We start from the raw sequence: 71,643 nt of genomic DNA on the forward strand, positions 1-71,643 counted from the left end.
ACGGATGCACTAGAGCTATAAATGTATGAAAGCTCAACAAAAGAAACTAAGTGGGTGTGCATTCAACTTGCTTGCTCACGAAGACCTAGGGCATTTGAGGAAGCCCATTGTTGAAATATACAAGCCAAGTTCTACAATGAGAAAATCCCACTAGTATATGAAAGTGATAAAACAAGAGACTCTCTCTCATAAAGATCATGGTGCTACTTTGAAGCACAAGTGTGGAAAAAGGATAGTAGCATTGTCCTTTTTTTCTTTCTTTTTTTCTTTTTTTGCGCTTTTTTTTGGGACAATGCTCTATGAATGATGATCATCACACTTCTATTTATTTACAACTCAATGATTACGACTCGATACTAGAACAAAGTATGACTCTATATGAATGCCTCCAGTGGTGTACCGGGATGGGCAATGAATCAAGAGTGAAATGTATGAAATAATATGCATGGTGGCTTTGCCACAAATACGATGTCAACTAAATGATCATGCAAGGCAATATGACAATGATGAAGCGTGTCATAATAAACGGAATGGTGGAAAGTTGCATGTCAATATATCTCAGAATGGCTATGGAAATGCCATAATAGGTAGGTATGGTGGCTGTTTTGAGGAAGATATAAGGAGGTTTATGTGTGATAGAGCGTATCGTATCACGGGGTTTGGATGCACCGACGAAGTTTGCACCAACTCTCAAGGTGAGAAAGGGCAATACACGGTATCGAAGAGGCTAGCAATGATGGAAGGGTGAGAGTGCGTATAATCCATGGACTCAACATTAGTCATAAAGAACTCACATACTTATTGCAAAAATCTACAAGTCATCAAAAACCAAGCACTACGCGCATGCTCATAGGGGGATGGATTGGTAGGAAAAGACCATCGCTCGTCCCCGACCGCCACTCATAAGGATGACAATCAAAGAACACCTCATGTTTCAAATTTGTTACACAACGGTTACCATACGTGCATGCTACGGGACTAGCAAACTTCAACAGAAGTATTTCTCAAATTCACAATTACTCAACTATCACAACTTTAATATCACTACCTCCATATCTCAAAACAATCATCAAGTATCAAACTTCTCTTAGTATTCAATGCACTTTATATGAAAGTTTTTATTATACTAATCTTGGATGCCTATCATATTAGGACTAATTTTATAGCCAAAGAAAATTACCATGCTGTTCTAAAGGACTCTCAAAATAATATAAGTAAAGCATGAGAGATCAATAATTTCTATAAAATAAAACCACCACCGTGCTCTAAAAGATATAAGTGAAGCACTAGAGCAAAATTATCTAGCTCAAAAGATATAAGTGAAGCACATAGAGTATTCTAATAAATTCTGAATCATGTGTGTCTCTCCGAAAAGGTGTGTACAGCAAGGATGATTGTGGTAAACTAAAAAGCAAAGACTCAAACCATACAAGACGCTCCAAGCAAAACACATATCATGTGGTGAATAAAAATATAGCATCAAGTAAAGTTACCGATGGACGAAGACGAAAGAGGGGATGCCTTCCGGGGCATCCCCAAGCTTAGGCTTTTGGTTGTGCTTGGATTTTACCTTGGGGTACCTTGGGAATCCCCAAGATTAGGCTCTTGCCACTCCTTGTTCCATAATCCATCAAATCTTTACCCAAAACTTGAAAACTTCACAACACAAAACTCAACAGAAAATCTCACGAGCTCCGTTAGCAAAAGAAAACAAACCACCACTTCAAGGTACTGTAATGAACTCATTCTTTATTTATATTGGTGTTAAACCTACTGTATTCCAACTTCTCTATGATTCATAACCTCCATTATTAGCCATAGATTCATCAAAATAAGCAAACAACACACGAAAAACAGAATCTGTCAAAAACAGAACAGTCTGTAGTAATCTGTATCTAACGCAAACTTCTGTAACTCGGAAAATTCTACCAAAATAGGAAGACATAAATAATTTGTTTATTGATCTACTGCAATTGGAATCAGTATTTTATCACGTTCTGGTGATTTTAAACAATTGTTCTCGTGAGCAGAAAGTTTCCGACTTCTTCAGCAAGATCAAATAACTATCATCCAAGAAGATCCTATAGGTTTTACTTGACACAAACACTAAATAAAACATAAACCCACATCTAACCATAGTCTAGATCAAATATTTATTGACAAACAGGAATAAAAAGCAAGGAACAAAAATAAAATTGGGTTGCCTCCCAACAAGCGCTATCGTTTAACGTCCCTAGCTAGGCATAAAAGCAAGGATAGATCTAGGTATTATCATCTTTGGTATGCAATCCATAAGTGGCTCTCATAATAGATTCATAAGGTAGTTTAATTTTATTTCTAGGAAAGTGTTCCATGCCTGTCCTTAACGGAAATTGGAATCTAATATTCCCTTCCTTCATGTCAATAATTGCACCAATAGTTCTAAGGAAAGGTCTACCAAGAATAATAGGACATGAAGGATTGCAATCTATATCAAGGACAATGAAATCTACGGCACATAATTCCTATTTGCAACAATAAGAACATCATTAATTCTTCCCATAGGTTTCTAAATGGTGGAATCCGCAAGATGCAAGTTTAAGGAACAATCATCAAATTCACGGAAACCTAACAAATCACACAAAGTTTTTGGAATCGTGGAAACACTAGCACCCAAATCACACAAAGCATAGCATTCATGATCTTTAATTTTAATTTTAGTAGTAGGTTCCCACTCATCATAAAGTTTTCTAGGGATAGGAACGTCTAATTCAAGCTTTTCTTCGTAAGATTGCATTAAAGCATCAACGATATGTTTGGTAAAAGCTTTATTTTGACTATAAGCATGAGGAGAATTTAGCACGGATTGCAACAAGGAAATACAATCTATCAAAGAGCAACTTTCATAATTAAATTCCTTGAAATCCAAAATAGTGGGTTCATTGCTATCTAAAGTTTTGACCTCTTCAATCCCACTTTTACCAAAAAAAATTATCAAGATCTAAAAACTCTGAATCATTGGGACGCCTTTTAACTAAAGTTGACTCATCTTCAGTCCCATCATTACCAAGATTCATATTGGAAAACAAAGATTTAATAGGAGACACATCAATAACTTTTAGATCTTCATCCCTATTATCATGAAAACTGGAAGAACACGCTTTTACAAAGCAATCTTTCTTAGCATGCATCCTAGCGGTTCTTTCTTTGCACTCATCAATGGAAATTCTCATGGCTTTGAGAGACTCATTGATATCATGCTTAGGTGGAATAGATCTAAGTTTCAAAGAATCAACGTCAAGAGAAATTCTATCCACGTTCCTAGCCAACTCATCAACCTTAAGCAATTTTTCTTCAAGCAAAGCATTGAAATTCTTTTGTGAATTCATAAACTCTTTAACACTAGTCTCAAAATCAGAGGGCAACTTATTAAGATTTCCATAAGAGTTGTTGTAGGAATTACCATAATTATTAGAGGAATTACTAGGGAATGGCCTAGGATTAAAGTTTCCTCTATACGCGTTGTTACCAAACTTGTTCCTACCAACAAAATTCACATCCATAGATTCATTATTATTCTCAATCAAAGTAGACAAAGGCATATCATTAGGATCAGAAGAAACACTCTTATTAGCAAACAATTTCATAAGTTCATCCATCTTTCCACTCAAAACATTAATTTCTTCAATCGCATGAACCTTTTTACTAGTAGATCTTTCGGTGTGCCATTGAGAATAATTAACCATAATATTATATAGGAGTTTAGTAGCTTCTCCAAAAGTGATTTCCATAAAAGTCCTCACACGTTGCTTGCCCTTGGCGCCACTTGAGTTGTTCTTGTTGAAGTTGGGCCTTGAGTTATTCTTACTCCAAAATTTCCTTGAAGCGAGAGCCATGTGCTCATGTTAAGCATATTTTGTATCTTCGGGGTTACTTTCCTCTTCATCCTCTTATTCCACACTAGCCTTGGCCTTCAAAGCAAGGTTGGGTTTCTTTACACGTTGAGAACGCAACACCGCATTGTCGGCGGTCTTGTCCAAGATTCTCATAGCAACAAACTCATCCCACACTTCACTTGAGGACAAGGTATGAAAGTCCGGCCTTTGACGGATGACGGATGACATCGCCTTGTGGTAGGGCATCATGGCCTTGAGAAACTTGCGCTTGATCCAATTGTCATCTGTATCCTTGCTCCCATGTTCTCGGAGTGAGACCGCGAGAGTGGTTAGTCTCCGGTAGAGCTCATGAGGTTCTTCATCTTCATTCATCGCAAAATCATCGGCTTCATCTTGCACCACTTCATAGTTGGAGTGTTGAATGCTTGCGCTTCCCTTGTAAATGGAAACAACATGTTGCCATGCTTCCTTGGCCACGGTGAAAGGTCGGAGATGCACAATATCTTTGGATGGAATTCCATCTTGGATGATGAAGAGAGCGGACTCGTTGAATTGATTATCCACGGCTTCTCTAGGTGTGAAGTTGCTTGGGTCATGCGGGTAGAAACCTTGCTCAATGATTCTCCAAATATTAGTATTAACATGATTTAAATGACGTTTAAAGCGATAGACCCAAGAGGCAAAATCCTCATTTTTCACAATCTTAGGAGGAGGACCAACATGATTCAAATGAGTGGAGGGAACCGGTCCTCCATAAGTAAGTGGAGGTTCAACATGGGCAAAGATGCCATTTCCACTCCTACCACTAGATAAGGGAACTTTGTCACTAGTAGCTCCCCCCTTGTCTGAGTTAGCATCAGTCACCTTGTTAGTGGGATTACCCACTTTCATTGGTGTGGTGGATAATTTAAGGCCTTCTAAAAACTTGTTGAACATGCCTTCAACCTCGGTCATCATGGAGGTTTTCAATGTGTCCAAAGCCGCATTGAACTCCGCACGAGAGACCGAGGTTCCCCCATCGGCCGTAGACGAGAACGGATTCACACCGGAGTGCTCCTCCCCACCGTCTACGGCATCAACCATACTCTTTGGACGACAAAGTCCTTAATAAAGAGACAAGGCTCTGATACCAATTGAAAGGATCGATATAGTTGACTAGAGGGGGTGAATAGGCAACTAACAATTTTAGCTTTTCTTTACCAAATTAAACTTTGCATCAAAGTAGGTTGTTATGCAACTAGCTGAGCAACCTATATGATGCAACAACAACAAGCACACAAGCAAGCAAGGGATACAACATAATGTAAGCTTGCACAAGTAAAGGTAAGAGATAACCAAGAATAGAGCCGGTGAAGACGAGGATGTATTACCGAAGTTCCTTCCCTTTGAGAGGAAGTACGTCTCCGTTGGAGCGGTGTGGAGGCACAATGCTCCCCAAGAAGCCACTAGGGCCACCGTATTCTCCTCACGCCCTCACACAATGCGAGATGCCGTGATTCCACTATCGGTGCCCTTGAAGGCAGCTACCGAACCTTTACAAACAAGGTTGGGGCTATCTCCACAACTTAATTGGAGGCTCCCAACGATACCACGAAGCTTAACCATAATGGATTGTAGCTTCGAGGACACCTCCTCCATCTAGGGTGTCAAACACCCAAGAGTAACAAGTTGATGGTGATGTAGAAGCCGGGGAACGCAAATCGGTTTGGTGGAAGAGTAGATCGGGGGAACCTCCTTCTATCCTCCAAGTATTGTGAAGTTTGGGTTGTTGAGGAGGGAGACCTCAAGCTTTTGGTGATTTGGGAATGGAGGAGCAAAGCTTGGGCAAAGGTTAGGGTTGGGAGGAAGAAGAAGGGGGGTATATATACCCCCACGGGATATTTTCCCGTTGAGCAGCCGCCGCCCGGGGAACCCGGACCAAAGGGGTCCGGGCACCCGGACAAAGACAGAGGAAAGTAGAGTAGCCCGGGCACCCGGGGGTCAAGGCCCCGGGTACCCGGAGTGACCAGGGAGTGCGCCAAGACAGGGACCGGGCACGCGGAGTAGCCAGAAGGAGGCGAAGGGAACGAGGGAGGGGCCGGGCACCCGAGGGTCCCAAACCCCGGGCACCCGTGATGTCTACTACGCAACCTTCTTCTTGTAGACGTTGTTAGGCCTCCAAGTGTAGAGGTTTGTAGGACAGCAGCAAATTTCCCTCAAGTGGATGACCTAAGGTTTATCAATCCGTGGGAGGCATAGGATGAAGATGGTCTCTCTCAAGCTACCCTTCAACCAAATAACAAAGAGTCTCTTGTGTCCCCAACACACCCAATACAATGGTAAATTGTGTAGGTGCACTAGTTCGGCGAAGAGATGGTGATACAAGTGCAATATGGATGGTGGATATAGGTTTTTGTAATCTGAAATTATAAAAACAGCAAGGTAACAAGCGATAAAAGTGAGCGAAAACGGTATTGCAATGCTAGGAAACAAGGCATCGGGTTCATACTTAGATACTCCAATGTCACCTCAAGTATCTGTGGGTATGATTATACGATATGCATCACACAATCTCAGATTCATCTATTCAACCAACACAAAGAACTTCAAAGAATGCCCCAAAGTTTCTACCGGAGATTCAAGATGAAAACATGTGCCAACCCCTATGCATAAGTTCACAAGGTCACTGAACCCGCAAGTTGATCACCAAAACATACATCAAGTAGATCACGTGAATATCCCATTATCACCACAGATAAGCACATGCAAGACATACATCAAGTGTTCTCAAATCCTTAAAGACTCAATTCGATAAGATAACTTCAAAGGGAAAACTCAATCCATTACAAGAGAGTAGAGGGGGAGAAACATCATAAGATCCAACTATAATAGCAAAGCTCACGATACATCAAGATCATGCCAAATCAAGAACATGAGAGAGAGAGAGAGATCAAACACATAGCTACTAGTACATACCCTCAGCCCCGAGGGTGAACTACCCCCTCCTCGTCATGGAGATCGCCGGGATGATGAAGATGGCCACTGGTGAGGGATCCCCCCTCCGGCAGGGTGCCGAAACAGGGTCCCGATTGGTTTTTGCTGGCTACAGAGGCTTGCGGCGGCGGAACTCCTGATTGAGGTTATTTTCTGGAGGTTTCTGTATTTATAGGAATTTTTGGCGTAGGTCTCACGTCAGGGGGTCTCCGAGTCGTCCACAAGATAGGGGCGCCCAGGGGGTAGGGCGCGCCCCCCACCCTCGTGGACGGATCGGGACTCTTCTGGCCCAACTATTTTACTCCAGGGGCTTCTTTTGGTCCATAAAAAAATTATCAAAAATTGGCACGTCAATTGGACTCTGTTTGGTATTCCTTTTCTGTAAAACTCAAAAACAAGGAAAAAGCAAAACTGGCACCGGGCTCTAGGTTAATAGGTTAGTCCCAAAAATCATATAAAATAGCATATAAATGCATATAAAACATCCTAGATGGATAATATAATAGCATGGAACAATCAAAAATTATAGATACGTTGGAAACGTATCAAGCATCCCCAAGCTTAATTCCTGCTCGTCCTCCAGTAGGTAAATGATAAAAACAGAATTTTTGATGTGGAATGCTACATAACATAATTATCAATGTAATTTTCATTATTGTGGCATGAATGTTCAGATTCGAAGATTCAAGACAAAAGTTTAATATTGACATAAAATAACAATACTTCAAGCATACTAACAAAGCAATTATGTCTTCTCAAAATAACATAGCCAAAGAAAGCTCGTCCCTACAAAATCATATAGTTTGGTCATGCTTCATTTTCGTCACACAAAATGCTCTCATCATGCACAACCCCGATGAGAAGCTAAGCAATTGTTTCATACTTTAGTATTCTCGAACTTTTTCAACTTTCACGCAATACATGAGCATGAGCCATGGACATAGCACTATGGGTGGAATAGAATATGATGATGGAGGTTGTGTGGAGAAGACAAAAAAGGAGAAAGTCTCACATCGGCACGGCAAATCAACGGGCTATGGAGATGCCCATCAATTGATGTCAATGCGAGGAGTAGGGATTGCCATGCAACGGATGCACTAGAGCTATAAATGTATGAAAGCTCAACAAAAGAAACTAAGTGGGTGTGCATCCAACTTGCTTGCTCACGAAGACCTAGGGCATTTGAGGAAGCCCATTGTTGGAATATACAAGCCAAGTTCTATAATGAAAAATTCCCACTAGTATATGAAAGTGACAAAATAAGAGACTCTCTATCATAAAGATCATGGTGCTACTTTGAAGCACAAGTGTGGAAAAAGGATAGTAGCATTTTCCCTTCTTTTATTATTTTTTATATTTTTTTGGGCCTCCCTTTTTTTATTTGGCCTTTATTTTTTTTATTTGGCCTTTCTTTCTTATTTGGCCTTTCTCTTTTTTTTCTCACACGAGACAATGCTCTAATAAGGATGATCATCACACTTCTATTTATTTACAACTCAAGGATTACAACTCGATACTAGAACAAAATATGACTATATGAGTGCCTCCGGCGGTGTACCAGGATGGGCAACGAATCAAGAGTGGCATGTATGAAAAATTATGCATGGTGGCTTTGCCACAAATACGATGTCAACTACATGATCATGCAAGGCAATATGACAATGATGAAGCATGTCATAATAAATGAAATGGTGGAAAGTTGCATGGAAATATATCTCGGAATGGCTATGGAAATGCCATAATAGGTAGGTATGGTGGCTGTTTTGAGGAAGATATAAGGAGGTTTATGTGTGATAGAGCGTATCATATCACGGGGTTTGGATGCACCGGCGAAGTTTGCACCAACTCTCAAGTTGAGAAAGGGCAATGCACGGTACCGAAGAGGCTAGCAATGATGGAAGGGTGGGAGTGTGTATAATCCATGGACTCAACATTAGTCATAAAGAACTCACATACTTATTGCAAAAATCTACAAGTCATAAAAAACCAAGCATTACGCTCATGCTCCTAGGGGGATAGATTGGTAGGAAAAGACCATCGCTCGTCCCCGACCGCCACTCATAAGGATGACAATCAAAGAACACCTCATGTTTCAAGTTTGTTACACAACGGTTACCATACGTGCATGCTATGGGACTTGCAAACCTTAACACAAGTATTAATCAATTTCACAATTACTCAACTAGCACAACTCTAATATCACCATCTTTATATCTCAAAACAATTATCAAGTATCAAACTTCTCATAGTATTCAATGCACTCTATATGAAAGTTTTTATTATACCCATCTTGGATGCCCATCATATTAGGACTAATTTTATAACCAAAGAAAATTACCATGCTGTTTAGGACTCTCAAAATAATATAAGTGAAGCATGAGAGTTCATCTATTTCTACAAAATAAAACCACCGTCGTGCTCTAAAAGATATAAGCGAAGCACTAGAGCAAATGACAAACTACTCTGAAAGATATAAGTGAAGATCAATGAGTAGCCGAATAATTATGCAACTATGTGAAGATTCTCTAATATTTAAGAATTTCAGATCTTGGTATTTCATTCAAACAGCAAGCAAAAAAAAAAAATGACGCTCCAAGCAAAACACATATCATGTGGTGGATAAAAATATAGCTCCAAGTAAAGTTACCGATGAACGAAGACGAAAGAGGGGATGCCATCCGGGGCATCCACAAGCTTAGGCTCTTGGTTGTGTTTGAATACTACCTTGGGGTGCCTTGGTCATCCCCAAGCTTAGGCTCTTGCCACTCCTTATTCCATAGTCCATCGAATCTTTACCCAAAACTTGAAAACTTCACAACACAAAACTCAACAGAAAACTCGTAAGCTCCGTTAGTATAAGAAAATAAATCACCACTTAGGTACTGTTGTGAACTCATTCTAAATTCATATTTGTGTAATATCTACTGTATTCCAACTTCTCTATGGTTCATACCCTCCGATACTACTCATAGATTCATCAAAATAAGCAAACAACACATAGAAAACAGAATCTATCAAAAACAGAATAGTCTGTAGTAATCTGTATCATTCGAATACTTCTGGGACTCCAAAAATTCTGAAATAAATTGGTGGACCCGAGGAATTTGTCTATTAATCATTTGAAATAAATAGGCTTCTTGGTAGGATCCTTTCGGAGGGTAGGGCTTGGGAGACGGCCGGCCTCATACGGTCGGACTTGGAACCCTTCTTTAGGTGGATACACAGGTGGGTAGGAGGCGAGGTGTAGATTGTACCTTAGGTAGGGTGGAGTGGGTGTGTTGTAACACCCTTGGCAGAGGGCTCTTGTACCCCTTTTCTCTCTCTTTAATGCAACATACGCATGCTATGCGTATTCGAGAAAAAAAGAATCAACCTAAAAGCACTCTCCAGTAAAAAACGGCAGCTAATCTCGTGAGCGCAAAGTTTCTGTTTTTTACAGCAAGATCGCATAGACTTCACCCAAGTCTTCCCAAAGGTTCTACTTGGCACAAAAACTAATTAAAACATAAAACCACATCTAAACAGAGGCTAGATGAATTATTTATTACTAAGCAGGAGCAAAAGCAAAGGACAAAAGTAAAATTGGGTTGCCTCCCAACAAGCGCTAACGTTTAACGCCCCTAGCTAGGCATGATGATTTCAATGATGCTCACATAAAAGATAAGAGTTGAAACATAAAGAGAGCATCATGAAGAATATGACTAGCACATTTAAGTCTAACCCACTTCCTATGATAGGGATTTTGTGAGCAAAAAACTTATGTGTGACGCCCGGGTAATTAAGCTACAGTAATCCCACGCTAATGGTGCCACGTTACCTCCGTTACTGTTGACAAATCTTGCGTTAGTTCAAAACGATTCGAAGTCAAATTTGAATTCGAGGCAAGCAACAAAAGTTTTCAAAATGTTAAACTAAAATGTTCAAAAGGTAGCAAATAAATCATGGGTAATATTGGTGGAGAAATCACACTTTATAAAGTAGCTAAATGCTCTAAAATAAATAAACTATGGCTTAGACTATTATTTTAATTCTTTTAAAATAGTAAATATGTTTTAACTAAAATTAATTAGGTACCAAACTTTTGGTGGCAGTAGTATATTTAGAAAGAACTAATTTAGATACTAATTATATAGTTTAAAAAATTAAGGTAAATTGGAAAATAGGATAAAGCAGAAAAGAATTAAATGGAAAACAGAAAACTAAAACAACAAGAAAAAGAGAAGGAAAAGTGCCCCTGGCCCAACTGGGCCAACCGGCCCAGCTGGCCACTTCCGCCGGCCCGGTCGAACCGGCCCAGCCAGCGCCTACAGCCCCCTGGGGCGACCGAACCCTAGCGATCTCCTCCTCACTTCCCCACGACTCCCCACTCTTCTCTCTACCTCCCCCAACTCCCTCTGGATCGAGGCAACGACCCCCCCCCCCCGACCCCATCGTCGATCCCGCCGCCCGTCGCCCCCGGACCGCCACCGCGTTCCCCCGTCCTCCTCTGGACGCCGCCGCGCCGTCGTCCCTCGCCCCCGACGCGCCACCTCGCCGCATTCGACCTCGCCTCCGCCCACGGCCACCGCACGACCCCACGGTCGATCTACTTCACCGGAGCCTCCCCACCGGTCTGCCTCCTCGCCGCATGTCGTCCCCGACGACCTCCTCGACCCCCGCTGCCCGAATCCCTACCGCCCCTGTGAGCTCCCCCTCTCCTCTCTCCCCTGTGTGCCCTGCCTCTCCCCCGCGCTCGGCTCCGCCGCCCGCCGCCGCCCGCGGACAGCCGCACCCGACCAACCCCGCGGTGCCCCGCCCGCGCGCGCTCGTCCTGTTGCAGCCCGCCGCTGCCTGTGCCCCGCCTCCGCCTCTGGCCCCGCGGGCCATCGCCGCACCGGCGGCCAACTCCGGAGCCCAGCCCGGGCTCTCTCCTTCCCGCTGCCGCCCTGTTCAGCCACCACATCCACCGCGGCACCCCCGCTCCGTCCGGCCACGCCGGTTTGCATCGCCGCGCCCAGCGCTCCTGGTTCTACACGGGCGCTGGCGCCCGTTGCCCGTTCGCCCACGCCCGCTATGGCCCCAAGGGCCTATGACAGCTGAGCCCCGCCCCCTAAACATTTTATATAAAAAAAAGAGAATAAATTAAATAATTAATAATTAAAATAATTAATTAATTAATTAATCCTATTTAATTAATCTAATTAACTAGTTAGTTTAATTAAATAGTAATTAGATTAGTTAAACCCTAATTAGACTAAACAGTTAATGACGAACGGGACCCACACGTCAGTTGACCAGTCAACTCCCCTGTTGACTGCTGACGTCAGCGTGCACTATTCTGGATAATGTTGGATTTAAATAAATAATTAAAATCAGAAAATGATTAAATCTTTAGAAAATCATATAAAATAATCCGTAACTCGGATGAAAATACTTTCTACATGGAAGTTGCTCAGAACGACGAGACGAATCCGGATACGCAGCCCGTTCGTTCACCACAGGTCCCTAGCATAGTGAACCTGCAACATTTCACCTCCGGTCCATCTGTCCGAAAACGCGAAACATCGGGAATACTTTCCCGGATGTTTCCCCCCTTCGCCGGTATCACCTAGTACCGCGTTTGGGCACACCTAGCCTCACGCTTTGTCATTTCATGCATCGTTATGCATCTGTTTGCATTGTATTCATTGTTTCTTCCCCCTCTTCTCTCCGGTAGACTACGAGACCGACACCGCTGCTGGTGCCCCCACCGACTACACTGTTGACGACCCCTCCTTCTTGCCAGAGCAATCAGGCAAGCCCCCCCTTGATCACCAGATATCGCCTATTCTTCTCTATACTGCTTGCATTAGAGTAGTGTAGCATGTTACTGCTTTCGGTTAATCCTATTCTAATGCATAGCCTGTCATTATTGCTAAAGTTGTTACCCTTACCTACTATCCTACTGCTTAGTATAGGATGCTAGTGTTCCATCAGTGGCCCTACACTCTTGTCCGTCTGCCATGCTATACTACTGGGCCGTGATCACTTCGGGAGGTGATCACGGGTATATACTTATATACTCTATACATGACACCTGTGGTGACTAAAGTCGGGTCGGCTCGTAGGAGTACCCGCGAGTGGATCTTTGTGGCGGAGCGACAGGGCAGGTTGAGACCACCTAGGCGAGAGGTGGGCCTGGCCCTGGACGGCGTCCGCGGTTACTTCAAAATAACACGCTTAACGAGTTCTTGGTATTTGATCTGAGTCTGGCCATTTGGTCTATACGCACTAACCAACTACGTGGGAAGTTATGGGCACTCGACGTCGTGGTATCAGTCGAAGCCTTCGTGACGTCAGCGACTGAGCGGCGCGCGCCGGATTGGACTGGAACGCCACTAGGCTAGGTTTGCTTCCGGCCGCGTACGCAACGTGCAGGTGTGCAATGGGCGATCGGCGATGGGCCCAGACCCCTGCGCGCATAGGATTTAGACCGGCGTGCTGACCTCTCTGTTGTGCCTAGGTGGGGCTGCAACGTGTTGATCTTCCGCGGCCGGGCATGACCCAGAAAAGTGTGTCCGGACAAATGGGATCGAGCGTGTTGGGTTATGTGGTGCACCCCTGCAGGGAAGTTTATCTATTTGAATAGCCGTGTCCCTCGGTAAAAGGACGACCCGGAGTTGTACCTTGACCTTATGACAACTAGAACCAGATACTTAATAAAATACACCCTTCCAAGTGCCAGATACAACCCGGTGATCGCTCTCTAACAGGGCGACGAGGAGGGGATCGCCGGGTAGGATTATGCTATGCGATGCTACTTGGAGGACTTCAATCTACTCTCTTCTACATGCTGCAAGATGGAGGCTACCAGAAGCGTAGTCTTCGACAGGACTAGCTATCCCCCCCTTATTCTGGCATTCTGCAGTTCAGTCCACCGATATGGCCCTCTACACATATAACCATGCATATGTAGTGTAGCTCCTTGCTTGCGAGTACTTTGGATGAGTACTCACGGTTGCTTTCTCCCACTTTTTCCCTCTTTCCTTTCTACCTGGTTGTCGCAACCAAATGCTGGAGCCCAGGAGCCAGACGCCACCGTCGACGACGACTCCTACTACACCGGAGGTGCCTACTACTACGTGCAGCCCGCTGACGACGACCAGGCGTAGTTAGGAGGATCCCAGGCAGGAGGCCCTACGCCTCTTTCGATCTGTATCCCAGTTTGTGCTAGCCTTCTTAAGGCAAACTTGTTTAACTTATGTCTATACTCAGATATTGTTGCTTCCGCTGACTCGTCTATGATCGAGCACTTGTATTCGAGCCCTCGAGGCCCCTGGCTTGTATTATGATGCTTGTATGACTTATTTATGTTTTAGAGTTGTGTTGTGATATCTTCCCGTGAGTCCCTGATCTTGATCGTTCATGTTTGCGTGCATGATTAGTGTACGGTCAAATCGGGGGTGTCACAAGTTGGTATCAGCGCCGACTGCCTGTAGGAATTCCCCTTTCCAACTCCTTGGCCAAAGTCGAGTCTAGTCATTGAAAAACTTTTACTAACATGGTTGTGTGGCTTACGGGCCCACGTCGCCATTGGGTGGTATTAGGATCTTTTACTCCTTGTCTATACTCTGGGACTCTGATCTCTCTTCTATTCGGGTTAAGTGAATTTTGCTAAATCTAACATTAGGATCTCGTTATCACTTTCACCCGGAGAGCCCCTTATTACTGATGATCATCTGCTGCACGTGAAGACCCTGAAGATACTCTCCGCTGATAATCCGAGAACTTGTGTTCATCGCTTTTGCAATTCCCTTTCATCGATAAACTCCTATGGATAACCACGTATACTCGCCATTCATACAATGTTTCCCAATTGATCTTGTTATTACAAGATACCCCGAAATTCTCTCTGTTGTTCCGAGAATCCTTTGAGCTTACTGCCTTGCCGTTCTTTGTCACCTGAATACCCCTACGGATAATTCTCGCACTTACCGAGTATCCGCTCATCCCCAGTTGATTCAAGTATTTCACAAAAGTGTTCAAAATACCATTCGATCTTCCGAAAATCCTCAGGAGCCTTTTTGCTCTTGAAATTCTTGCTTACTTGCATTATGATTAATCTTAAGTCTCACAATCTTATTGGCATCTCTTGTCATTATCCTTTTGAGTCCGTTGATTCAATTTGTTGCGAATGCTCGCAATCCTCAATCAGATCCTAGAATTCATCCTTCCGGCTTAGACGTCATTTGAAACGTGAGCTGGTTCTCGCCAATCAAATTGTCGTCGATTGTGCCCCTATGTCTATTGAACTTATCCATCCTTGATCAGAGCGTCTGTTTCTGATCCTTCGCTTTGTAAATCATAATTCCTTTGCAATTGAGCTCTAAGTTACTTAGTTGTTTCTATAATCCAAGGTCTTTGCATTGATTCTTCCTCGGGTTGTGTGCCGATACTCACATCAGATCCTTTATGGACCATCAGAACCTTGTTAGATTTTATCCGACAACGTCCTTCATATTCAATCACTTTGGAAGTTCTTTCCTTGATACATAATGCCTTTGGTAAATCCTATTCCTTGATTTGGCCAACCATGCTCTGCTTTTGAGCTGGTGATATTTACTATTGAAGCTTGTGGTATATGTTTCCATGATGCCCCGATGGGTTGAACCTATGCCTTCCATAATATGTGTGAACTCGAAAGTTTTCATGAGTCATACTCTTCTGGTATTTTGCCAGATAAAATTTTCAACACTACAACTTCATCAAACGTGAGAAGTGAATGAAAGGTTATGCATTGAAGAAGTGGGAGTCGACCTTGAACTTTGCGTTCATGCCCATGGACACGATGTAGCTCTTATCATTAAAGCTTCTCTTAAATTAATTATTCCCTTGGTATAAGTTCATCTTATATCTGGGATCTGGCCTTTTGCAATCGTGGTTCCGACCATGTTCTCCTTTAAATACCATTTCTCGTACAAGTTAAGCACTTGTCTTCTGCAGAGCAATACGCCAGTCCAACCTCTACTTTGGTTTGTCGTCGAGTATTACCCCCCTGGTATCTCGAGATTATCACGGAACTGCATAACTTCTTATGAGTTCTCCATCAAGTGCTACATTCTCATTGATTCCAATTTTTCACGGGCTTCGAGTTTTTAAACACTCAAAACCACCGATAACTGAATCGAGTCCGCACTGCGATTAAACAACTCTTAGTAATCTTCTTTACTTATGAGTTTGTACCCGATCACGTCATTCCTAGCCTGATTGGCTACGTCATTATCGTGCTGAATTTTAACTGTGCTACCTGGACCTTCCCAGCGCACAAATTTCGACAGTGAGCTAATCTTGCGTCGATCTTCCTCGTCGTATCACTTCTCCTTGAACATCAAACTTGATTTCTAGTTTGTGTCCTAACCGTGGTTCCAATAACCTTTCGCTTTCATCATTCCTTTGACTTGATGTCATCGTCGATCAATTACATCTTCTTGAAAACCTCTCGACAAATTTGTCGTGATCATTGTCAACAATTTGACTTCTTCCAAGTTGTGTGTTGAAATTCAGGATGAGAAATACCATCCTTTCCCCTCAATGAATTGTGTTATCATCGACAACATTCTTGCCTCCCCCCAACACAAACTTGTTCATATTTTGTGTTGTATCTTGATTTCCCTGCTATCCAACTTATGTTATGTTCTACCGTGGAGTATTACCATCTTTGATGTCAAGAATGTCGTAAGCATTACTCCACCTCTTAAGAATTCTTGGTACAGTGATACTTCTCATCATCACCATTCTTTCTTGGTCCCCGTGTTGTTTCTAAACGAAATACCGACAAATGGTCTGTGATGTGTAAATTCTAAACTTCTAGCAACCTATTGCTTTGAAGTTATTGGTCTATAGTTTCATTCTATGTCTATGGCTTAATGAATCATCATTCGAACATTGATCATGCTACCTAGCCCATATTTCGGGTGCACATTTCAACCAATGTTTAACTGTGTATGTTTTCCTCGAGCATACATCATTAAGTCATTCGATCTAGCTAATGTTATCTCCTTGTTCACATAGTTGTGGAAATCCATCTTTTGGAAATCTCAATGGATTGTCGCTGAGTCAATCAGTCACCTCCTCACCTCTCCTTGATTTAATGATGAACCCTTGTTCGGAACTCGCTTCCATAGTTCATCTCCCGAGAATCTTCGATGTCGTTTCGACAATTCGTGTTGCACCTTTCTTCTCAGGCATCCTGAGTCTGAGTTATCCTGACACCAATCAGATCTGAATCTCGGTCAGATATGATGGTTGGAACATATTTCCAAGAGTTATAACATTGGTCTATTTATGACCCGGTAAGGTGATGTCATGCCTAACACACCTGGCCGGAGGACCTATTGTCATAAGTTTTCCTTGTTAGCAAGGTTAGCTATTCTTCCATGAGGAAATTGTAAGACTTACTCTATAAGTTGTTCCTGATGGATCCTTTGTGTATCCATAGCCTGATCTTACCTAATGACCATGTCAATGCTATCTCGAAGCATGTCTGTGGTACTCCGATCTTCAATAAAAACATTTGAAGCATAATGCTAAATTTTCGTTATCAATTATTCAAACACCGTTGTTTGGGTAATGTCATGAACTTCCTCTTCCCTAACCTAAATGGTTCTCTTCTAACCATTGTCCTTGGGAAGGATATACCCCTGAAATATGTGTTTAAACACATTTTCCTTTCCATTGTTCTGTTTAATCTGATAATCATATTTTCCTTTCCATTGGTTGGTTTAACGTTTCTGGTGATCATTATGATCTAAGCAGTATTAATTCCCTGCTTGTGCAAACACCTCGGTGTACAACTCTGTCAGTAAGACCCTGTTACTATTGTTGGTGACATTCCGGTAACCACCGATGGACGAGAACTTTGCCTATTGGTCCGCCTCGTTTCAACGAGCAGGAAAATGGTTCTCTTCGTCCCTCGCCCTTGGTATCGACGATGTTGCTGACATATAACTGACAGGCTACCCTCTGACATGCCTTGCTATCATGATCGTGCAAGATGTCACCGCCCTTCCTACTTTAACCACATGGTGGGCCCATAACCCACAGTTCCACAGGATCAAAACCTGACTCTCCTGTACACCCCCTGTTCTTAAGGTTGTTCCTCGCGTGTGACCTCGTATATAATTCACGGACCACCGTCCTACTGATCTATACTGGCATCAGACATAATACTTATTCCGATTGCTTTGAACCCCTTTCACACTCTGTTTCAGGCATCGAACGATTGCCTGCCGCTTCAAACTTCTCATGACACCTTCTTGCCTTACTCTCGATATTTTCTAAAGGTTTTTAATTCGAGAGTTACTTCCCCCACCTTCCCCGATGTTATCAACAAGTTAGTCAACCTTGCAGAGGTTTGTTCTCCCAGCCCCTTTATTCTTTCGTAAGTACGATGGAGTTCCCAAAGAAAGGATGCCAACTTCATCATGAGAACTTGAAGCAGAGAAATGAAGACATCAAGGCTATGGATCGGCCTCTTCGAGAAAAGCAACCAAGACCGAGAACACTCACTAGAGATTCGTAACCAGAACCTTCTCCCTCTAGTCCGCCTCTTAAATCTCGGGACGAGATTTCTTGTAGTGGAGGAGAATTGTGATGCCCGGGTAATTAAGCTACAGTAATCCCACGCTAATGGTGCCACGTTACCTCCGTTACTGTTGACAAATCTCGTGTTAGTTCAAAACGATTCGAAGTCAATTTTGAATTCGAGGCAAGCAACAAAAGTTTTCAAAATGTTAAACTAAAATGTTCAAAAGGTAGCAAATAAATCATGGGTAATATTGGTGGAGAAATCACACTTTTATAAAGTAGCTAAATGCTCTAAAATAAATAAACTATGGCTTAGACTATTATTTTAATTCTTTTAAAATAGTAAATATGTTTTAGCTAAAATTAATTGGGTACCAAACTTTTGGTGGCAGTAGTATATTTAGAAAGAACTAATTTAGATACTAATTATATAGTTTACAAAATTAAGGTAAATTGGAAAATAGGATAAAGCAGAAAAGAATTAAATCGAAAACAGAAAACTAAAACAACAAGAAAAAGAGAAGGAAAAGTGCCCCTGGCCCAACTGGGCCAACCGGCCCAGCTGGCCACTTCCGCCGGCCCGGTCGAACCGGCCCAACCAGCGCCTACAGCCCCCTGGGGCGACCGAACCCTAGCGATCTCCTCCCCACTTCCCCCACGACTCCCCACTCTTCTATATGCCTCCCCCGACTCCCTCTGGATCGAGGCAACGACCCCCCGACCCCATCGTCGATCCCGTCGCCTGTCGCCCCCAGACCGCCACCGCGTTCCCCCATCCTCCTCTGGACGCCGCCGCGCAGTCGTCCATCGCCCCCGACGCGCCACCTCGCCGCATTCGACCTCGCCTCCGCCCACAGCCACCGCACGAACCCACGGTCGATCTACTTCACCGGAGCCTCCCCACCGGTCTGCCACCTCGCCGCATGTCGTCCCCGACGACCTCCTCGACCCCCGCTGCCCGAATCCCTACCGCCCCTGTGAGCTCCCCCTCTCCTCTCTCCCCTGTGCGCCCTGCCTCTCCCCCGCGCTCGGCTCCGCCGCCCGCCGGCGCCCGCGGACAGCCGCACCCGACCAACCCCGCGGTGTCCCGCCCGCGCGCGCTCGTCCTGTTGCAGCCCGCCATTGCCTGTGCCCCGCCTCCGCCTCTGGCCCCGCGGGCCATCGCCGCACCGGCGGCCAACTCCGGCGCCCACCCCTGGCTCTCTCCTTCCCGCTGCCGCCCTGTTCAGCCACCACATCTGCCGCGGCACCCCCGCTCCGTCCGGCCACGCCGGCTTGCATCGCCGCGCCCAGCGCTCCTGGTTCTACACGGGCGCTGGCGCCCGTTGCCCGTTCGCCCACGCCCGCTATGGCCCCAAGGGCCTATGACAGCTGGGCCCCGCCCCCTAAACGTTTTATATAAAAAAAGAGAATAAAATAATTAATTAATTAAGTTAATTAATCCTATTTAATTAATCTAATTAACTAGTTAGTTTAATTAAATAGTAATTAGATTAGTTAAACCCTAATTAGACTAAACAGTCAATGACGAACGGGACCCACACGTTAGTTGACCAGTCAACTCCCCTGTTGACTGCTGACGTCAGTGTGCACTATTCTGGATAATGTTGGATTTAAATAAATAATTAAAATCAGAAAATGATTAAATCTTTAGAAAATCATATAAAATAATCCGTAACTCGGATGAAAATACTTTAAACATGAAAGTTGCTCAGAACGACGAGACGAATCCGGATACGCAGCCCGTTCGTTCACCACACGTCCCTAGCATAGTGAACCTGCAACATTTCACCTCCGGTCCATCTGTCCGAAAACGCGAAACATCGGGAATACTTTCCCGGATGTTTCCCCACTTCGCCCGTATCACCTAGTACCGCGTTTGGGCACACCTAGCCTCACGCTTTGTCATGTCATGCATCGTTATGCCTCTGTTTGCATGTATTCATTGTTTCTCCCCCCTCTTCTCTCCGGTAGACTACGAGACCAACGCCGCTGCTGGTGCCCCGACCGACTATGCTGTTGACGACCCCTCCTTCTTGCCAGAGCAATCAGGCAAGCCCCCCCCTTGATCACCAGATATCGCCTATTCCTCTCTATACTGCTTGCATTAGAGTAGTGTAGCATGTTACTGCTTTCGGTTAATCCTATTCTGATGCATAGCCTGTCGTTGTTGCTACAGTTGTTACCCTTACCTGCTATCCTCCTGCTTAGTATAGGATGCTAGTGTTCCATCAGTGGCCCTACACTCTTGTCCGTCTGCCATGCTATACTACTGGGCCGTGATCACTTCGGGAGGTGATCACAGGTATATACTTATATACTCTATACATGACACCTGTGGTGACTAAAGTTGGGTCGGCTCGTAGGAGTACCCGCGGGTGGATCTTTGTGGCGGAGCGACAGGGCAGGTTGAGACCACCTAGGAGAGAGGTGGGCCTGGCCCTGGTCGGCGTCCGCGGATACTTAAAAATAACATGCTTAACGAGTTCTTGGTATTTGATCTGAGTTTGGCCATTTGGTCTATACGCACTAACCAACTACGTGGGAAAGTTATGGGCACTCGACGTCGTGGTATCAGCCGAAGCCTTCGTGACGTCGGCGACTGAGCGGCGCGCGCCGGATTGGAATGTAAGCCTGCTCTTGTATTAAGGGGGCTAGTTCTGCTTCCAGCCGCCCACGCAACGTGCAGGTGTGCAATGGGCGATGGGCCCAGACCCCTGCGCCATAGGATTTAGACCGACGTGCTGACCTCTCTGTTGTGCCTAGGTAGGGCTGCGACGTGTCGATCTTCCGACGCCGGGCATGACCCAGGAAAGTGTGTCCGGCCAAATGGGATCGAGCGTGTTGGGTTATGTGGAGCACCCCTGCAGGGAAGTTTATCTATTCGAATAGCCGTGTCCCTCGGTAAAAGGACGACCCGGAGTTGTACCTTGACCTTATGACAACTAGAACCGGATACTTAATAAAACACATCCTTCCAAGTGCCACATACAACCCGGTGATCGTTCTCTAACAGGGCGACGAGGAGAGGATCGCCGGGTAGGATTATGCTATGCGCTGATACTTGGTGAACTTACCATCTACTATCTTCTACATGCTGCAAGATGGAGGCTGCCAGAAGCATAGTCTTCAACAGGATTAGCTATCCCCCTCTTATTCTGGCATTCTGCAGTTCAGTCCACCGATATTGCCCCTTTACACAGATACCCATGCATAAGTAGTGTAGATCCTTGCTTGCGAGTACTTTGGATGAGTACTCACGGTTGCTTTTCTCCCTCTTTCCCCCTTTCCCTTCTACCTGGTTGTCGCAACCAGATGCTGGAGCCCAGGAGCCAGACGCCACCATCGACGATGACTCCTACTACCCTGGAGGTGCCTACTACTACGTGCAGGCCGCTGACGACGACCAGGAGTAGTTTAGGAGGATCCCAGGCAGGAGGCTTGCGCCTCTTTCGATCTGTATCCCAGTTTGTGCTAGCCTTCTTAAGGCAAACTTGTTTAACTTATGTCTATACTCAGATATTGTTGCTTCCGCTGACTCGTCTATGATCGAGCACTTGTATTCGAGCCCTCGAGGCCCCTGGCTTGTATTATGATGCTTGTATGACTTATTTTATTTTAGAGTTGTGTTGTGATATCTTCCCGTGAGTCCCTGATCTTGATCGTACACGTTTGCGTGTATGATTAGTGTACGATTGAATCGGGGGCGTCACATTGAACCCGCAAGTTGATCACCAAAACATACATCAAGTAGATCACGTGAATATCCCATTGTCACCACAGATAAGCACATGCAAGACATACATCAAGGGTTCTCAAATCCTTAAAGACTCAATCCGATAAGATAACTTCAAAGGGAAAACTCAATCCATTACAAGAGAGTAGAGGGTGAGAAGCATCATAAGATCCAACTATAATAGCAAAGCTCACGATACATCAAGATCGTGCCAAATCAAGAACACGAGAGAGAGAGAGAGAGAGAGAGATCAAACACATAGCTACTGGTACATACCCTCAGCCCCGAGGGTGAGCTACTCCCTCCTCGTCATGGAGATCGCCGGGATGATGAAGATGGCCACCGGTGAGGGATCCCCACTCCGGCAGGGTGCCGAAACAGGGTCCCGATTGGTTTTTGGTGGCTACAGAGGCTTGCGGCGGCGGAACTCCCGATCTAGGTTATTTTCCGGAAGTTTCTGTATTTATAGGAATTTTTGGCGTAGGTCTCACGTCAGGGGGTCTCCGAGTCGTCCACGGGATAGGGGGCGCGCCCCCCACCCTCGTGGACGGCCCGGGACTCTTTTGGCCCAACTCTTTTACTCCGGGGGCTTCTTTTGGTCCATAAAAGATCATCAAAAATTGGCACGTCAATTGGACTCCGTTTGGTATTCCTTTTCTGTAAAACTCAAAAACAAGGAAAAGGCAGAAACTGGCACTCGGCTCTAGGTTAATAGGTTAGTCCCAAAAATCATATAAAATAGCATATAAATGCATATAAAACATCCTAGATGGATAATATAATAGCATGGAACAATCAAAAATTATAGATACGTTGGAGACGTATCAACCCGCACCATGCAGGGGCGGAGAGGAGGCGGCGGGCAGGGGCCGGGCACTCGGGCGTCCCAAACCCCGGGCACCCGCACCGGTCAGAGACCGGGAGGAGGTGGCGGGCAAAGGGTCGGGCACCCGAGGGTTCCAAACCCCGGGCACCCGCACCGGTCAGAGACCGGGAGGAGGTGGTGGGCGAGAGGTCGGGCACCCGGGGCCCCAGACCCCGGGCACCCGCACCAGGGCGAGGTGGAGGCGGCGAAGGGCCCGGGCACCCGGGGAACTAGACCCCGGGCACCCGCACCGATCAAAGAGGATGAAGAGGTGGTGGAGACGAGAGGGAGGAGGCCTCGGCAAATGAAGAAACTCCCGATAAAGCCCGAAGCGGATAAAATAGAAGGAAGAGAGAAGTTTGAGTTCCCCAACTCCGATATCATAGCAACCCCTCTTGATAGTACGGATGTTCCTATGACTCAAAAAGAAACCAAAAAACTTCTCGAGCCGACAACGAACACCGTCTTTTCTCTCTTTGGTCTTGATAGGGTTACCGACGTCCGGCGACGCACAAGAGGCGATAATGTCCTGAAATAAACTTGACAACCGGCATTAGTCCTCGCGAATCATATTGTGATCAATCATCAAAATGTAATTGAGTGGCAGTTGCACTTTCCCAAACCCTCAGCCCCGAGGGTGGACTACTCCCTCCTCATCATTGTGGCCGCCGAGATGATGAAGATGGCCACCGGTGATGATTCCCCCCTCCGGCAGGGTGCCCGAACGTGGTCTAGATTGGTTTTTGGTGGCTATAGAGGCCTGCGGTGGCGGAACTTCTGATCTAGGGTAACTTCTGGGGTTTTGGTATATATAGGATTTTTCAGAGTTGGAATCACGCGAAGGTGGGCCTTGAGGTGAGCACAACCCACCGGGGCAAGCCAGGCCCACCAGGCTCGCCCTGGTGGGTTGTGCCCTCCTTGTGGCTCTTCTAACCCTCCCACGAAGCTTCGGGGGTCTCTTTTGTTCCAAAAAAATCATCAAAAAGTTCCAGCTCATTTGGAGAACTTTCATTTCTGCACAAAAAATAACACCACGGTAGTTCTGCTGAAAACTACGTCAGTCCGGGTTAGTTCCATGCAAATCGTACCAAAACCATATAAAATTGTTTTAAACATGGCATGAATACTTCACAAATTATAGATACGTTGGAGACGTATCAGTCTCGCATCAAATAAGATCCAGATATAATGTTCATGCTCAATGCTGGCACCAAATAACAATTATTTAGGTCTAAAACTAATCCTGAAGGTAGATGTAGAGGTAGCGTGCCGACGGCGATCGCATCGACTTTGGAACCATTTCCCACGCGCATCGTCACCTCGTCCTTTGCCAATTTTCTTTTAATCCGTAGCCCCTGTTTAGAGTTGCAAATATGAGCAACAGAACCAATATCAAATACCCAGGCGCTACTACGAGCATTAGTAAGGTACACTAGGGGTGGGCATAAAAACCAACCAACCGAATACCGAACCGATGCCGAAATCGAAAACACCAAATTTTTGGTTTTTGCTGCAGATAAATTTAAATTCGGTTTTATGTTTAATAAACGAATTTAAATCGGCTGGTTCGGTGTTTAACCGATAACCGAAGCAAACACCGAAGTCCACGGATATCCACTATGAGGCTCCCACACGGCCGCACTTCTCGCTAAATGCCAACTAGAAGTCGACGGAATTCCAGTACGAGTCTCCCCACGTCCTCACGTCTCGCCAGTTTTTTTCTTTTTTTAGAAAAGCACGTCTCACGCCAATCGCTCACACCTCACGACCGCACACATTTTTTTGAGGGCATCATCGCCGCGCACGTGTCCAGCCACATAGCTTACGATTGGCCCAGCCAACTACTCTAGGTGTGATACGTGGGCCTGTCCAACTAATTGCAAGGCCCAAATGAAACAACTACTACTTCCGTTGCCTGATGAAGTGTGCAGCGGCTGGAGTTTCACTTGTTTAGCCCCACATCGCTCAACTAATCTTCAAGGTCCAAGGTGCACAGCTATATAAGAGGTCGTGATGCAGGCAGAAGAAGCGTTCAGTATAACTTTCCAGCAACACAGTAACCAGGCGGTATAAACTGAAAACCGAACCGAACTGGTCGGTTAACCGAATTATCGGTTAGTTGTTTTTTACTGTCTTATTCGGTTTTTGGTTTGCTAACCGAAGTTTGAAAAAAACCAAACAGTATAAACCAAATTTTCAGTTTCTACCGAATGCCTAGCCCTAAGGTACACATCAGTAACATGTATATCAAATATACCTTCACTTTTCCATCCTTCTTATCCACCAAATACTTGGGGCAGTTCCGCTTCCTGACCAGTCCCTTTGCAGTAGAAGCACTCAGTTTCAGGCTTAGGTCCAGACTTGGGCTTCTTCCCGGGAGTAGCAACTTGCTTGCTATTCTTCTTGAAGTTCCCCTTCTTCCATTTGCCCTTTTTCTTGAAACTAGTGGTCTTGTTAACCATCAACACTTGATGCTCCTTCTTGATTTCTACCTCCGCAGCTTTAAGCATCTCGAAGAGCTCGGGAATTGTCTTTTCCATCCCTTGCATATTATAGTTCATCACGAAGCCTTTATAGCTTGGTGGCAATGATCGAAGAACTCTGTCAATGACACTATCATCAGGAAGATTAACTCCCAACTGAGTCAAGTGGTTATGGTACCCAGACATTTTGAGTATATGTTCACTGACAGAACTGTTCTCCTCCATCTTGCAGCTATAGAACTTGTTGGAGACTTCATATCTCTCAACTCGGGCATTTGCTTGAAATATTAACTTCAATTCCTGGAACATCTCATATGCCCCATGACGTTCAAAACGTCTTTGAAGTCCCAATTCTAAGCCGTAAAGCATGGCACACTGAACTATCGAGTAGTCATCAGCTTTAGCTTGCCAAACGTTCATAACGTCCGGAGTTGCTCCTGCAGCAGGCCTTGCACCTAGCAGTGCTTCCAGGACGTAATTCTTCTGTGCAGCAATGAGGATAATCCTCAAGTTATGGACCCAGTCCATGTAGTTGCTACCATCATCTTTCAACTTAGCTTTCTCTAGGAACGCATTAAAATTCAAGGGAATGGTAGCATGGGCCATTGATCTACAACAACATAGATATGCAAAAACTATCAGGACTAAGTTCATGATAAATTAAAGTTCAATTAATCATATTACTTAAGAACTCCCACTTAGATAGACATCCCTCTAGCCATCTAAATGATCACGTGATCCATATCAACTAAACCATGTCCGATCATCACGTGAGATGGAGTAGCTTTCAATGGTGAACATCTCTATGTTGATCATATCTACTACATGATTCACGTTCGACCTTTCGGTCTCAGTGTTCCGAGGCCATATCTGCATATGCTAGGCTCGTCAAGTTTAACCCGAGTATTCTGCATGTGCAAAACTGGCTTGCACCCGTTGTATGTAACGTAGAGCTTATCACACCCGATCATCACATGGTGTCTCGGCACGACGAACTGTAGCAACGGTGCATACTCAGGGAGAACACTTATACCTTGAAATTTAGTGAGGGATCATCTTATAATGCTACCGCTGTACTAAGCAAAATAAGATGCATAAAACATAAACATCACATGTAATCAAAATATGTGACATGATATGGCCATCATCATATTGTGCCTTTGATCTCCATCTCCAAAGCACCGTCATGATCTCCATCGTCACCGGCTTGACACCTTGATCTCCATCGTAGCGTCGTGGTCGTCTCGCCAACTATTGCTTCTACAACTATTGCTATCGCATAGTGATAAAGTAAAGCAATTACATGGCGATTGCATTTCATACAACAAAGCGACAACCATAAGGCTCCTGCCAGTTGCCGATAACTTTTACAAAACATGATCATCTCATGCAATAACGTATATCACATCATGCCTTGACCATATCACATCACAACATGCCCTGCAAAAACAAGTTAGACGTCCTCTACTTTGTTGTTGCAAGTTTTACGTGGCTGCTACGGGCTTCTAGCAAGAACTGTTCTTACCTACGCATCAAACCATAATGATTTTTTGTCAAGTGTGTTGTTTTAACCTTCAACAAGGACCGGCTGTAGTCAAACTCGATTCAACTAAAGTTGGAGAAACAGACACCCGCCAGCTACCTGTGTGCAAAGCACGTCGGTAGAACTGGTCTCACGAACGTGGTCATGTAATGTTGGTCCGGGCCGCTTCATCCAACAATATCGCCGAATCAAAGTAAGACGTTGGTGGTAAGCAGTATGACTATTATCGCCCACAACTCTTTGTGTTCTACTCGTGCATATCATCTACGCATAGACCTGGCTTGGATGCCACTGTTGGGGAACGTAGCATGCAATTTCAAAAAAATTCCTACCCTCACGCAAGATCTATCTAGGAGATGCATAGCAACAAGAGGGGGAGAGTGTGTCCATGTACCCTCGTAGATCGAAAGCGGAAGCGTTAGGTTAACGCGGTTGATGTAGTCGAACGTCTTTCACGATCCAACCGATCCAAGTACCGAACGTACGGCACCTCCAAGTTCAGCACACGTTCAGCTCGATGACGTCCCTCGAACTCTTGATCCAGCAGGGGGTCGAGGGAGAGTTCCGTCAGCACGACAACATGGTGACGGTGATGGTGATGTGATCTACACACGGCTTCGCCTAAGCACTACGACGCTATGACCGGAGGAGTAAACTGTGGAGGAGGGCACCGCACACGGCTAAGAGAACAATTGATGTGTCTTTGGGGTGCCCCCCGCCCCTGTATATAAAGGAGGAGAGGGAGGAGCCCGGCCAAGGGACGCGCCATAGGGGGGGAACCGACTAGGGCTAAGTCCTATTCGCCCCCCCCCCCCCCCTTCCTTCCAACAGAGGGGGAAAGGGGGAAGGAGAGGAGAGAAAGAGGGAAAGCGGAGTCGCGCCCCCTCCCCTTCCTATTCGGACTCCCCTTGGGGGGGGCCTCCCCCTTGTGGCTATCCCCTCTTCTCTCCCATGGCCCATTAGGCCCATTAACTTTCCCGGGGGGTTCCGGTAACCTCCCGGTACTCCGAAAAAATCCCTGAACCTCTTCGGAACCATTCCGGTGTCCGTATATAACCTTCAAATATATCAATCTTTACCTCTCCACCATTTCGAGACTCCTCGTCATGTCCGTGATCTCATCCGGGACTCTGAACAAACTTCGGTCACCAAAACACACAACTCATAATACATATCGTCATCGAATGTTAAGCGTGCGGACCCTACGGGTTCGAGAACTATGTAGACATGACCGAGACACATCTCCAGTCAATTACCAATAGTGTAGTCTGGATGCTCATATTGGTTCCTACATATTCTATGAAGATCTTTATCGGTCAAACCGCATAACAACATACGTCATTCCCTTTGTCATCGGTATGTTACTTGCCTGAGATTCGATCATCGGTATCATCATACCTAGTTCAATCTCGTTACCAGCAAGTCTCTTTACTCGTTCTGTAATGCATCATCCCACAACTAACTCATTAGTCACATTGCTTGCAAGGCTTATAGTGATGTGCATTACCGAGAGGGCCCAGAGATACCTCTTCGATACACGGAGTGACAAATCCTAAGTTTGATCTATGCCAACACAACAAACACCTTAGGAGACACCTATAGAGCATCTTTATAATCACCCAGTTACGTTGTGACATTTGATAGCACACAAGGTGTTCCTTCGGTATTTGGGAGTTGCATAATCTCATAGTCAGAGGAATATGTATAAGTCATGAAGAAAGCAATAGCAATAAAACTAAATGATCATAATGCTAAGCTAACGGATGGGTCTTATCCATCACATCATTCTCTAATGATGTGATCCCGTTCATCAAATGACAACACATGTCTATGGTCAGGAAACTTAACCATCTTTGATTAATGAGCTAGTCAAGTAGAGGCATACTAGGGACACTCTGTTTTGTCTATGTATTCACACATGTACTAAGTTTCCGGTTAATACAATTCTAGCATGAATAATAAACATTTATCATGATATAAGGAAATATAAACAACTACTTTGTTATTGCCTCTAGGGCATATTTCCTTCAGCCACTGCCTCAAGTACCACACCGCAACCGCCTTTGGCGCCTTTGTACATCCCCTGCCAAGCAAATGGATAGTTTTTCCATTTCCAATGCATGCAGTCAATGCTTCCAAGCATCCCAGGAAATCCTCTTGCTGCATTCCGTGCTAGGATCCGAGCAGTGTCTTCAGCATTGGGTGATCACAAGTATTGCGGTCCAAACACTGCCACCACTGCCCTGTAGAACTTGTAGAAACAGTCAATGGTCGTGGACTCGGCCATGCGTCCATAGTCTTCCAGTGAATCACCGGGAGCTCCGTATGCAAGCATCCTCATAGCTGTCGTGCACTTGTGGAGTGAGGTGAATCCAAGTGTGCCCGTGCAATTCTTCTTGCACTTGAAGTGGTTGTCGAACTCACAGATGGAATTCACAATCCTGAGGAAGAGCTTTTGGCTCATCCGATAACAGCGTTGTAATACTTTATTGCCGTGCAGTGGAGCCTCGGCGAAGTAGTCGGAGTAGAGCAGGCAATAGCCTTCCAGCCGATGCCTCTGCTTTGCCTTCAGCCAGCCCGGCGCCGAGCCACCTCGCTGCGGCTTTGCATTGCTCACAAGCAGGCTGGCCAGGGCAGCGAGGACCATGAGATGCTCTTCGTTCTGGGTGTTGGCATCAGCTTCCTCCTCCAGCAGCGCCACGAGCGCCTCCTCGTCGTCCGAGTCCATCGCCGAGCAGATAAATTGCCGAACACCTAGCGGGCGTGGTAGGTGCGCAGTCGCCAGTGTTCCAGCCCCACGTGGCCGGGGCGCCAGAAAGCTCGCCCGAGAACGGGGTGGAGGCTGCCGCGGCGGAACCCTCTCTTTCTCCGGCGGGGGAATGGCCTATCTAGCGGCGGTGGGTGGGTGGGTGGGCGGCGCCGGGATCGGCAAGGCGGGAGGGCGTGCGCGCGGGGGGGGGGGGCGAATCTGGAGATGCAAGATGCATTTTCGTCTGACAGTGGTGGCCCAGGCGCAGTTTTCCCTTCCGCCGGAGCCCCTAAGCGCCCCCCAGTGCGCTGGCTTCGGCCTGGGATTCCCGGGCCAAAAAATGGGTTGAGCCAACGGGTTTTTCCGGCGCCAGCGCAAAAAAACTCGCCCTGGGGGCCTGTTGGGGGCGTGAGTGGAGATGCTCTTAGTGCATGGCCAATGCATAGCCCTAGGGTGATGCCTCACATGCCATGTAGGAGCGGATGTCAAGAAAAGTAGATTCGGATGTGGAAGCGAGATCCTTTACAGGAGGCGGGTGCTTGAGAAGAAAAAGTGTGGTCCGGTGCATAAATTTGAAAGTTGATGTGTAGTGAGAGTCTACTTTCTATTCTTTGATAAGGCTCACTAGTAGCAGTTTGCATTGTGAAGGAAAATCAATATAGATGTCTCAACCTACTTTTTGTCATGAGCATCTGCATCCATATGCCACCATTGTACATGCCCTTACCTCTCTTCAGCATAGTAGCATGACCCATGATGCCACAGGTATGGCAGAACTCAGGTAAAAAATCATACGGAAACAGACACCAATTCCGTCCCATCTTCCTTCTCTTTTTGTTGTTGGGCAGACCCAGTCCCTTTCCCTTCATTTCTGTCAAGACTCTCCTCTTCATGCACCATTATGCCCCTCCAGAGCGGCTCCTTAAGGGCATCTCCGTTTTTCCAGCGGTTGGTGCCCCCAGGACAATCGACGGGCAAAAAGTGATTGGATGGGCCAAGAAAAAGGACGCATGGGGGAGTAGGATTGGCTGTTGCTTCCATCGCCACCCCAACAGCCCCCCAGCATGCTGGTTTTGGCTTGGGTTCGCCGGCGCCATTTTAAGGTCTTGGGAGGGCTTGGGGGCACGACTGTGCCGTTTTTTGCCCTTTTTACATCGCTGGCGAAATAAAAGACTCCTGGGGGGCACTCAGGGGGGCGGCTGAAGATGCTCTATAATATTCAAACGTATTTTCACCCTCAAAATCCTATGTCCTGTAGCTATATCCACCACCATCTGCGCTTTCATAATCATCTTTTTTTGCGGGAAAGTAACTTTTCATAAATCAACCTACATTCATCGGCAACTATGCTAGCTAACTTCATAGGAGAGTTCCGAAGCAAACTAGCAGTTCGCTGTTGCAAACGACCCATGCATGCAAGGATATGACTAGCTGCATTCACATGCCTACTAATTTTAGCTAAGTTAATGTTCCTTCCTTGGGACAACACACTTCTGATTTCGTTCACCCGGTTCGAGTGTCGCGATATATCCTGTTTGGCCTGGGTTGTACTACGAGGTCAATCACCTGTTTCCCTGTTGCAACATAAACTACCCCATCTGATCACCCATTATTTTTCATCCATTTTTCATTCAGCATTCCCAGCGGCACGTTAGATAACCCGACGGCAGCGAACTAATCCTAGTTCAGATGGTTTGATTCTTTATGGTGGAACCGGCCCATCAAGATTAAAATCCTATATTCTTTATGATTCAGGCTTTCTAGCGATGTTGATGTGTCGACTCAGTCTCTCGAAGATACTTATATGGGTAGCATGTGCATACATGTGTTCATAGGAATGAGTATATGTGCATATGTATGAGCGTCTACATTTGTACTGTGTTAAGAAAAAGATACCCAGCGCCCCAATTGGTAGGAAGGAAATTCATATTCATCAACAATCTTCCTTGGGTCATAATCCTCCGGCACGAGTGCATCACCCCTAACATCCAAGGGGCCTCCTCCATGGCGTTTCTTTTCCTTTTTAGGGGTCCATGGCCTTTCTCTTCCCCGACTGCTACATGAAAGTATTTTTTTTAAAGACTACAACGTGAAAGTTACAAGGAAGATATCCGTCCCCATGGTTTTGCACTCCGTGCCCCGCAGCGGACACCAAAACCTACCTACCGAGTTCTCTAAGAACCGCAGCTTCTCCAGAAACCATGACACCTTTTCTGTAACACCCCTAAATAACTAAGCACTGCCTCGCGCTAGGGTGAAAGTGGTGTACGATCACATCCCCTAGAAACATGAAAGGTTTTTGGCTCGGAATAAGACTCCAATGAGGGCAACACAACCATAGGCATAGGGATCACTGCCAGCACAGAAGTGCAGGGTGAAGTAACATAGGTAGTAACATCACACATATCTAGATAAAATAGATGATGCGGCAAGCAATAAATAAAGAAAAAGAGACGCGTGGTAACATAGCTAGTTACTAGTAGTATGAGTAACATCACACATATCAAGGCAAGAGGAGTCTATAGCCTAATAAATGAAGTGTTGCATGTTACTACACATATGTTACTCCCCACTATAGAGGTAGTAACATAGAGTAGTAACATGGGCATGGGAAAATACACAGGAGCTCTCGGGTGCTCCGCACCTCTATACGAAAAATATTCGTAAAATATTCTCAAAAAATCCAAAATTTTGGGATGTCAAACCTGGTTTCCCAATCTACTTCCGTGTGAAATCTCATGAAAAAATACCAAAAAACGTATCCATGGCGAAGGAATTACTGCCCGGGAAAAAATGCACCCAAACAATGTTTTGCTATACATAGGAAATTTTTGTCTTTTTTGCCGCGAATACGTTTTCTGGTATTTTTCCACCAAATTTGAGATGGGAGTACATCGGAAACACATGTTTGATATCCCAAAATCCCAGTTATTTTTCAAATTTCTCAGCATTTTTTTTTTTTGGTATTGTACTTATAGGGGTGTGAAGCACCCGAGAGCTCTAAATCCTCGTCCAATACTACCCATTGTGGCTAGTCTGATGGGATGTGGATGAGAGAGGGCATGACTTCATGAAGGACTTGGCGAGCAGAGATCGAGGATGACAACCATCGCCGAGACCGCCCTGGAATCACCAAGGAACCCTAACCGTCACCAAGAGGGACGAACCAAAACTCAATTCATACTGTTTTAGAATGACTTCTGTTAATACACATCGTAACAGGGTGTAACTGCTAGCTCTCCCCTCCCCCTTGAATTTGCTCTGCAATCTCTCTATGGACTGGCTGAGTCATGTTCAAGTGGAATATACTACTAGTATGAAACGGTGGGGATCAGTACTCCTCAACTAAAATCACAACGACACTTATTTTAGGACGGAGGAAGTACTTATGACACTACATTTTACAGTGACACATCAACAACCAAAACAACAGGAGGCGCTGATGAATCATGGTCGTGCATGATATCTTTATGCGTTTCTGCTACAGAGATACAGACAACAGCGGGGCGGCATCTGGCAACTCCAACCTCAACAGCCGGCACCGCGAAAAACGTAGGGTTCTATACTTCTATACATGCTTAAAGCAGGGGAGAAATTTGTCTCTGACAACCGAGGGTGTACATCATCATCGCATCTCTAACGTAGGATGGATATTACACTGAAGAAAAGCAGAGGGAAAGCTACCTGACCACAATCCATTGCCTTCGACAACGGAAAGCTCTCGGCGCAGAAGTTCTGCTGCATCGCAAAAGACACCGCAAAGATGTATTGGAGGGATGGCAGAAAACTCTGCTTCCGAAGCTCTGATGCAATGGGCGTCGCTCAGGTGTCGTCATGGACCGGTGGCAGAGCAACAACACCCCTATCGAGGAAATCAAAGCTTCTGCCAGACGATTTGTATTGTGATGGCATCGCGGAGCAGCTTCGTGCCAACCTTATGTTGGCTAAATCCTCACACTATTGACAACGGTAGATCATCGTTATTATTTGGAATGCGTTTTTGTGCAGCCTTCACAGCAGCCACTCTAGCTGCATTGGCTGCTTTATTAGCTGCGGCAACCGCCCTGTTAACCTTATCATCTACTCTTGGAACATCGTAGGCCTTCTCTGTAGCTCTTCTTGCCTCCTGGGGATGTGACATAATCAGAAATCAGTGACCACAATTGTAGAGTATTAAACATCATGGGAGTAAAGACTCTTTCTGGTAACTACCGATGGTTTGCTGGCACATTACCTGCACTGCATTGAGGACCTTGGAATGGTTCACGGCAATTGCTGACCCTGGGACAATATTTTGGGTGCTTAAGGTGTCAAGAACTCCATTTTGCCAGTGGCCTGCTTGTGTCTCTCCATTCCTGAATGTATACATGCCTAAGCCCTGCCTTCTGCCCTCATGCCATGCACCCTCGTATCTATGCCCATTGGCAAAGCTGTAGACTCCGAAACCGTGCATTCTATCAGCGAAGTACTCCCCAGCATACGTGTCACCATTCCTAACAGCAGTAACAAAAGAGTTAGTTCAAAGCTCAATTAATACCAATTTTATACTGCATCATTTATTACTGCCAAACACGGCTATACTAGCACAAAGGAATCATGATACCATATTGCAATCTTAACAGGCTCAAGTTAAAAGTGAACTCAAAAGAACAAACATGGAAGAAAAAAGGAAAATGGAAGCTTAAGATCAATTGCGATTCAAGCAGAAGATGGTTGTACTGGAAATATGCAGCACGGTATAATTAGCAAACATCACATAAAACTTTACATGCTATCTCATGAAGTTTGAAGAAATTGGACATATTATCAAGCTAGTTATCTGGTAAACAGAACTGGAAAGAGAATAGTTATTGATATGGTCTTTTCAGATGTATCAAGTACAGATGACAACAAAATAGGACCACAAAATACATGGAGACCATGCGCAATCATTGATGACTCGTATAGCCCACTACCAATCCCTTCAGGGACAACCAATATAACCCATAACTGATGAGACAAATATATAATACTACAGTGAATTAATGTATTTACGAAATCTCCATGCATATAAGAAATGAACTACCAGTGTGAACAAAACTTGTAGCAAATTAACTTGGTGGTGTGGTCAAATCTGACTATGAAATCTTAAAACTAAGAAATTGGATTATAGTAACCATCCAATTGTGTACCATGAACTTTTAACTAACTGCAGCCACATAAATAAGTTGATATAAACGATAACAGCTTAAGTAGCAAGAATTTACACAAAGAAAAGTTTCAAACAAGATTTAAAGAATTCAGATAAATAGATTTCGCGCTGCACACAACTGAACGGCAGGTCATTGCTAGAACGAGGTTCAAAACCTTGGGATATTACTAAACTAGTTGTCTACCCAAACTCATTCCTCATAAAGACCACAACCATAACCAGTAATATTACCCATATAGAAGAAACTATACACATGATATATGCATCTAATATACTCGTACAGGTCTGCCTCCAGATTTGGCAGATATTAGATTCATCCAAAAAACTACTCTGTCCCAATTACATTATGGGACGGTGGGAGTAGCTTATGAGGTGATAGCAGTGTCACTCTATTCTACCAAATAACTACATCTCAATTCTCATTATCTGCAGTTCTTTTAGAGCTCTCCGGTTGATTGTAAGCTATGTCTGACCAATAGCTCTCCTACCTAATGGCTAATGGTATGGGGCAAGGTAGCGTAAAGAGTAGCTTGTATTCTTGTTCGGCGAGACAGAGTAACAAGGGGAGTTGTTGGTTGGGGCACTACCCTGGTGATAATTACACTTTTTCCAGATTCCACTACAAACAGAAAAAGAGAATTCTACATCAGATCTATGGTGAAGGGAATCAGCCAAGCGAGCCATATCATCTCTCCCTAGAAAACAACAACCTGACGAAAGTCCTTTACTTTGATTGAAAGAAGCATCTTACTCAACAGAAAGCAACAAAAGAACAATGCTACTGGCAACTAATGTATCATCTACTTGGGTGAAAAGAACTTCTACAGTTTACTTGATATATAAAATACTTGTGCAGTTATCAACTTCACTACAATCCCTAGGTTATACCACGATATGGCCAATTACACATGAGTCTTGCTTAGGTCGGATACACAAACTCCACAGTAACTGTGAAAATGTTTAGCAATCAATGAGGCAAAACATGGAAGACGGGAAATATCCACGCAAGCTCTACAATTTCCTTATTCATCATATGTCATAGCTAACACAATCTCACGTTTGGCCAGATCTTCAACATTAACACACTATATTATGCATCGGCTATGTCAACATAAAAAAGGATCATGGCTAGCATGTAAGTAGCTGCACAGTTTAACTCGATTTCACAACTATGCACAAATACAAATGCAATTCAAACCTGAAATGGTAGTGGCCTAGCCCGTGTTTGACACCTCTCTTGAACTCCCCGATGTACCGGCTGCCATCCTCGCAGGTGTGCACACCGTATCCATGGCTCTGCCCGTTGGACCATTCCCCGGAGTAGACATCACCGGTGTAGAACCTGTACACGCCGTGGCCGTGCCTGAGCCCCTGCCGGTACTGGCCTCTGTAGCGGCTCCCCCTGGCCCAGGTCTCGACCCCGTAGCCGTCGTACTTGCCGTCGATCCAGTCCCCCTCGTACCTGCCGCTCATGTAGTAGTAGTAGACGCCACTGCCGGTGCAGCGCCCACGGTTGAACTGGCCCTCGTAGACATCGCCGTTGCTGTACACCTGGACGAAATGGCCGGTGGTGGGGGCGGACGCGGAGGCGGAGGGAGAGGAGCCGATGGACCAGAGGATCGGGGATCGGCGAGGCCGGCGGAGCGGGAGGTGGAAGGGGAGCGGGAACGGGAGGCGGGGAAGGGAGAGGCAGAGGAGCAGGAGCAGCGCGCAGGAGAAGGCCGCGGCGGAGAGGAAGTCGGCGAGGAGGGAGCGCGGGAGGATGGCGGGCGACGGGGAGAGGAAGTAGAGGGTCGGGAGGGAGAGGAGCAGCAGGATCCGGAGGCGGAGGTGGAGGCAGCGCAGCAGGTGCCTCGCGGCGGCCGCGGCCGCGGCAGCGGCCGCCGGGGCGAGCGGGGCGGAGGAGGCGGCGAGCTTGCGGCGGCGCGGCGGGGTGAAGGGCGAGGGCCTGGTGGGGGTGGCCGAGGAGGAGGAGTTCATGGAGACGGGGCGCTTGTGCGGGGTGGAGGGGAGCGCATGGTGCGGGCTGGCCGGGATGTGGATGCGGAGGGAGGAGGGGTGGGGGGGAGGCGGGTGGTTGGGATCGGATGGCGGCGGCTCCGGCCCCGCGGCCGCGTCCGGCGCGGCGGCGGCGGCGACGGGGAGGTGGTGGTGGTGCATCTAGTTGGGGCTGGGACTGGGATTGGGATCGGATTTGGGATTGGGATTGGAATTGGGGGAGGAGGGCGGGGAGGTGGTGGTGGCCGGAGGAGGAGGTGTCGACATGGGCGGGGCGGGGACGATGGGAGGGGAAGGGGGGCTGCCGCCTTCTCTACGCTTTTCTCCTCGCTTTTCAGCACCAGTTTTTTCGGGTCTTTTCCCTCTTGCTCCCTGTCTTCTCGCTGGTTTTCTCCTCCTCCTTCCTTCCTTCCTTCCTTCATTCTTCCCCGTGCAACGGGTGATTAGTGTAATTAATGCAAACAACTTCAGTGTGATAATTAAGGCATCTATGGTTCATGAATTTTTTAACCGTGAGGGTGTCTTTGATTCAAAGGAATCCTAAACGGACTTTGGACGATTTTAATACTTAGATTTTTTTTCCCCCGTCGTTTGTTCAATTCGTAGGATTACAAATTCGTATAAAATTTACCTTAGAATTCATTTGTACTACTTATTGTACAGAGATTTTCATCAGCTCTAACCTCATATGATTAATTATACGTTTTCTTGCGCACAATCAAGCACCCATATTAATCATGTACTGTCGAAGATGACATGCAACTCCATTCTCATGTTTCTTTTATTCCTGCGCTTTATAAATCATGCAAATCGAATAGGCCCTAACATCGAGTGAATTAAAACAGATTCTAACCCGAAATAAACAGTTTGGTCTCTTTGGATTTTTATTTTATTTTTTCGAGGAATGGTCCCCTTGATTCGGTTCAAAGGAATCTCTACTATTGTTTTCCTTATTTATCTTTCTATGTTTGTGTTCTTTTTTTTATAGGCTTTGCAGTTTGTGGTGATGTTCTCCGTACGGTATTTCAAAGAAAAAGTCTATCGAGAATAGCATCGTGGAAGATTGCTATATTTGTTCTTTGAGTAATTAAACATAATTTCAGTTATGTATTCCAACATGGGATGAAATTGCAATATTGTATTTGAAGTTTTGTTGTTCAAACGGGCCCTTAGACCACGTCTGCATGTGTGTGTGTGTTTCTCTTCCTTCTAAAATTCATGTGCTTTAAACAATTTGCCAAAGTGTTATTTTTTTTGGTGGAAAGGAAAAGATACTCTTGAAGTGCTTAAGTAAACAACATTCAATATGAATTATAATTTGTTCAAACGGAAACCGTCAATAGTAATGCTTGCTTGTTTAATAGCTTTTGCAAGGCAATTTTAAATTCTCTAAATCCAAATTTGGTTTCAGCTTTAGCTCTTTTGGTTATATTTCCTTGGTAGTCGCTAATCGGTTCGGGTTATTCGATGTTGCCCAATAAGATGAGTTGCGAAATGGCTCTCTTTTTTAATTTTGTTTAGTTTTGTCTTCGTGTTTCACTCTTCTACTTGAAAAGACATATGTTTCTTCGCTCATCCTTCGTCCAATCTGGCATATGCCCACCCTCTCTTTGTTTGTATCTTTTTTCAACTCAACTGCTCCACATCTTGTTTCACCAAATAAAATTTTGTTTTTCTTGAAAAGCCAATAAATGCTTATTAAACAATTGTTTACTAGTACTAAATAAAATTATATATTTTACCAATCAAATTAATATGGGCGGGTAATTCACGGGCTAACCTAACATGATGTTTATTTTTCCATTGCAATGCACGGGAAATTATCTAGTACTCCCTCCGTTTCATAATGTAAGACGCCTTTTGAAACTAGTATAGTGTCAAAAAAAAGGTCTTACATGGAGGGAGTATATTTTTTAGGACAGAACTGTCTTGTAATACTTGTTAGGCACTGATAGTCTTGTCAGGATTCCTTTTTGCTGATGCATGCAGCGTTTGTCCTTTGCTCAGAAACCCAATCGAATTGAAATGATTGAGAATACAAAATGAAGCCGAACAGTACTAGTACATTGAAAGTAACGTATTTAAAAAACATGAGGAGAATGCACACGTCGTAGGTGTGAAGTTTCTTATGCATGAATTGCATAGAAGACAAAGAAGCTAAATAATACTGGTCCACTTTTCTCACCAACGAAAAAAAACTAAGAAACACTTGCGACACACGGGCTACCAGCCTACCACATCACATCGACTTAGCATGGGATGGGATGCATGCATTTACTTCCTCCGTCTCATAATATAAAAGCGTTTTTAACACTACTAGTGTCAAAACGCTCTTATATTATGGGACGGGACGGAAGGAGTAGCTAGCAAACTCAACACTTTTACTCGTTGTGGCAACTCTCTCTCACTCTCTCGTATAGTAGTGCTTGTTAGGTTCGAAAATTGCAGGTTTGTCTGCCTGCACATGGAACCCAAGGATGTAAAGTGGCAGGCGCAAAGGGGCAGCACGTTGGAGGGCTCCCATTTCCGTGTGCCTTCGCCCTGCCTGGATCTGGCTTGTCATGTGTGTGTACAAGGAAAACAAGGGGAATGGATGGGGTTGCCTTCAGCAGGCCACAATTACAATTTTTCCCTGCAAAAGTGAGCCCTCGGCCATTTTGGTCGACCAGTTTATTACTCCCTCGGTCCTACGGTGTACTAGTAGTATGTATAGATTTTTTCTAAAAATCAGACTTAGCAAACTTTGACTAGGTTTATAGAGAAAATATCGATATCTACAATATAAAAAAGATACACGATATGAAAATATATCTCACGATACATCTAACCATATGCATCTGGTGTTCTATTTGTAGATTATTTTTTATCTCTTTATAAGCTCGATCAAAGTTTGCATAGTTTGATTTTTCGAAAAGACATGTAGGCTTTGTGGAAGTGCTTTGTACTTCCTTCATAAACTTAATGATCTAAACGTTCTTATATTAGTTTATAGAGGGAGTAGTATCTATCATCCTACCTCTGCGTCTGACCGTGGTCCTCGTGGTGTGCTCTAGTACATGGTTGAGCTGGCTGAAGTTAGGAGCTCACGACAAGATAGTTTCTAAGTTTAGCGACGCAGCACACGTGGCCACGGTGCTTCAAGTTACAAGTGAGCGGCATGCGACGAGTGAAGCTACGAGCACCACTTCTAAGTTTAGGGGCGGGGTACACATGGTTTTGGTGGCTGAAGTTACGAGCTTCCTAAGTTTAGCGGCGACAGTGCCACACACTCGCGGTGGCCCGGGCAAAGCTATTGAGTGTTGTTTCCAAGTTTAGCAGTGCGCAGTACCACGCGGCTGTGGTGGTCCAAGTGCTGCGACGAGCTCACAACGAGGTCGTCGTTCCTAAGTTTAGTGCCACAGTACATGGCTGCACCAGTGGTTGGAGCTGCAAGCTCAAGAGAAGATCGTTTCTAAGTTTAGTTGTGTGGTGTATGCACTGGCTGAGCTTAAGCTAAGTTGGGTGAATCGGTAAAGATTTTTCCAAATGATAAGTATCATACATGTCGCACGAAGCAATCCCGTCCTGGCGTTTTTTACAACAAAAGTTATCATCCGAAAAGAAAAAACAAACCCATAAAAAAACTGAAACTTGTCGTCTAAAAAGGAAGTTGCCGTGCTTGACAACTAAACTTGCCATCCTCTGCGTCACTAAATTTGCCAAAAAAACGTTCGAAGTTGACATGTTTCTGTGCCACGCATGTGGCACTTATTAGGGTCCAAGATTATTTTTTGTGCGTGTGTGTGTACGAGCTTATATTGACCCAGACAAACTTATTTTGCGAATCGGCACACTCGTGAGTTGAGTTGAGGACAGAGTCATCTCTTAGGAATATTCCATTCGATGATTCAGGATGAACATGTGAGTTGATAATAATATTATGAGAATGATAATTTGTTGAGAATTGAGGCGTCACCGGGTCAAAAAAGGACGTGTTCGTCGTGGTGCTGTGATGTTGATGAGCAGGCTACATCGCCATGCTTATCCACATCCATGGCATGATGGATAGCATCCTACGTGTGCCACAGGATTATTTAATGTAAGGCATCCAAGTATCATGAATCAGAATAGACAATTGGTCCTGGGTTTTAGTATGACAATGATACCGTGTGTTTGCTACTTTGCTTCAACTAATCATGGAGAAAATGGGCCAACATGTTGGCTCATCACCATCTTGATCCAACATCAGGCACGGCTCTGACCTATTTTTTTAATATATGTTATAATAACACGTAAACTCTCCTACAGTATCATTTTCTTTCTTTCTATTTGCAGGGGAAAGAACTAAATCTCCTACAGTACCATTTTTCTTTCTTTCTATTTGCAGGGAAAGACTACTCCCTCTTATCCATATTACTTGTCGCTGACTGGAGGGAGTACATTGTTCTCTGCACATTAAAAATACTACGAGGAAATTACTTTACAATTTGTGTATACTTTTCTATCATTAAGCTCCAGCAATATACTCACTCACAGGAAAACTCTTGCGCATACCATAAAACAAAACCTGGGAGGCAATGTCAAACACAAATACGCGATGAAGATTGAAGTGTCTTAGGCCGCGTTCGGCTCCTCTCCGCTCCGGAGCGGACCAGGTGCTAGCTCATTTTCACGGAGCTGCTAAAACTGAGCTCCACGACTCCACGGAGTCGGAACGGTGAGGAGGGATTCCGAACAAAGCCTTACTAGACGAGAAGGCAGGAGAACAGAAAACTCTAGGGAATAATAGCACAATAACATAGGAAACTAACTTGCTAGGGTGATCTAGATGTATCCGATTCGGACACAGAAAAACACCCTGCTAACATGCAAATGTGCATAGATTGATCAAGTGAGGAAACCTAGATTACACAAGAGTCATACAAGAAAACAGATACAGTTGCTCAGCAGTTTACAGCAAGATTCGAGCTCGCGAGTACTCGAATCAAGAGGCCACAACATTTTCAGGCCAAGGTGTTCCATCTCTAACACTAGGTAAAAACAAATAGCGCCCGCTGGTAAAAGTTCGTCATGACTGCTTGTGAAGTTTGAAGCCAAAAACCCTTGGGACGTATTGCTGTGATGGCTTCTGTGGCTTCAGGTGTGGGTATGTCATCAAGAAGAGATGAGGGAATGTCGTACCAAAGTATGCTCCATCAATGTCTTGGCTGAGTCAAGGATGCAACAGCGGTACAATATTTGGTTCTAGTATAACCGTAACCACCAAACACATGTATGAATATGTAACACAAACTACCAAAAGGTCCAAAATGCAGGATGGAGTAAAGTTGAATCATGTTTAGTGTGGACCACAAATTACTACCTAAACCTTTTTCTATACGGTTATATCACTGTACTGTTGTGATGGACAAACCATAACGGCATTTCACTCATCAGAAGTTACATAAGAAATCATAATTTGGGCAGATATGTGGAGATGACAATTTGATAAGAAACCGCATGGGATGGGACACACAAGAATCTTACCACAAGTGGACAGACGAAACAGCATCAGAAGTTACATAAGAAATCATAATTTGTGAAGACCTTGTTTCATGGGCCACACAAGTTAATGCTCTTACGATGGATGGATATGTTAGTATATTATACTCCCTCCGATCAGAGTTAATTGACGAGTCTGCGTCAATTAATTCGGATCGGAGGGAGTACTAATAATTTGGGCAGAGTGAAAAATCCAAAGGATACTGCCTTGGTACTTGGACCTTGGATAGTGTAAATCTTCACATTTTGGACAAAACACCTTCACTGTGCTTGACCTAGGAATGTCTGATTGCCCTGCTGGAAGACAGGGTTGACCACAGCAGTATACTCGAGGGCATCTGCCAAAATCATAGTTCTTGAACTTTTCTAACTGCAACAAATGAAATGTAGTAATTCAGTACTCTGGTACGAAAGAATTGTATCTTGATGCATAGGATTAAAACATGCATTACCATTGCAGCTAGACCCTTGCTGGTTAAGATGTACCGTGCATGAATTAAACCATACAGCATCTCTGCAGATGACTCGATTAATTCATTTTGCTCCTCAGTGAATACATCACCTGTACAAAAATGGCCCCGCTTAGATGAATTCAATAGTAAACCTGAACAGTACCTTCTGTGGATACCAGAGTGCAGGATGAATATACACAGGTTGCTGGAATTTTGATTCTTTATGAAATGAAATTGATGGACATAAACAAAGATGTTACCAAAAAAAAAATAAGTAGGTGATCTGAAAATACAAATAATAGATGATAAGATTCAGAAAGGAAAAAAGTCCAATTTTTAACCCTAAACTTGGAGAAAGTTCAGTTTTCAACCTGAACTCTAAAACCGTTTGAATCGCTGCCGCAAATTACTGAAATAGCCCACTTTCACCCTTGGACGGTTTCAGAAAGAAAAAATTGGTAACATGGATGCCGCGTGTCATCCATTGGCATGTCACCACCATGAACAAACACTAAAAACACAAGCAACTCTAAAACAAGCTATACCATCCGGATTAAAAACTTTCACAAAAAGATATGCCAGAATTGTACAAACTGATAAAAAAATAGAATTTGATGGCATGCAGCGACGTGACATTGAGGTTGCATCTGCGTAGCTTCCACATCAGTCAAAACCACCGCCTGTGAAACCGCTTGAGCTTTAAGTGGACAGTTTCAATAGTTCAAGGTTGCATTTCAAGCGCTTTTAGAGTTCAAGGTTGAAAAGTGGGGAAAAAATCCAAACAGAAATAACATGTCAATTGTATTACACTGTTACTGGTGTATTTAGTACTCCCTCCGTCCCAAAATTCTTGTCTTAGATTAGTCTAGATACGGATGTATCTAATACTAAAACATGACTTGATACATCCGTATTTAGACAAATCTAAGACAAGAATTTTGGGACGGAGGGAGTATTTACAGTAAAAAAAGTAGCTTCTTAAGAAGAAACAATCTCACCATTAGAAGACTCGATGTCTAGGATGAGATCAAGTGCATAATCATAATATGGCACCTGACTGCTTAGGCCACAGAGATTGAAATCATCCTGTATATAATCATCATCAATCTCACAGAAGAATTCGTTGCCTCGCAAGCTACAGAACCATGAAATCCAAGATGTGTCCTCTCCTTCAGAACCACTAACATCAGAATCTTCACTATCAGTTTCAAATTCCTCTGCAGTGCCAAAATAAGAAGGTTAGAGGAATCTAGATAGTAAAAAATGATTTTATTTATCTTTTCCTACTTATAAAGATTGGAGTTGGTGGTGAGTTCACACGTGGAACCAACAACCTTCATCAATAAACAAATGCACCGCTATCCACATGTATGGACTAACAACCTTCAAGAGACAAAAATAAACAAATGTACTTTTACTAACATGTGAGACCTATAACAAATACAAACAAGTACACTACTAATTTCAGGTGAGACCAACACATATACTCCCTCCGTAACTAAATATAAGACTTTTTTTTACACTGTCAGTGTCAAAAAGCGTCTTATATTAAGTTACAGAGGTAGTAGAAGACACAAATAACAAATGTAGAAATGTGACTCAAACTTATGCTCTTATTTTCCGTTTCTCGTCCCATCTCGTCCAAGGATTACGAGTCGACGAGTCGTTCCGAGGTTGAGACTCATAGACTAATCGGACTAGTCTTAGACTAGTGCGAGACTAGTCGACATAGTACTGTAGTACTCAACTACTAATACCTAGTAGTAGTACGTAGTAGTATGTAGTAAACTGTACAGCACATTACAGTATATACATAATAAAACCAGCAGTGCTAGTCAACACTTGTCAGGCCCAGCCCAGCTCAGCACCGTGCAGCACGCCCCCCACCCACCAGCTGGCCCATTTGGCCCAAGTGGCCAGCCTACTTAGTCCCCCAACCACTGGAACCCTAGCTCTCGATCTACCCAATCGCCGCCGCCAGCGCCATCACGCACAGAGCACGCGCGCACGCGACCCGCGCCTCCTGCCGCCTTCCGCCGGCCTCAGCCGCTCCCGCCGGCGAGCCCGCCGACCACCGCCATGCCTCCTCCTTTCCTCTCCCCTCTCTCTCTCTTCCTCCTCTCTCGTCTCAAGGCCGCGCGCGCCTACGGGTCACGGCCATGGCCGCCGCCTGAGCACGAGCTCCGGCCGGCTGCCGCACTTGGCTGCGCCATCCGCCGTCCCAGCGGTGGGTGGTGGCGGCAGTGGCAGGCCAATGGGTGCTGGCGGCGCCTCGTCCCAGCTGAGGCAGCTCTCTCTGCAGCAAGCCTGGATTTTTTTTTGAGTCGAACGACTCAAGATGCACGACTAGTCAGACTAGTCGTCGATTAGTCCTACGGCTCGACTCGTATTTGTAGTCTACACGAGAAAAGGAGTCGACAGCTGGAGTGCGACTCGTAGACTAGTCGAGCGACTAGTCTAGGCTAGTCGTTCGACTCGTAATCCATGATCTCGTCCCAACCAAGTTCTTCCAGTTCTGTATCACAGAACTAGAGATGAACAAACTGTGATTCCAAAGCAACGATAGACCTTGTCTTCCTACCCGATCCATGATCTTGTGCAGACAACTTACTAATGCCTATTCGAATGTTATTATGTCTTGCAAAGGAATTACTGTGACCACTTAAGATTCTCCAATTCATGTTGCATGATCTTTCGTTGTATTTTCTCTCTTTTTAACCGTGAACCGCACGCAAAGGCCGCAGGACACCAATGTATTTTAACAACTTTCTAAGCCAGTGACCTAACTCCTCACATTTTATAGTTTCATAGCAACGCACGAGCATTGTGTGCTAGTAATCACAACTATTCCAGTAAAGCAACGTCCTGCCGAACACTACAAAAAAAATCCATGTGGCTCACAAAAGTAAAAACACATGATATTCTACAGATTAAAAAACACAAAGAACATCACTATAGCGATAAAGCAAAGAGAAAAAATATTTCTTATTGAGTTACTCCACATAAATTTGAATTCATAGTGTTAGATAACCCTAAGGGTGTCTGGGGCAAGGCTAATGTGTTCAATCGTCAAATAACACATGATTAAACAGAACTGGCCAGTTCAAACAGAAAAGGTAAGAGCAACTCTAGCAGAGTCACCAAGTAGAGTCATCATATTGCATATGGAGCACACTCCATAATGTTTTGGAGGCTGGCGAGCCTTTGCGCAAACACATAATCGCCATAAAAGTGTCTCCGATGGTGTTTGTTGAGTTGGCATAGATCGAGATTAGGATTTGTCACTCCGTGTATCGGAGAGGTATCTTTGGGCACAATCGGTTTGTCATTGGGCTAACAAGACCTCTTTCTTCCCCATCTCATCAAACAACAATGGAAGAAGTTTCGAACTTGATTTCAACAAGGATTTTTACTCGGATTTCAACAAAGATATCTAAACGATTTCAACAAGGATTTCTACGACAATTTCAACTAGTTCGGCCTCTTCCTTCGTTTGAAAGTGACCTCGATGCTTCAGCTGCTTCCACTTCCATGGTCAGGCGGTTGATGAACGCTTGTGTGTCCTTGTGTCGCCCTCCATGAGCGCGGCGTCCCTTCCAGCCGTGGCCGCCATCATCATGCGGGCAAGGTAGCGGTTGGCAGCAGGGAGGCGCTCTGAGCCGATGGCTGATTCAGCCTTATGGAGAGCATCCAACTCGACAGACTCGGAGTAGTGCCCCACCCTCTCCCATAACTTCCTCCCAGTGCGGTCCTCTTTGGTCTCGCTGGGAAAGGTCCGCGAGGCGGGCTCGGCCACCCTGACATGGCCAATGGGGGGTGAGTGTGGCGGCTACGGGGAAGATATGTGAGGAGTGGTGTCGGCGAAGGGCCGAGCACGGGGGGAAGATTATGGAAGAGTGGCGCACTTACCGATGGAAAAGCAGTTGCGCCATTAGCAGGGCCGAGCGTGGGGGAGAAATAGGCTGAAACTCACCTCCCGCACGGGCGGTTGCGTTTGGAGGCCACCCCATATCAGCGCCCCAGCCTCCAAATATAGAGGCTCACGGGCTCGATTTGGAGCGGCCTCTAAAAATTATGCAGGCCGAGGCTGGAATGGCAACTCTGCTAGAGCGACTTTTTCGGCAGCGATCGCCATATAGGCAGTTACTACAGCGATCCGGGTGTTGTGGCGCAATTACTAGTGTTAGTGGAATGGGTAAGATACTGATCATGCAGCACATGATCTTGGGTTCGATCTGCTGCTACCGTAACTTCTTCTAGAGCAAATAAATATCATTTTTAGATGGTATTTTGATGTGCATCTTTTGTCTTGATACTACCCTCTTTCGATATGTGTATGATTCCACCCATGGCTACATAAAGAAGTAAGCAAACTAAAACCCGAGAAGCTGACTCGAACCAACCAATCTCCTTGTAGATACCGATTCTAACCTCTTTCCATGTGTGCATGTTTCAACTCATGTGGCTACATATAAGAGTGTTAGCAAAAATAAAAAAACCGCAAAGAGCTCCAATGTCTCCTACTGGCCAAGAGCCTCAGGTGCCCTTCCTAAAGCAAGTGATCCCGGGTTCGATCCAGTGCATATCCCAATTGTCCAATTTTTTCCCATGAAGTTAGAATTAGTCAACCTTTGTTAATGTTTCCCCACTTATTAATTAGGTTCAGCGACAACACTTGGTAATTTTGGTTAAACATGTGTCCAGGATGGAGAAACAAGTAAATAATGTGATTGGCCAAAAATCATTATTGAAACTAACTGATTTGCAATCTTACAAAACAAGCGGTTAAATTGGCTGAAGTATGCTCAGTTAATACTCCCTCTGTCCCAAAATAAGTGTCATGGTTTTAGTTCAAATTTGGAGTGTCATGGTTTTAGTTCAAAGTTCAAACAAATCCAAATTTGAACTAAAACCATGACACTTATTTTGGAACGGAGAGAGTACTTAAATAGGTTCGGCAATAAATGTTGGTATGTTTGGTTAAACGTGTGTCCTGGTTGGAGAAAGAAGCAAACAAAGTGGTTTGGCCCAAAAAATCATTAGTGGAAATCCCTGGTCAATCTACAGCATTACACTAGGAAAATACTTTACTCCCCATGGAGCATCTTTCCTGCCGAAGGAAAGCATCATAAACGAGTGAATCACATCGAGCTTCTATACCCAAAATCATCCTGCAGCAAATGTTGCATTTGCCTTAAATACCATTCCATAGTCTAAAAGATAAAAGACTGAAGCTTGAGAGCCCTACTGGCCTAACAGACAATCAGCCACGAAAAGATGACTGAGATAACTTGTAGCAAACCAATACCAGAAAAGAATCAAAAATTCTCTACCAGAAAATCACGTAATCCAGTAGCAAAAAATGCTAGCCAGGCGAAACGAAATCAAGGCTTTATTCCTCGACAGTCTTCAAGCCATCTCTGCCATTCCATCTTCAGAAACCCTACTTTGTTTCGCGTACTATCCTCTGTTTCTTTCCCCCATGCAGCATGATACTTACTGATGATAGGCACATGAAGCATGGACGTCAGACATAAAGTAAACAGAGCAATACGGAATCGATTCCTCAGCTCCACGCAATGCAGTGAACTTCCAGTTTCCCCGCGTCTCACTGCAAACACGGGGAACGACGCAAGTCGCTTCCCACAGGCATGCAATGACAGTGCACCATGTGATTTCCTCTACCGCTAGAACAACAGGAGCCGCGTCGTACTGGCAAAAGCAGGCAATGCGGAGCACAACAAAAAACAAGAAACAGAGGCCGAGCGAACGGCTGGATCCTCACCGACGTCGGAGACCTTGGGGACCTTGCCGATCTGAGTGGTTATCTTGCCGGCGGCGAGCAGCTCCTTCTCCCTGGACGCCCCCCTGGAGGTGGACGGGGACGGCCTCTCCGTGTGCTTCTCGAGCGCCTCCTTGATGCGCTTCCGGTCCATCTCCGCGGCGCCGCCGAATCCCCGGTCCCTGTAGGCTGCGCCGCTCATCCCCCCCGCGGTCGGCCGGAGCCCCTGCTCGCGGGAAGCCGCACGGCGCGACGTGTCGGCGCTCGCAGGCTGGACTAGGGTTTGAACTTCTTGGCTGCGCAGGTGGGGGAGGAACGAGATGGAGAGGAGAGAGAGATCGGAACGGTGACGAGGCGCGGGGGAGGGGGAGGGAGAGCGTGGGCGGGCGGCTGTTGTAATTACGGCAGGCGCCCGGGGGTTTCCTGCAAAGATGACACGCCAGCCATGCAAGATATTTTTACTCCACTGTTGGGCCCTGAAAATTAAATAAAGAGAAGCTCCCTCAAAAGCCAAAAGCCCAACTGCTTCCCACCATCCACTAAAAAAAAAGGTGCTTCCCCTCCTAAAAAAAAGCTGCTTCCAAACAATACCGTCGGTTCAAACAAAAAAAGACTAACAATTTTTTTGAATATGAAGTATTTAGACAAATCAGCTCGTCAATACACGATGCTTAAAAAAGAACTCGTCAACACACAACTTTGACCACGGATTTCTTATATAATCTCTTTTTAATTATGAAGTATAGAGACAAATCAGCACATGTGATTCTCAAGCGTTCAGTAGAAATATCTCGGAAAATACATTTTCCCAGGTGAAAGGAGGACAAGTCCCCAATTTCATCTATAATATCTAGGAAAATATAGATAGTCAAATTGGTGAGTTTTCTTCCGAGCACAATGTAGACGTTACGACACTCAGTACAGACAAGTGTGCATTGTCTTGTGTTTGTCATTGTGACAGATTGTGATGATTCCATTTGATTGAACCTTTTTTGCAAAATAAAACAAAGTTTGATTAGCTGAGTGCAATCCGCAGAAAAATAGTTCCATAAGAATACATTTCTTGTGGTGGTCGTTGAGACTGATGCAATTTGTCAACAAGAAGCTAGTAACTTATTTTTGCAACCACTTTTACGCGGCAACTCATAAAACAACTTCATCGATCACAAACTTGCAACCATACATGCTTTAGAAATTTATCAGGTTGCTGTGAACACAGTACTCCGGTAGTCTGCAGTAGACATAACATTTTGAGCAAGTCTTGATATCTACAGTAATATATAGGCTTTGAAAGGCATTTGTTAGTTGCCTGATTTGCAAGGCCGCATTCTCAAACGTCTTTCTGGTGCAGTTTTGCTTCTTCTTCTTCTCGAATTATATTAGTCAGGTTGAACAACAGTTTATTTAGCAGCAATATTCTCGACAAATAATAAGTTGTGTCAAGTACTTGCAAATTGAAGCTCACAAACATACATTAATATTTAACAAGACTAACTCTCGGTGTAATGAAACACCACCCAGAAAAAACATTCTCTCTCGACTCTCGAGCAACATTAGGTAGCATCAAGCATGTTGCAGCGTTGCAGATATTCTGATGATAGGTTCTTTCTTTCTGTTAACTGTACATTTTTGTGAGGATCACCGTCATGTAACGATATCATCAACCTCCGAGTGAAACACAAAGCTGGGAAATGTGGTCGTTATGTCCCTGAAACATCAACACAATTGATTAGCAAGAATTTTCGTTGCGTCGTATCAAATGTTCATGGAAAGAACCCATGCACCACACTGTCATCAAACATCCTATGGAAAGGGTACAAGAAACCATGGCCTTTATGGGAAACTACTTTTTATGCTAGTTCAAGATAACAGTAATAGTAGTGGAAGTCACATAAACAATTACTACCACATGCAACTAGAATGTGCTTGTCTGGGTGCGGATATTTGGCTCGTGACCTCCGGTCATCCCTTTAATTTGAAATTCTTGAGAAGTGCATTTACAGGTTTCAGAAAATCAAAACAAATCCCACATGTGCATCTATGAATACAATATGAATTGCCACGTGAACATGTGGGATTGTTTTAAAGATTTGCCTGAAAGTCGTAAATGCACCTTTTGAAATTTTCAAAACATAAAGATCACTGGAGCTCGGCAGCCAAAACTAATTAGTCTCAGTTAAGCTCTAGAAATTGATTTCTCTGGAAATAGCCACATGGGGACACATAAACGTAGTTGCGGCCAATGCTTCTGAATTTATATGTTACGTCATACTCACTTGAGGTACGAAAGAGTCATTATCTTCAACAGGGAAGGATTCCTGGACACAAAATTCTCCCATTCTGTTCTGTCTATTTTACCATCCTGATTCGTATCAGCATCTGAAAAGGTCTGTCACCATTAACCAGTCATTATCGGTCTACACTTCAATACTGGACACAAGAATTATCAACAGCTTAAGCAATTAACAACTTAAAAAAGTATCCAATACCTTGTCCAGGATTGTCTCAACAATCTCGTCAGATAATCTCATCTCTGATTCGCCTAGAAGAGCAATCAACATCTGCTTTACCTGTACAAGAGGATTATAGAAATTTTAATTGATAAACGAAGGCTAATAGGTATTCCTATACTTTATACACACAAAATGGTGATGGCACCAATATCAACTTTTGGGATGATAATTGGTTCGATTGTTCAGAATTCTCACTTTGAGCCAATAAAAACTCTTAAATATTTGTTGTTGTTATATGCTATGGCTTGGTTTCTACGGAGTTCAGCAGCCTGTTCTTTTTTTAGTTTGGCTTGGCTTCCAGTTGGTATAGAGCATATGCGGGGCTGCCTGGTTTTAGGGTCTAGCAAATATTGTTAGGTGTGCTGCTGTGCATGCTGGTCCATGTAGATGCTCTGAATTGGCAGCTACACTTTCAGTGTTAGGTCAGTCCGGCTTCCTTAGTCAGAAAAAAGCCAATCATAGTCATTGTCGTACTAGCAATGTTTGATTTGTGAAGCATGTGCCGCAATCGTTCGAAGATATGAATTATGTTTCTAGAATGGAAGCCAAGACAGTACATATTGATAGGAGCTGGGTTCCTACCGGGTCTAGCTCGTAGGTTGTAGGGGTGGAAGGGGGCTTGGCGTGGAGGAAGGCGAGGTCGCCGGCGCTTCGCGCGAGAGAGAGAGGGCGCAGGAGGCGGCGGCTAGGGTTAGGTCTCCCGGCTCCCTTCAGGAAGCCGAGCAAATATGATTGCTTCTGCTTAACTTCAAACGAGTCCTTACATGAGTTTATATAATCTCCAAATACGATAAGTAGGCTAAGCCCCTAATAACGATAAGATAACTGGGCCAGGCCCCTAACTGCCTGGGCTGTAGTATATGCCGGCCATAACATCTCTCCCCGCCTTCACAAACAGCTCGTCCTCGAGCTAGAAGGCGGGGAAGCGCTTGCGGAATTCCTCGAGGTGATCAACGGGCGCCAAACACCTCCGCGTCAGCTGGGGCGGGCCGGTCGCCGAGCCCGGCGGCGGCGGTGTCCTCCTCAGTGTAGTCCGCAGCCTCCAAGTAGAAGAGTCGCGGGCAGACGTGGCCGGGCACGTAGGGCTCGTCGCAGTTGAAGCACAACCCTTGGCGGCGACGCTCGAGTTGCTCGGCCAGGGTGAGCCGGCGGAACGGGCGCGCCGCGGTCGCGGCGAGGGGCGCCGCGGAAGCCTGAGTGGGCCGACCCTGCGCGGGAACTTCCAGCCAGGGTGGCGGCCCAGCGGCCCGGGGTGGTGACGCCTGCTGGATGGCCACCGCGCAGCGCTCGAACGCGCGGGCGTAGTACATGGCCATCTGGAGGTCCTGTGGCGCCCGCATCTCCACGTCCACGCGGATGTGGTCCGATAGGCCGCCGACGAAGAGCTTAGCCCGCTGACGAGCCGAAACGCCAGGGGCGTGGCACGCCAGTGCCTGGAAGCGGTCGCCAAAGTCTTGCACTGTGGTGAAGAACGGAAGGCGCCCGAGCTCCGCCAGACGGCTCCCGCGTATAGACGGACCGAAGCGCAAGAGGCACAGATCGCGGAAATGCTCCCATGGTGGCATGCCGCCCTCCTACTGCTCGAGGGCGTAATACCACGTCTGGGAGGCGCCTCGTAGATGATAGGAGGCGATCCAGGTGTGGTCGGACGCGATCGTGCACTGCCCACTGAAAAATTGGTCGCATTGGTTGAGCCAATTTAGGGGGTCGACGGTGCCGTCGTAGGTCGCGAACTCCAGCTTGGAGAATCGCGGCAGTGGTTGGGCGTGGACGACGGGCGGGTATGTGTCATCCGCGCGGAACCGCGAGGGCGACGGCGCCGAGTGTGCAGGCTGCAGAGTACCGCCATGGAGAAGGGGCCCGTCCACACCATCGTAGGGACCCGCGACACCCGAGGACCCACCGAACTGCATGGTCGGGGGCGGCGCCAGCGGTGGCAACACGTGCGGCTGTCCTGAGGCCATCATGTAGACAGGCTCAATGGACCCGGTGAGCCAGGCCGGTAGCGGAGATGGCGATGGGGGAAAACGGACCTGGTGGATGGGCACCCCGGGCGCCGTCGACGGAAGGCCCGGTCCCGAGATCGCCAGTGGCGGCGGCGGCGGCAGCGGCATGATGGATGCGACGGAGGTCGCCGGTGGTGGCGGTTGCCACGGGAGCTGTTGTGGCCCCGTGATGGTGGTGACGGGGGTGGGCGGCTGCAGCCCATAGTGCCCCGCGAGGAAGGTGCAGATGCCCTGGAGCGCCGCCGTCATCTCCTCCGGGGTCAGCACGGCGAGGGCGGGCGCGGGTGGTGTCCAGGCGGCAGAGGAGACCGGCCCGGTCAGGGACGGCGTGCTGGCCGCGGTGGTCATCGACGACGAAGAGGCGATCGGCAGCGGAAGGGAGGGGGTGGGCGGTGGCGCGGACATGATCGAACCTGAGACACCTGATACCAGATTGATAGGAGCTGGGTTCCTACCGGGTCTAGCTCGTAGGTTGTAGGGGTGGAAGGAGGCTTGGCGTGGAGGAAGGCGAGGTCGCCGGCACTGGGGCGCCGTCGCGAGAGAGAGAGAGGGCGCAGGAGGCGGCGGCTAGGGTTAGGTCTCCCGGCTCCCTTCAGGAAGCCGAGCAAATATGATTGCTTCTACTTAACTTCAAACGAGTCCTTACATGAGTTTATATAATCTCCAAATGCGATAACTAGGCTAAGCCCCTAATAACGATAAGATAACTGGACCAGGCCCCTAACTGCCTGGTCTGTAGTATATGCCGGCCATAACACATATCCTTATCTCTTTAATTATTTTTTTACTTCAGCAGTACATAAGTGCACATGCTACTGGATTTTTCAGTCACACAGCAACACATTTCTTTTGTATATACGACTAATTCAAAAAAATTCAGAAGCAAAAAACATGCGCAGAGGCACAAACCAATAAGGACATTACCTCCTTCCGTTCAATAAACCCTGTACCATCCATATCATATAGCTTGAAGGAAACTGTAAGTATCAAACAGCTCAAAACCTTCAGAAAGAGAGAGAATGGTATCTATAAACTGAAGACAAGACAGAAACGTAACAACTTACAATCAATTTTCTCTTCCACTGGAAAATTTGGATGGAATACATTTAAAGCTCGAACAAAGTCGCCAAAATCAATGACACCCCTTTTCTTGACATCGAAAAGGTCGAATATCTACAAGGTCAATTTCATATAAGACAATTGTATTGATAACATTGAGCTCCAGCATATAATATGTAATATTGCAAATGAGAATGGTTGACAAGGGGATGTATACCCGATTAGCGAAAAGATTTTCCTTCCTTGTGTTTTTGAACAATGCAAGCTGGAACTCTTCCTGCGTATATATGAATATAAATTACTCATAGTTTCGGTTGCCAGTGAATATAGTACCCAATGACATCGAGATGATAGTTCACTGTGGTACATATAATCGCACAGACATGTACCGGTTAACATGACAACAAGTAATAAATTCTATGATATATATGACCACAAGATACATTTATAATTACGCTGGACAAGGAAGGGATTCTCCCAAGGTGTCTAGAACTGTACCATGAATGATCAAATCAAATTTTGCATTATGAACATGCGAAACAAGCAGTTGGCTTACGTAAGAAGTAAGCCATGAAACGAGACTTGAAGTTTAGCTAGACTACGATAACGTGAGATGCAAGATAACGGCTAAAATCTTGAGCTACATGATGTTCATATAACTTGCAATAATATCTGATGCAGGACACATTGTGAGTTTCTGACACGGTTATCTTAGGCACAAGTTCTTTCAAGTTCTTCGTGAGAAGATGTGTTGACTTATACTCTGTATGGAGAAGACAAGAATAAGGAGACAAAACGCGTTTTTGTGCTTTGATTTTTGTGCTATATTTTGCACAGGCCACAAGAATGGAAAATTTTGCATGAAACTCAAAATCTACCTAATACTGACCTAAATGTGTGGAACTTTTAAATTTTTTGGGAAGAGATAAAATACTTATTTAGAGCCGGGAGCATGTGCTCCCGAGCTCTACTAGGCTTCACCGTGTCATACTTATCATGCTATAATAACGGCTCTAAGTTGTAGCTATTTATCAAACAGGCTCATTGAGTTGTACAGCAAGAATAAACGATTGGCGACATATACAATAAGAATCCATGTTGACTTACTATGTTAGAGAAAGTAATTGATGGCTAAATGTAATCACCGAAAAAGGGTATTGCCGCATGAGTTGCTCAGTTGTAAGAGGGTCGGTACATGCGGAATGCAATTTCAGCATAGCAATGTCAGATTTCGTTTCAATGGTACCGACAAAAAGTACGCAAAAACAGGTCTCGGGTGCTTATTTGATGTCCGTGTATGTCAACCTGATAAGGAATCACACGTTCGTAAGAAAGTGGTACCTTGTTGATCAGCCCGTCATCGATCACTGAGCCACTAATGCTCTTGAACAGCTCGAACAACGCCTCAACTTCGCTGACGCTGACTACATGAACAGAACAGCAAGTGCACGGAGTCAGACAACACCCAATCAGAATTCACAAGGCAGGAGGCGGATCAATAGCAGATGGCCGATGAATATCACAGCAACTAAAACATAAGTTCCCCCGCAAAAATAAAATAAAAAACTACTCCGTAAAACATAAGTTAAGCATAACTACTGGTCAGATTATTCGATTTGCCTCGACTGTCTACAGGATCCATAGCAGCCTACACGGCCGGCAGCACGAAACAAGTTCCATTCCAAATCCTAATCCCGAGTGCGCGAGAGCTGGCACGCGTAGGCGGAAGCAGAAGCTGGATCCATTTACCCTTTCTCGAGAAATGAAGCGGGAGCTGGATTCGCGGAATGGGTTGCGTAGAAAAGGGAAAAGGGATGCGAGCGAGCGAGCTCACAGGCGGTCTGGGAGGCGAGGTGGACGGGGTCCTCGTAGCCGGCAGGGTGCTGCCTCCGCTTCGGCGTGGACTGGATGCACCCCATGGCCTCGCTCGCCGCGGCCGGAGAAGAGCACCTAGCGCCGCCGCGACCAATCACGCATCACCGCCGCCGCCACCCACTGCATAGAAGTGTGGAACCGCAGCGCCAGCAGGGGAGGCAGCGGGCAGCGGGCGGGCGGGCGGATCCGAGCCGTCAGCGCGGGATTCCGGCGGTCAGGGGAGGCGTGCGGGCGGGCGGTCGGCGGTCAGGTTTTGGCTGGTGGGATATGAAGTCGCGGAATCTCTCTGTAGCGGAACAACCAACAGCGAGAGCTGGTGGTAGTAGTAGTCGCCTTCCGGCTCCAAGCCCCCACCCTTTACGCACGTGACGGTCGGTCGAAATCCACCGGGACCGGGAGCGAGTCTGCTTCGAATCAGAGACCGGCCCAAAAGTCCGAAAACCTGGCCCGAGTCGTGTAGTGTGGGCGCATAAAAGACGACGCGCGCGCGCCCACACTGAGGTCGCTCGGAACGCATACGCATGCCACTTGTCGCCCCCGTCGTAGATCAACCCCGCGATATCAGGGCATCTCCAACCCCAACCCCGCAAATTTCCTACTTCATATCCCGGAGAAGGAAACTAGTCCGTAGACACGGATGCAAGAGGACGACATCCAACACTGTCGCATATATTTAAAAAAAAATCAGATGAAATTCATGCAAACACGACTGGATTTCATACAAACATGACGGATTTTATTACATATCGAACATTTAGAAAAAAAGACTCACCCCTAAACCTATCCTACGACGCCGGCGGCCGGCGTCCAAGCCTGTGTCGTCCTCCATCCACCGTCTCCGTGAGCACCGGTGATAGGACCGATGAAGCGAAGGTGCAGTCTCCGACGAGGAAGAGCAGAACACGGGAGACGGACCGGCCCACATTGGATACAAGGCACCGCCACCTCCCGTGGCCTACTCGTTCTCTGAGGAGTCCACGACCTGTCCGTCGCCGGTGGACGTGAGGTCCACGATGAAAATGGTGGCGTCGGCGCTGCCTTCGTCCCATCAGGCCGGCCGATGGTTCGTCGGTGGTGCGTAGGAAGCGCAGCTAACGTTGTTCTCCTCCGCGGCAGCCTCTTCCTGGCGAGCGGCGGCTTGAGAGCGGACGCCGTCGTAGATGGCACGCTACTCCGCCACGAAGTTGGGGTTCGTCGCGGCCATGGCCGCCACGGCCTCCTCGCTCGCGCGCTCGCCGTAGATCTGACCCTCTGATACGTCTATTTTGCATCATGTTTTCCTATTGTTATTTATTATGTTTTGGGTCATTATTTCACTCTATAATACAATTCTTATGTCCTTTCTCTCCTTTTTTGCAAGTTTCATATGAAGAGAGAGATTGCCGGCAGCTGAAATTCTGGACCGGAAAGGGCTACATCAGAGATAACTATCATGCACAACTCCAAATGACCTAAAAATTTACGGAGAATTATCCTGCACAACCTAGTTCATCTCTTGTATTCAATCTTTGTCTTAAAACCTCGTATTGGTACATTTGGGTTGCTAGTAGTGTTGATTACATCTTGTAGTTGATGCTAGTTGGTTTATTTGGTAGAAGATTATATGTTAAGATGCTTAATGATATTGAATACCCCTCTCATCTTGAACATGAATATGATTTGTGAGTAGTTACTTTTGTTCTTGAGGACATGGGAGAAGTCCGGTTATCAGTAATCATGTGAATTTGGTATTCATTCGATATTTTGATGATACGTATGTTGTTGCTTCCTTTATCGGTGTCATGTGAACATCGACTACATGTCACATCACTATACTTGGGCCTAAAGGAAGGCATTATGGATTAATAATTATATGATGGGTTGCTAGAGTGACAGAAGGTTAAACCCTAGTTTATGCGCTATTCCGTAAGGGGCTGATTTGGATCCATATGTTTCATGCTATGATTAGATTTATCTTAATTCTTCTTTCGTAGTTGCAGATGCTTGCGAGAGGGGGTAATCATAAGTTGGAGGCTTGTTCAAGTAAGAACATCACCCAAGCACTGGTCCACCCACATATTAAATTATCAAAGTAGCGGACGCGAATCAAATAAACATGATGAAAGTGACTAGATGAAATTTTCATGTGACCTCAAGAACGCTTTGCTTATTATAAGAGAATGTTTCGACCTGTCCTTTGCTATAAAAACGATTGGGCTACCTTGCTACACCTTTTTTACTGTTGCTACTTGCTACTTGTTACGAAATACCTTGCTATCAAACTATCTGTTACCGATAATTTCAGTGCTTGCATAGAATACCTTGTTAAAAACACCTTGTCATTTCCTTCTGCTCCTCGTTGGGTTCGACACTCTTACTTATCGAAAGGACTACAATTGATCCCCTATACTTGTGGGTCAGCAAGCTTCTTTTCTGGCGCCGTTGCCGGAGAGTGAAGCGCCTTTGGTAAGGAAACATTTATATTACATGCTGAAATTTACTGTCACTTGTTACTATGGAAAACAATCCTTCGAGGGGTTTGTTCGGGGTATCTTCACCTCGACCGGAAGTAGTAAGAGTTACTCCTCAACCTACTGAACCTACTGAAAATATTTATTATGAGATTCCTTCGAGTATGTTAGAGAAACTGCTGGCTAATCCTTGTGAAGGAGATGAAACGATACATCCTCATATGCACTTGATAGCAGCCTTAATATCAATGGTTAAAAATCTCTTGGTTGACAATATTGATGAGCATGTTATTTACTTTTGCGATGATGCTGCTAGAATTGCCAAACCCGTTAGAAATGAACGTGATATGTTAGATAAGAATAAACCCGTAGTGGGAATGCATGTTGTTTCTGTTAAAATTGGAGATCATTGGTATCATGGTTTGTGTGATATGGGTCTTAGTGTGAGTGCCATTTGTTTACTTTGTACCAAGAAATTATGAATGCTATTGCACCTGCTGAGATTGAAGATATTGATGTTACTATTAAGCTAGCGATTGGAGATACTATTTCACCACTTGGGATTGTTCGAGATGTTGAAGTCTTGTGCGGTAAGATCAAATACCCTACTGGTTTCTTAGTACTTGTGAAAGATCGTGGATGTCGCCTAGACGGGGGGGGGGGGGGGGGTTGAATAGGCGCTTTAAAATAATTACGGTTTAGGCTTGAACAAATGCAGAATAAACCTAGCGGTTAATTTGACAAGCACAAAACCTACAACAACTAGGCTCACCTATGTGCACCAACAACTTATGCTAAGCAAGATAAACAACTAAGTGATAGCAAGATATATGACAAGAAACAATATGGCTATCACAAAGTAAAGTGCATAAGTAAAGGGTTCGGGTAAGAGATAACCGAGACACGCGGAGACGACGATGTATCCCGAAGTTCACACCCTTGCGGATGCTAATCTCCGTTTGGAGCGGTGTGGAGGCACAATGCTCCCCAAGAAGCCACTAGGGCCACCGTAATCTCCTCACGCCCTCGCACAATGCAAGATGCTGTGATTCCACTAAGGGACCCTTGAGGGCGGTCACCGAACCCATACAAATGGCAACCCTTGGGGGCGGTCACCGAACCCGTACACTTTGGCAACCCTTGGGGGCGGTCACCGGAACCCGTCAAATTGCTCGGGGCGATCTCCACAACCTAATTGGAGACCCCGACGCTTGCCCGGAGCTTTACACCACAATGATTGAGCTCCGAACACCACCAACCGTCTAGGGCGCCCAAGCACCCAAGAGGAACAAGCTCAAGGGCACCAAGCACCCAAGAGTAATAAGCTTCTCAACTTGTAACTTCCACGTATCACCGTGGAGAACTCAAACCGATGCACCAAATGCAATGGCAAGGGCACACGGAGTGCCCAAGTCCTTCTCTCTCAAATCCCACCGAAGCAACTAATGCTAGGGAGGAAAATGAGAGGAAGAACAAGAAGGAGAACACCAAGAACTCCAAGATCTAGATCCAAGGGGTTCCCCTCACAAAGAGGAGAAAGTGATTGGTGGAAATGTGGATCTAGATCTCCTCTCTCTTTTCCCTCAAAACTAGCAAGAATCCATGGAGGGATTGAGAGTTAGCAAGCTCGAAGAAGGTCAACAATGGGGGAAGAACACGAGCTCAATGGATAAGGTTCATTGGGGAAGAAGACCCCCTTTTATAGAAGGGGAAAAATCCAACCGTTATGTGCTCAGCCCGCACACGAGCGGTACTACCGCTCCACGAGCGGTACTACCGCTCTGGCGGAAGAAGCAGGGAAAAGGAGCAACCAAACATGAACCTTGGGGCGGTAGTACCGCTTATAAGCGGTACTACCGCGCACCCCAGCGGTACTACCGCTGGAGGAGCAGAACATGGGACCAAAAATGCAGTAGCGGTACTACCGCCCGACCGGAGCGGTACTACCGCTTACAGGCGGTACTACCGCCCATCGGGGCGGTACTACCGCTTATAGGCGGAACTGTCGTGCCTTACTGCCGTGCAACTACTGCAAAACTCGACACGAAAAATGCAAGACCCAAAATCGAGGCGGTACCAGCGCGAAACCGTAGCCGTACTACCGCTTATGGCCATAGGCGGTACTACAGCTTTGGACAGCGGTACTACCGCTTGGGGCGATAAGCGGTGCTGCCGCTCTGGCCGCGGTACTACCGCAGGGAGAAAACCAGAACTGCCATAACTTCTTCATATGAGCTCTGAATTGAGCAAACTCAAGCTTGTTGGATACAAGACGAGAACCTCCAACCGAGAAGAACCGGCATAACCTCCAACATCGAAAACATCATAGAAGATGCGAGTGAACTCCGTTTTCGATGAACTCGAGCTTGTCATCAAGATGACCATAAGCTCCAAAACTCACAAAGAGAAGAACCAAACAAGAACCAACAAAGATGATGCAAGGATGCAATGGTTTGAGCTCTCTATGAACGATACGATCAAGCTACTCATCGAGAGCCCCCCTTGATAGTACGGCAATCGATCCTATAACCCGGTCTCCCAACTACCATCATGAGACCGGTAAAATAGAAAACCTATCAAGAGCAAACCTTTGCCTTGCACATGGTCCACTTGAGCTAGATGATGACGATCTTGACTCCCTCAAGTTGGACCACCTTTCTTGGTTGTGTTGGCTCGATGAAGACTAGTTGATTGCTCCCCCATACTCCACTATGGGTGAGCCACTCTTCCGCGCATCTTCACAAGTCCATTGTCACCACAATGGACGGCGAGCTTCAAGCATTTGATCTCTTCATGATGCTTCACTTGAACTTGCACACCGCAACCTAACCCCACAAAGAACTCTCACGAAGATCATGGGTTAGTACACAAAGCGTAATTGACAATGCTTACCACACCATGGGATCGCTTGATCCCTCTCGGTACATCTTGTGCGCTTTGTGTGTTGATCAACTTGATTCACTCTTGACTTAGTCTTGATCAACCTTGACTCTTTCCAACTCTCTTCATTTGGATGATGTCTTGAAGGTAAACATGAATGATCACACAATCTTCTTCTTCAAGACATGCTTGCAATAAGCTCTACTCTCACATGACCAATCTTTGGATAATTCCTTAATAACACCTTGGTCACCACATAAACTCCTTGAAACCAACACATGGACTTCAAGAAATTCCTATGGACAAATCCTTCAAATATAACTCAAGGCAACCATTAGTCCATAGAGATTGTCATCAATTACCAAAACCAAACATGGGGGCACCGCATGTTCTTTCAACTTGGTTCACAACAAGATATTTTTTTCCTATTATATTTGGTAGACCTTTCTTGAGTACCGTTAATGCTGAAATTGATTGTGTTAAAGAAAAGGTTAGAGTTAAATTTGGTGATGTATCTCATGAGTTTAATTTATGTAAGTTTCGTATGCAACTACATGAGAAAGAATTGTCTAGTAAGGATGAAATTATTTGGTCTTGCTTCTATCGTTGTTCCTCCTACCGATCCCTTAGAACAATATTTGCTAGACAATGAAAATGATATGCATATTAATGAAAGGAATGGAATAGATGATATATTGTTTAAACAAGTACCCATCCTTAAGCATAACTTGCCTTTTGAAACTCTCGGGACCCTCTTCCACCTAAGAGTGATCCCGTTGAATTAAACAAATTACCTGGTATATTGAAATGTGCTTATCTTGATGAAAAGAAGATATAGCATGTCTATTATCAATGCTAACCTTTTAGAGCATGAAGAAAGAGCTTGCTTAAAACTCTGAGGAAGCACCGTGCTGCTATTGGATATACTCTTGATGATCTTAAGGGCATTAGTCCCACTCTATGTCAGCACAAGATTAATATGGAGCCTGATGCTAAGTCAGTTATTGATCATCAACGATGGTTGAATCCTAAGATGAAGGGCGTGGTAAGAACTAAAATATTAAAGCTTTTGGAAGCAGGTATAATTTATCCTATAGCTGATAGTAGATGGGTAAGTCATGTTCATTGTGTCCCTAATAAAGGAGGCATTACGTTGTTCCTAATGATAAAAATGAACTTATTCCACAAAGAATTGTAACTCGTTATAGGATGGTAATTGATTTCAGGAAATTAAATAAAGCTATCGGAAAAGATCATTACCCCTTGCCATTTATTGATCAAATGTTAGAAAGATTCTTTAAGCATACACACTTCTGCTTTCTAGATGGTTATTTTGGTTTTCCTCAGATACTTGTATCACAAGAAGATCAAAAGAAAACCACATTTACTTGTCCCTTTGGAACTCTTACTTATAGACGTATGCCCTTTGGTTTATGTAGTGCACCTACTACGTTTCAAAGATGTATGACTGCTATATTCTCTGATTTTTGTGAAAAGATTGTGGAGGTATCATGGATGATTTTTTCGTTTATGGGTCTTCTTTCGATGATTGCTCAAGCAACCTTGATCAAGTTTTCAGAGATGTGAAGAAACTAATCTTATCTTGAATTCAGATAAGTGTCACTTTATGACGAATGAAGGTATAATCCTTGGGCATAAAATTTCTGAAAGAGGTATTGAGGTAGATAAAACTAAAGTTGATGCAATTGAGAAAATGCCATGTCCTAAAGATATCAAAGGCATAAGAAGTTTCCTTGGTCATGCTGGTTTCTATAGAAGGTTCATTAAAGACTTCTACAAAAAATCTTTAGGCCTCTTACTAATCTTTTGCAAAAAGATGTTCCATTTGTTTTTGATGATGAATGTGTAGAAGCCTTTGAAATACATAAGAAAGCGTTAATATCTGCACCTATTGTTCAACCACCTGACTCGAACTTGCATTTTGAAATTATGTGTGATGCTAGTGACTATGTGATACGTCTCCTGTTGGAAATATGCCCTAGAGGCAATAATAAATGGTTATTATTATATTTCTTTGTTCACGATAATTGGCTATTGTTCATGCTATAATTGCATTATCCGGAAATCGTAATGCATGTGTGAATACATAGACCACAAGGTGTCCCTAGTAAGCCTCTAGTTGACTAGCTCGTTGATCAACAGATAGTCATGGTTTCCTGACTATGGACATTGGATGTCATTGATAACGGGATCACATCATTAGGAGAATGATGTGATGGACAAGACCCAATCCTAAGCATAGCATAAAAGATCGTGTAGTTTCGTTTGCTAGAGCTTTTCCAATGTCAAGTATCTTCTCCTTAGACCATGAGATCGTGCAACTCCCGGATACCGTAGGAGTACTTTGGGTGTGCCAAACGTCACAACATAACTGGGTGACTATAAAGGTACACTACGGGTATCTCCGAAAGTGTCTGTTGGGTTGGCACGGATCGAGACTGGGATTTGTCACTCCGTATGACGGAGAGGTATCTCTGGGCCCACTCGGTAATGCATCATCATAATGAGCTCAATGTGACTAAGGCGTTAGTCACAGGATCATGCATTACGGTACGAGTAAAGAGACTTGCCGGTAACGAGATTGAACAAGGTATTGGGATACCGACGATCGAATCTCGGGCAAGTAACATACCGATTGACAAAGGGAATTGTATACGGGATTGATTGAATCCTCGACATCGTGGTTCATCCGATGAGATCATCGTGGAACATGTGGGAGCCAACATGGGTATTCAGATCCCGCTGTTGGTTATTGACCGGAGAGGCGTCTCGGTCATGTCTGCATGTCTCTCGAACCCGTAGGGTCTACACACTTAAGGTTCGGTGACGCTAGGGTTGTAGAGAGATGAGTATGCGGAAACACGAAAGTTGTTCGGAGTCCCGGATGAGATCCCGGACGTCACGAGGAGTTCCGAAATGGTCCGGAGGTGAAGAATTATATATAGGAAGTCAAGTTTCGGCCACCGGGAGAGTTTCGGGGGTCACCGGTATTGTACCGGGACCACCGGAATGGTCCCGGGGTCCACCGGGTGGGGCCACCTATCCCGGAGGGCCCCATGGGCTGAAGTGGGAAGGGAACCAGCCCTTAGTGGGCTGGGGCGCCCCCCATGGGCCTCCCCCCTGCGCCTAGGGTTGGAAACCCTAGGGTGGGGGGGCGCCCCACTTGCCTTGGGGGGCAAGTCCCCCCTTGGCCGCCGCCCCCCCATGTAGATGGGGCTTGGCCGGCGCCCCCCCTCCCAGGGGGCCTATATAAAGGGGGGGAGGGAGGGCAGCAGAAGAACAGCCTTGGGCGCCTCCCTCCTCCCCTGCAACACCTCTCCCTCTCGCAGAAGCTCGGCGTAGCCCTGCCGAGATCCCGCTACATCCACCACCACGCCGTCGTGCTGCTGGATCTCCATCAACCTCTCCTTCCCCCTTGCTGGATCAAGAAGGAGGAGAACGTCGCTGCTCCGTACGTGTGTTGAACGCGGAGGTGCCGTCCGTTCGGCACTCGGTCATCAGTGATTTGGATCACGGCGAGTACGACTCCATCAACCTCGTTCATTGGAACGCTTCCGCTCGCGATCTACAAGGGTATGTAGATGCACTCCTTTCCCCTCGTTGCTAGTATACTCCATAGATGGATCTTGGTGAGCGTAGGAAAATTTTAAAATTATGCTACAATTCCCAACAGTGGTATCAGAGCCAGGCCTATGCGTAGTTACTATGCACGAGTAGAACACAAAGTAGTTGTGGGCGTTGATGTTGCCAATTCTTCTTGCCGCTACTAGTCTTATCTTGTTTCGGCGGCATTGTGGGATGAAGCGGCCCGGACCGACCTTACATGTACGCTTACGTGCGACAGGTTCCACCGATTGACATGCACTAGTTGCATAAGGTGGCTAGCGGGTGTCTGTCTCTCCCACTTTAGTCGGAACGGATTCGATGAAAAGGGTCCTTATGAAGGGTAAATATAAATTGGCATATCACGTTGTGGTCATACGTAGGTAAGAAACGTTCTTGCTAGAAACCTACAAGCCACGTAAAAACTTGCAACAACAATTAGAGGACGTCTAACTTGTTTTTGCAGTATGTGCTATGTGATGTGATATGGCCAGAAGATGTGATGAATGATATATGTGATGTATGAGATTGATCATATTCTTGTAATAGGAATCACGACTTGCATGTCGATGAGTATGACAACCGGCAGGAGCCATAGGAGTTGTCTTTATTATTTTGTATGACCTGCGTGTCATTGAATAACGCCATGTAAATTACTTTACTTTATTGCTAAACGCGTTAGCCATGTAAGTAGAAGTAATCGTTGGCGTGACAACTTCATGAAGACACGATGATGGAGATCATGGTGTCATGCCGGTGACGAAGATGATCATGGTGCCCCGAAGATGGAGATCAAAGGAGCAAAATGATATTGGCCATATCATGTCACTATTTGATTGCATGTGATGTTTATCATGTTTTGCATCTTATTTGCTTAGAACGACGGTAGTAAGTAAGATGATCCCTTATAATAATTCAAGAAAGTGTTCCCCCTAACTGTCCACCGTTGCGAAGGTTCGTTGTTTCGAAGCACCACGTGATGATCGGGTGTGATAGATTCTAACGTTCGCATACAACGGGTGTTGACGAGCCTAGCATGTACAGACATGGCCTCGGAACACACGCAATACACTTAGGTTGACTTGACGAGCCTAGCATGTACAGACATGGCCTCGGAACACGGAGGACCGAAAGGTCGAGCATGAGTCGTATAGAAGATACGATCAACATGGAGATGTTCACCGATCTTGACTAGTCCGTCTCACGTGATGATCGGACACGGCCTAGTTAACTCGGATCATGTTTCACTTAGATGACTAGAGGGATGTCTATCTGAGTGGGAGTTCATTGAGTAATCTGATTAGATGAACTTAATTATCATGAACTTAGTCTAAAATCTTTACAATATGTCTTGTAGATCAAATGGCCCACGTTGTCGTCAACTTCAACGCGTTCCTAGAGAAAACCAAGCTGAAAGATGATGGCAGCAACTATACGGACTGGGTCCGGAACCTGAGGATCATCCTCATAGCTGCCAAGAAAGATTATGTCCTAGAAGCACCGCTAGGTGAAGCACCAATCCCAGAGAACCAAGACGTTATGAACGCTTGGCAATCACGTGCTGATGATTACTCCCTCGTTCAGTGCGGCATGCTTTACAGCTTAGAACCGGGGCTCCAAAAGCGTTTTGAGAAGCATGGAGCATATGAGATGTTCGAAGAGCTGAAAATGGTTTTCCAAGCTCATGCCCGGGTCGAGAGATATGAAGTCTCCGACAAGTTCTTCAGTTGTAAAATGGAGGAGAATAGTTCTGTTAGTGAGCACATACTCAGAATGTCTGGGTTGCACAACTGCTTGTCTCAGCTGGGAGTTAATCTCCCGGATGACGCGGTCATTGACAGAATCCTTCAGTCGCTTCCACCAAGCTACAAGAGCTTTGTGATGAACTTCAATATGCAGGGGATGGAAAATATCATTCCTGAGGTATATTCGATGCTGAAATCAGCGGAGGTGGAGATCAGAAAAGAACATCAAGTGTTGATGGTGAATAAAACCACTAAGTTCAAGAAGGGCAAGGGTAAGAAGAACTTCAAGAAGGACGGCAAGGGAGTTGCCGCGCCCGGTAAGCCAGTTGCCGGGAAGAAGCCAAGGAATGGACCCAAGCCTGAGACTGAGTGCTTTTATTGCAAGGGAAGTGGTCATTGGAAGCGGAACTGCCCCAAATACTTAGCGGACAAGAAGGCCGGCAACACCAAAGGTATATGTGATATACATGTAATTGATGTGTACCTTACCAGTACTCGTAGTAGCTCCTGGGTATTTGATACCGGTGCGGTTGCTCATATTTGTAACTCAAAACAGGAACTGCGGAATAAACGGAGACTGGCAAAGGACGAGGTGACGATGCGCGTCGGGAATGGTTCCAAGGTCGATGTGATCGCCGTCGGCACGCTACCTCTGCATCTACCTACGGGATTAGTTTTAAACCTCAATAATTGTTATTTAGTGCCAGCTTTGAGCATGAACATTGTATCTGGATCTCGGTTAATTCGAGATGGCTACTCATTTAAATCCGAGAATAATGGTTGTTCTATTTATATGAGAGATATGTTTTATGGTCATGCCCCGCTGGTCAATGGTTTATTCTTGATGAATCTCGAACGTGATGTTACACATATTCATAGTGTTAATACCAAAAGATGTAAAGTTGATAACGATAGTCCCACATACTTGTGGCACTGCCGCCTTGGTCACATTGGTGTCAAGCGCATGAAGAAGCTCCATGCAGATGGACTTTTGGAGTCTCTTGATTACGAATCATTTGACACGTGCGAACAATGCCTCATGGGTAAGATGACCAAGACTCCGTTCTCTGGAACAATGGAGCGAGCAACCAACTTATTGGAAATTATACATACCGATGTGTGCGGTCCAATGAGTGTTGAGGCTCGCGGAGGATATCGTTATGTTCTCACTCTCACTGATGACTTAAGTAGATATGGGTATGTCTACCTAATGAAACACAAGTCTGAAACCTTTGAAAAGTTCAAGGAATTTCAGAGTGAGGTTGAGAATCAACGTGACAGGAAAATAAAATTCTTACGATCAGATCGTGGTGGAGAATATTTAAGTCACGAATTTGGTGCGCACTTAAGGAAATGTGGAATCGTTTCACAACTCACGCCGCCTGGAACACCTCAGCGAAACGGTGTGTCCGAACGTCGTAATCGCACTCTATTGGATATGGTGCGATCTATGATGTCTCTTACCGATTTACCGCTCTCATTTTGGGGCTATGCTTTAGAGACTGCCGCATTCACTTTAAATAGGGCTCCGTCGAAATCCGTTGAGACGACACCGTATGAATTATGGTTTGGGAAGAAACCTAAGCTGTCGTTTCTAAAAGTTTGGGGATGCGATGCTTATGTCAAGAAACTTCAACCTGAAAAGCTCGAACCCAAGTCGGAGAAATGCGTCTTCATAGGATACCCTAAGGAAACTATTGGGTATACCTTCTACCTCAGATCCGAAGGCAAAATCTTCGTTGCCAAGAACGGGTCCTTTCTGGAGAAAGAGTTTCTCTCGAAAGAATTGAGTGGGAGGAAAGTGGAACTTGATGAGGTGATAGTCACCCCTTCCGTACCGGAAAGTAGCGCAGCGCAGGAAGATATTCCTGTGGTGCCTACACCGACTGGGGAGGAAGGTAATGATGATGATCATGAAGCTTCGGATCAAGTTACTGCTGAACTTCATAGGTCCACAAGGACGCGTTCCGCACCAGAGTGGTACGGCAACCCTGTCCTGGAAATCATGTTGTTAGACAACGGTGAACCTTCGAACTATGAAGAAGCGATGGCGGGCCCGGATTCCGACAAATGGCTAGAAGACATGAAATCCGAGATAGGATCCATGTATGAAAACGAAGTATGGACTTTGACTGACTTGCCCGATGATCGGCGAGCCATAGAAAATAAATGGATCTTTAAGAAGAAGACAGACGCGGATGGAAATGTGACCATCTATAAGGCTCGACTTGTCGCTAAGGGTTATCGACAAGTTCAAGGGGTTGACTACGATGAGACTTTCTCACCCGTAGTGAAGCTGAAGTCCGTCCGAATCATGTTAGCAATTGCCGCATACTATGATTATGAGATATGGCAGATGGACGTCAAAACGGCATTCCTTAACGGCTTCCTTAAGGAAGAGTTGTATATGATGCATCCGGAAGGTTTTGTCGATCCTAAGAATGCTAACAAAGTATGCAAGCTCCAGCGCTCAATCTATGGGCTGGTGCAACCATCTCGGAGTTGGAACATTCGCTTTGATGAGATGATCAAAGCGTTTGGGTTTACACAGACTTATGGAGAAGCCTGTGTTTACAAGAAAGTGAGTGGGAGCTCTGTAGCATTTCTCTTATTGTATGTGGATGACATACTATTGATGGGAAATGATATAGAATTCTTGGAAAGTATAAAGGCCTATTTGAATAAGTGTTTTTCAATGAAGGACCTTGGAGAAGCTGCTTATATATTAAGCATCAAGATCTATAGAGATAGATCAAGACGCCTCATAGGTCTTTCACAGAGTACATACCTTGACAAGATATTGAAGAAGTTCAATATGGATCAGTCCAAGAAGGGGTTCTTGCCTGTATTGCAAGGTGTGCAATTGAGCACGGCTCAATGCCCGACCACGGCAGAAGATAGAGAAAAGATGAGTGTCATCCCCTATGCCTCGGCCATAGGGTCTATTATGTATGCCATGCTGTGTACCAGACCTGATGTAAACCTTGTCGTGAGTTTGGTAGGAAGGTACCAAAGTAATCCCGGCATGGAACACTGGACAACGGTCAAGAATATCCTGAAGTACCTGAAGAGGACTAAGGATATGTTTCTCGTTTATGGAGGTGACGAAGAGCTCGTCGTAAAGGGTTACGTCGACGCTAGCTTCGACACAGATCTGGATGACTCGAAGTCACAAACCGGATATGTGTATATTTTGAATGGAGGAGCAGTAAGCTGGTGCAGTTGCAAGCAAAACGTCGTGGCGGGATCTACATGTGAAGCGGAGTACATGGCAGCCTCAGAGGCAGCACAGGAAGCAGTCTGGATGAAGGAGTTCATTACCGACCTAGGGGTGATTCCCAATGCGTCGGGCCCGATGACTCTCTTCTGTGACAACACTGGAGCTATTGCCCTTGCGAAGGAGCCCAGGTTTCACAGGAAGACCCGGCATATCAAGCGTCGCTTCAACTCCATTCGTGAAAGTGTTCAAAATGGAGACATAGATATTTGTAAAGTACATACGGACCTGAATGTAGCAGATCCGTTGACTAAACCTCTCCCTAGAGCAAAACATGATCAACACCAGGACGCAATGGGTGTTCGATTCATCACAATGTAACTAGATTATTGACTCTAGTGCAAGTGGGAGACTGTTGGAAATATGCCCTAGAGGCAATAATAAATGGTTATTATTATATTTCTTTGTTCATGATAATTGTCTATTGTTCATGCTATAATTGCATTATCCGGAAATCGTAATGCATGTGTGAATACATAGACCACAAGGTGTCCCTAGTAAGCCTCTAGTTGACTAGCTCGTTGATCAACAGATAGTCATGGTTTCCTGACTATGGACATTGGATGTCATTGATAACGGGATCACATCATTAGGAGAATGATGTGATGGACAAGACCCAATCCTAAGCATAGCATAAAAGATCGTGTAGTTTCGTTTGCTAGAGCTTTTCCAATGTCAAGTATCTTCTCCTTAGACCATGAGATCGTGCAACTCCCGGATACCGTAGGAGTACTTTGGGTGTGCCAAACGTCACAACATAACTGGGTGACTATAAAGGTACACTACGGGTATCTCCGAAAGTGTCTGTTGGGTTGGCACGGATCGAGACTGGGATTTGTCACTCCGTATGACGGAGAGGTATCTCTGGGCCCACTCGGTAATGCATCATCATAATGAGCTCAATGTGACTAAGGCGTTAGTCACAGGATCATGCATTACGGTACGAGTAAAGAGACTTGCCGGTAACGAGATTGAACAAGGTATTGGGATACCGACGATCGAATCTCGGGCAAGTAACATACCGATTGACAAAGGGAATTGTATACGGGATTGATTGAATCCTCGACATCGTGGTTCATCCGATGAGATCATCGTGGAACATGTGGGAGCCAACATGGGTATCCAGATCCCGCTGTTGGTTATTGACCGGAGAGGCGTCTCGGTCATGTCTGCATGTTTCCCGAACCCGTAGGGTCTACACACTTAAGGTTCGGTGACGCTAGGGTTGTAGAGATATGAGTATGCGGAAACCCGAAAGTTGTTCGGAGTCCCGGATGAGATCCCGGACGTCACGAGGAGTTCCGGAATGGTCCGGAGGTGAAGAATTATATATAGGAAGTCAAGTTTCGGCCACCGGGAGAGTTTCGGGGGTCACCGGTATTGTACCGGGACCACCGGAAGGGTCCCGGGGGTCCACCGGGTGGGGCCACCTATCCCGGAGGGCCCCATGGGCTGAAGTGGGAAGGGAACCAGCCCTTAGTGGGCTGGGGCGCCCCCCATGGG

The 71,643-nt window shown here is 45.5% G+C and overlaps 4 protein-coding genes across 4 annotated transcripts; all 4 read right to left on the minus strand.

Annotated features, from left to right (window-relative positions):
* Window positions 1-28,267: 28,267 nt before the first annotated feature.
* On the minus strand, window positions 28,268-29,747 carry LOC141030527 (uncharacterized). The gene is made up of 2 exons (XM_073506170.1): window positions 29,248-29,747; window positions 28,268-28,307 (listed from the first exon to the last, which is right to left on the minus strand). The coding sequence occupies exons 1-2, from the start codon at window positions 29,745-29,747 to the stop codon at window positions 28,268-28,270; spliced, it is 540 nt and encodes a 179-aa protein (XP_073362271.1).
* Window positions 29,748-33,114: 3,367 nt separating this feature from the next.
* Window positions 33,115-37,339, minus strand: LOC109787365 (uncharacterized). Its single transcript, XM_020345927.4, has 3 exons — window positions 36,158-37,339; window positions 34,003-34,261; window positions 33,115-33,894 (listed from the first exon to the last, which is right to left on the minus strand). The coding sequence occupies exons 1-3, from the start codon at window positions 37,117-37,119 to the stop codon at window positions 33,721-33,723; spliced, it is 1,395 nt and encodes a 464-aa protein (XP_020201516.1). The 5' UTR covers window positions 37,120-37,339; the 3' UTR covers window positions 33,115-33,720.
* Window positions 37,340-41,798: 4,459 nt separating this feature from the next.
* Window positions 41,799-49,103, minus strand: LOC109787364 (putative casein kinase II subunit beta-4). The gene is made up of 5 exons (XM_020345926.4): window positions 48,715-49,103; window positions 43,928-44,146; window positions 42,930-43,039; window positions 42,682-42,847; window positions 41,799-42,138 (listed from the first exon to the last, which is right to left on the minus strand). The coding sequence occupies exons 1-5, from the start codon at window positions 48,911-48,913 to the stop codon at window positions 42,005-42,007; spliced, it is 828 nt and encodes a 275-aa protein (XP_020201515.1). The 5' UTR covers window positions 48,914-49,103; the 3' UTR covers window positions 41,799-42,004.
* Window positions 49,104-50,077: 974 nt separating this feature from the next.
* On the minus strand, window positions 50,078-56,608 carry LOC109787363 (calcineurin B-like protein 1). Its single transcript, XM_020345925.4, has 8 exons — window positions 56,124-56,608; window positions 55,631-55,713; window positions 54,507-54,566; window positions 54,295-54,403; window positions 54,155-54,207; window positions 51,201-51,281; window positions 50,988-51,100; window positions 50,078-50,419 (listed from the first exon to the last, which is right to left on the minus strand). The coding sequence occupies exons 1-8, from the start codon at window positions 56,206-56,208 to the stop codon at window positions 50,356-50,358; spliced, it is 648 nt and encodes a 215-aa protein (XP_020201514.1). The 5' UTR covers window positions 56,209-56,608; the 3' UTR covers window positions 50,078-50,355.
* Window positions 56,609-71,643: the final 15,035 nt, after the last annotated feature.

This window comes from Aegilops tauschii, chromosome 1 (assembly GCF_002575655.3).
Source record: "Aegilops tauschii subsp. strangulata cultivar AL8/78 chromosome 1, Aet v6.0, whole genome shotgun sequence".
NCBI lineage: Eukaryota > Viridiplantae > Streptophyta > Magnoliopsida > Poales > Poaceae > Aegilops > Aegilops tauschii.

What these genes read in the sequence shown, in the direction of transcription:
- LOC141030527 (XM_073506170.1), bottom strand. Translation starts at nt 29,747, where the DNA reads ATGGACTCGGACGACGAGGAGGCGCTCGTGGCGCTGCTGGAGGAGGAA. An exon ending in TACAGGGCAGTGGTGGCAGT is followed by an intron (nt 28,308 to 29,247) that starts GTTTGGACCGCA and finishes TAGAATATGTAG; the next exon opens with GAACCAATATGAGCATCCAG.
- LOC109787365 (XM_020345927.4), bottom strand. Translation starts at nt 37,119, where the DNA reads ATGCACCACCACCACCTCCCCGTCGCCGCCGCCGCCGCGCCGGACGCG. An exon ending in CTAGGCCACTACCATTTCAG is followed by an intron (nt 34,262 to 36,157) that starts GTTTGAATTGCA and finishes TACTGCTGTTAG; the next exon opens with GAATGGTGACACGTATGCTG. An exon ending in AGGTCCTCAATGCAGTGCAG is followed by an intron (nt 33,895 to 34,002) that starts GTAATGTGCCAG and finishes TCACATCCCCAG; the next exon opens with GAGGCAAGAAGAGCTACAGA.
- LOC109787364 (XM_020345926.4), bottom strand. Translation starts at nt 48,913, where the DNA reads ATGAGCGGCGCAGCCTACAGGGACCGGGGATTCGGCGGCGCCGCGGAG. An exon ending in CCCCAAGGTCTCCGACGTCG is followed by an intron (nt 44,147 to 48,714) that starts GTGAGGATCCAG and finishes TTGGCACTGCAG; the next exon opens with AGGAATTTGAAACTGATAGT. An exon ending in AAGGTCCAAGTACCAAGGCA is followed by an intron (nt 42,139 to 42,681) that starts GTATCCTTTGGA and finishes GACTCAGCCAAG; the next exon opens with ACATTGATGGAGCATACTTT.
- LOC109787363 (XM_020345925.4), bottom strand. Translation starts at nt 56,208, where the DNA reads ATGGGGTGCATCCAGTCCACGCCGAAGCGGAGGCAGCACCCTGCCGGC. An exon ending in GGTTTATTGAACGGAAGGAG is followed by an intron (nt 51,282 to 54,154) that starts GTAATGTCCTTA and finishes CCTCTTGTACAG; the next exon opens with GTAAAGCAGATGTTGATTGC. An exon ending in TTGAGACAATCCTGGACAAG is followed by an intron (nt 51,101 to 51,200) that starts GTATTGGATACT and finishes TAATGGTGACAG; the next exon opens with ACCTTTTCAGATGCTGATAC.